Raw genomic sequence first — 72,089 nt, 5'->3', positions numbered from 1 at the left:
ACTAGGGTTAGCGTCGGGACAACTAGGGTTAGCGTCAGGACAACTAGGGTTAGCGTCAGGACAACTAGGGATAGCGTCAGGACAACTAGGGTTAGCGTCGGGACAACTAGGGTTAGCGTCGGGACAACTAGGGTTAGCGTCAGGACAACTAGGGTTAGCGTCAGGACAACTAGGGTTAGCGTCACGACAACTAGGGTTAGCGTCAGGACAACTAGGTTTACCGTCAGGACAACCAGGGTTAGCATCAGGACAACTAGGGTTAGCGTCAGGACAACTAGGGTTAGCGTCACGACAACTAGGGTTAGCGTCACGACAACTAGGGTTAGCGTCAGGACAACTAGGGTTAGCGTCAGGACAACTAGGTTTAGCATCAGGACAACTAGGGTTAGCGTCAGGACAACTAGGGTTAGCGTCAGGACAACTAGGGATAGCGTCAGGACAACTAGGGTTAGCGTCAGGACAACTAGGGTTAGCGTCAGGACAACTAGGGTTAGCGTCAGGACAACTAGGGTTAGCGTCGGGACAACTAGGGTTAGCGTCGGAACAACTAGGTTTAGAGTCAGCACAACTGGGGTTAGCGTCAGGACAACTAGGGTTAGCGTCAGGACAACTAGGGTTAGCGTCAGGACAACTAGGGTTAGCGTCGGGACAACTAGGGTTAGCGTCAGGACAACTAGGGTTAGCGTCGGGACAACTAGGGTTACCGTCAGGACAACTAGGGTTAGCATTAGGACAACTAGGGTTAGCGTCAGGACAACTAGGGTTAGCGTCAGGACAACTAGGGTTAGCTTCAGTACAACTAGGGTTAGCGTCACGACAACTAGGGTTAGCGTCAGGACAACTAGGGTTAGCGTCAGGACAACTAGGGTTAGCGTCAGGACAACTAGGGTTAGCGTCAGGACAACTAGGGTTAGCGTCGGGACAACTAGGGTTAGCGTCAGGACAACTAGGGTTAGCGTCAGGACAACTAGGGTTATCCTCAATACAACTAGGGTTAGCGTCAGGACAACTAGGGTTAGCGTCAGGACAACTAAGGTTAGCGTCAGGACAACTAGGGTTAGCGTCAGGACAACTATGGTTAGCGTCAGGACAACTAGGGTTAGCGTCAGGACAACTAGGGTTAGCGTCAGGACAACTAGGGTTAGCGTCAGGACAACTAGGGTTAGCGTCACGACAACTAGGGTTAGCGTCAGGACAACTAGGGTTAGCGTCAGGACAACTAGGGTAAGCGTCAGGACAACTAGGGTTAGCGTCAGGACAACTAGGGTTAGCGTCAGGACAACTAGGGTTAGCTTCAGGACAACTAGGGTTAGCGTCAGGACAACTAGGGTTAGCGTCAGGACAACTAGGGTTAGCGTCAGGACAACTAGGGTTAGCGTCAGGACAACTAGGGTTAGCGTCAGGACAACTAGGGTTAGCGTCAGGACAACTAGGGTTAGCGTCGGGACAACTAGGGTTACCTTCAGGACAACTAGGGTTAGCGTCAGGACAACTAGGGTTAGCGTCAGGACAACTAGGGTTAGCGCCACGACAACTACGGTTAGCGTCAGGACAACTAGGGTTAGCATCAGGACAACTAGGGTTAGCGTCAGGACAACTAGGGTTAGCGTCACGACAACTAGGGTTAGCGTCAGGACAACTAGGGTTAGCGTCAGGACAACTAGGGTAAGCGTCACGACAACTAGGGTTAGCGTCAGGACAACTAGGGTTAGCGTCAGGACAACTAGGGTTAGCTTCAGGACAACTAGGGTTAGCGTCAGGACAACTAGGGTTAGCGTCAGGACAACTAGGGTTAGCGTCAGGACAACTAGGGTTAGCGTCGGGACAACTAGGGTTAGCGTCGGGACAACTAGGGTTAGCGTCAGGACAACTAGGGTTAGCGTCGGGACAACTAGGGTTACCTTCAGGACAACTAGGGTTAGCGTCAGGACAACTAGGGTTAGCGTCAGGACAACTAGGGTTAGCGTCAGGACAACTAGGGTTAGCGTCAGGACAACTAGGGTTAGCTTCAGTACAACTAGGGTTAGCTTCAGTACAACTAGGGTTAGCGTCAGGACAACTAGCGTTAGCGTCAGGACAACTAGGGTTAGCGTCAGGACAACTAGGGTTAGCGTCAGGACAACTAGGGTTAGCGTCAGGACAACTAGGGTTAGCGTCGGGACAACTAGGGTTAGCGTCGGGACAACTAGGGTTAGAGTCAGGACAACTAGGGTTAGCTTCAGGACAACTAGGGTTAGCGTCACGACAACTAGGGTTAGCGTGAGGACAACTAGGGTTAGCGTCACGACAACTAGGGTTAGCGTCAGGACAACTAGGGTTAGCGTCAGGACAACTAGGGTTAGCGTCAGGACAACTAGGGTTAGCGTCAGGACAACTAGGGTTAGCGTCAGGACAACTAGGGTTAGCGTCACGACAACTAGGGTTAGCGTCAGGACAACTAGGGTTAGCGTCACGACAACTAGGGTTAGCGTCAGGACAACTAGGGTTAGCGTCACGACAACTAGGGTTAGCGTCACGACAACTAGGGTTAGCGTCAGGACAACTAGGGTTAGCGTCAGGACAACTAGGGTTAGCGTCAGGACAACTAGGGTTAGCGTCAGGACAACTAGGGTTTGCGTCAGGACAAATAGGGTTAGCGTCACGACAACTAGGGTTAGCGTCAGGACAACTAGGGTTAGCGTAAGGACAACTAGGGTTAGCGTCAGGACAACTAGGGTTAGCGTCAGGACAACTAGGGTTTGCGTCAGGACAAATAGGGTTAGCGTCACGACAACTAGGGTTAGCGTCAGGACAACTAGGGTTAGCGTCAGGACAACTAGGGTTAGCGTCAGGACAACTAGGGTTACCGTCAGGACAACAAGGGTTAGCATCAGGACAACTAGGGTTAGCGTCAGGACAACTAGGGTTAGCGTCAGGACAACTAGAGTTAGCGTCAGGACAACTAGGGTTAGCTTCAGTACAACTAGGTTTAGCTTCAGTACAACTAGGGTTAGCATCAGGACAACTAGGGTTAGCGTCAGGACAACTAGGGTTAGCATCAGGACAACTAGGGTTAGCGTCAGGACAACTAGGGTTAGCGTCAGGACAACTAGGGTTAGCGTCGGGACAACTAGGGTTAGCGTCGGGACAACTAGGGTTAGCGTCGGGACAACTAGGGTTAGCGTCAGGACAACTAGGGTTAGCGTCACGACAACTAGGGTTAGCGTCAGGACAACTAGGGTTAGCGTCACGACAACTAGGGTTAGCGTCAGGACAACTAGGGTTAGCGTCAGGACAACTAGGGTTAGCGTCAGGACAACTAGGGTTAGCGTCACGACAACTAGGGTTAGCGTAAGGACAACTAGGGTTAGCGTCAGGACAACTAGGGTTAGCGTCAGGACAACTAGGGTTAGCTTCAGGACAACTAGGGTTAGCGTCAGGACAACTAGGGTTAGCGTCAGGACAACTAGGGTTAGCGTCAGGACAACTAGGTTTAGCGTCAGGACAACTAGGGTTAGCGTCAGGACAACTAGGGTTAGCGTCACGACAACTAGGGTTAGCGTCAGGACAACTAGGGTTAGCGTCAGGACAACTAGGGTTAGCGTCAGGACAACTAGGGTTAGCGTCGGGACAACTAGGGTTAGCGTCGGGACAACTAGGGTTAGCGTCAGGACAACTAGGGTTATCGTCAGGACAACTAGGGTTAGCGTCACGACAACTAGGGTTAGCGTCAGGACAACTAGGTTTACAGTCAGGACAACTAGGGTTAGCATCAGGACAACTAGGGTTAGCGTCAGGACAACTAGGGTTAGCGTCAGGACAACTAGGGTTAGGGTCAGGACAACTAGGGTTAGCTTCAGTACAACTAGGGTTAGCTTAAGGACAACTAGGGTTAGCGTCAGGACAACTAAGGTTAGCGTCAGGACAACTAGGGTTAGCGTCAGGACAACTAGGGTTAGCGTCAGGACAACTAGGGTTAGCGTCAGGACAACTAGGGTTAGCTTCAGTACAACTAGGGTTAGCGTCAGGACAACTAGCGTTAGCGTCAGGACAACTAGGGTTAGCGTCAGGACAACTAGGGTTAGCGTCAGGACAACTAGGTTTAGCGTCGGGACAACTAGGGTTAGCGTCAGGACAACTAGGGTTAGCGTCAGGACAACTAGGGTTAGCGTCAGAACAACTAGGGTTAGCGTCAGGACAACTAGGGTTAGCGTCACGACAACTAGGGTTAGCGTCAGGACAACTAGGGTTAGCGTCAGGACAACTAGGTTTAGCGTCAGGACAACTAGGGTTAGCGTCAGGACAACTAGGGTTAGCGTCAGGACAACTAGAGTTAGCGTCAGGACAACTAGGGTTAGCGTCACGACAACTAGGGTTAGCATCAGGACAACTAGGTTTACCGTCAGGACAACTAGGGTTAGCATCAGGACAACTAGGGTTAGCGTCAGGACAACTAGGGTTAGCGTCAGGACAACTAGGGTTAGTGTCAGGACAACTAGGGTTAGCTTCAGTACAACTAGGGTTAGCGTCAGGACAACTAGGGTTAGCGTCAGGACAACTAAGGTTAGCGTCAGGACAACTAGGGTTAGCGTCAGGACAACTAGGGTTAGCGTCAGGACAACTAGGGTTAGAGTCAGGACAACTAGGGTTAGCTTCAGGACAACTAGGGTTAGCGTCAGGACAACTAGGGTTAACGTCAGGACAACTAGGGTTAGCGTCAGGACAACTAGGTTTAGCGTCAGGACAACTAGGGTTAGCGTCAGGACAACTAGGGTTAGCGTCACGACAACTAGGGTTAGCGTCAGGACAACTAGGGTTAGCGTCACGACAACTAGGGTTAGCGTCAGGACAACTAGGGTTAGCGTCAGGACAACTAGTGTTAGCGTCAGGACAACTAGGGTTAGCGTCGGGACAACTAGGGTTAGCGTCGGGACAAATAGGGTTAGCGTCAGGACAACTAGGGTTAGCGTCACGACAACTAGGGTTAGCGTCAGGACAACTAGGGTTAGCGTCGGGACAACTAGGGTTAGCGTCAGGACAACTAGGTTTAGCGTCAGGACAACTAGGGTTACCGTCAGGACAACTAGGGTTAGCGTCAGGACAACTAGGGTTAGCGTCAGGACAACTAGGGTTAGCGTCAGGACAACTAGGGTTAGCTTCAGGACAACTAGGGTTAGCGTCAGGACAACTAGGGTTAGCGTCAGGACAACTAGGGTTAGCGTCAGGACAACTAGGGTTAGCGTCAGGACAACTAGGGTTAGCTTCAGTACAACTAGGGTTAGCGTCAGGACAACTAGGGTTAGCGTCAGGACAACTAGGGTTAGCGTCAGGACAACTAGGGTTAGCGTCAGGACAACTAGGGTTAGCGTCGGGACAACTAGGGTTAGCGTCAGGACAACTAGGGTTAGCGTCAGGACAACTAGGGTTAGCGTCAGGACAACTAGGGTTAGCGTCACGACAACTAGGGTTAGCGTCACGACAACTAGGGTTAGCGTCAGGACAACTAGGGTTAGCGTCATCACAACTAGGGTTAGCGTCAGGACAACTAGGGTTACCATCCGGACAACTAGGGTTAGCATCAGGACAACTAGGGTTAGCGTCAGGACAACTAGGGTTAGCGTCAGGACAACTAGGGTTAGCGTCAGGACAACTAGGGTTAGCGTCGGGACAACTAGGGTTAGCGTCGGGACAACTAGGGTTAGCGTCAGGACAACTAGGGTTATCGTCAGGACAACTAGGGTTAGCGTCACGACAACTAGGGTTAGCGTCAGGACAACTAGGTTTACAGTCAGGACAACTAGGGTTAGCATCAGGACAACTAGGGTTAGCGTCAGGACAACTAGGGTTAGCGTCAGGACAACTAGGGTTAGGGTCAGGACAACTAGGGTTAGCTTCAGTACAACTAGGGTTAGCTTAAGGACAACTAGGGTTAGCGTCAGGACAACTAAGGTTAGCGTCAGGACAACTAGGGTTAGCGTCAGGACAACTAGGGTTAGCGTCAGGACAACTAGGGTTAGCGTCAGGACAACTAGGGTTAGCTTCAGTACAACTAGGGTTAGCGTCAGGACAACTAGCGTTAGCGTCAGGACAACTAGGGTTAGCGTCAGGACAACTAGGGTTAGCGTCAGGACAACTAGGTTTAGCGTCGGGACAACTAGGGTTAGCGTCAGGACACCTAGGGTTAGCGTCAGGACAACTAGGGTTAGCGTCAGGACAACTAGGGTTAGCGTCAGGACAACTAGGGTTAGCGTCACGACAACTAGGGTTAGCGTCAGGACAACTAGGGTTAGCGTCAGGACAACTAGGTTTAGCGTCAGGACAACTAGGGTTAGCGTCAGGACAACTAGGGTTAGCGTCAGGACAACTAGAGTTAGCGTCAGGACAACTAGGGTTAGCGTCACGACAACTAGGGTTAGCATCAGGACAACTAGGTTTACCGTCAGGACAACTAGGGTTAGCATCAGGACAACTAGGGTTAGCGTCAGGACAACTAGGGTTAGCGTCAGGACAACTAGGGTTAGTGTCAGGACAACTAGGGTTAGCTTCAGTACAACTAGGGTTAGCATCAGGACAACTAGGGTTAGCGTCAGGACAACTAAGGTTAGCGTCAGGACAACTAGGGTTAGCGTCAGGACAACTAGGGTTAGCGTCAGGACAACTAGGGTTAGCGTCAGGACAACTAGGGTTAGCTTCAGGACAACTAGGGTTAGCGTCAGGACAACTAGGGTTAACGTCAGGACAACTAGGGTTAGCGTCAGGACAACTAGGTTTAGCGTCAGGACAACTAGGGTTAGCGTCAGGACAACTAGGGTTAGCGTCACGACAACTAGGGTTAGCGTCAGGACAACTAGGGTTAGCGTCACGACAACTAGGGTTAGCGTCAGGACAACTAGGGTTAGCGTCAGGACAACTAGTGTTAGCGTCAGGACAACTAGGGTTAGCGTCGGGACAACTAGGGTTAGCGTCGGGACAAATAGGGTTAGCGTCAGGACAACTAGGGTTAGCGTCACGACAACTAGGGTTAGCGTCAGGACAACTAGGGTTAGCGTCGGGACAACTAGGGTTAGCGTCAGGACAACTAGGTTTAGCGTCAGGACAACTAGGGTTACCGTCAGGACAACTAGGGTTAGCGTCAGGACAACTAGGGTTAGCGTCAGGACAACTAGGGTTAGCGTCAGGACAACTAGGGTTAGCTTCAGGACAACTAGGGTTAGCGTCAGGACAACTAGGGTTAGCGTCAGGACAACTAGGGTTAGCGTCAGGACAACTAGGGTTAGCGTCAGGACAACTAGGGTTAGCTTCAGTACAACTAGGGTTAGCGTCAGGACAACTAGGGTTAGCGTCAGGACAACTAGGGTTAGCGTCAGGACAACTAGGGTTAGCGTCAGGACAACTAGGGTTAGCGTCGGGACAACTAGGGTTAGCGTCAGGACAACTAGGGTTAGCGTCAGGACAACTAGGGTTAGCGTCAGGACAACTAGGGTTAGCGTCACGACAACTAGGGTTAGCGTCACGACAACTAGGGTTAGCGTCAGGACAACTAGGGTTAGCGTCATCACAACTAGGGTTAGCGTCAGGACAACTAGGGTTACCATCCGGACAACTAGGGTTAGCGTCAGGACAACTAGGGTTAGCGTCACGACAACTAGGGTTAGCGTCACGACAACTAGGGTTAGCGTCAGGACAACTAGGGTTAGCGTCATCACAACTAGGGTTAGCGTCAGGACAACTAGGGTTACCATCCGGACAACTAGGGTTAGCATCAGGACAACTAGGGTTAGCGTCAGGACAACTAGGGTTAGCGTCAGGACAACTAGGGTTAGCGTCACGACAACTAGGGTTAGCGTCAGGACAACTAGGGTTAGCGTCACGACAACTAGGGTTAGCATCAGGACAACTAGGGTTAGCGTCAGGACAACTAGGGTTAGTGTCACGACAACTAGGGTTAGCGTCAGGACAACTAGGGTTAGCGTCAGGACAACTAGGGTTAGCGTCACGACAACTAGGGTTAGCGTCAGGACAACTAGGGTTAGCGTCAGGACAACTAGGGTTAGCGTCACGACAACTAGGGTTAGCATCAGGACAACTAGGGTTAGCGTCAGGACAACTAGGGTTAGCGCCAGGACAACTAGGGTTAGCGCCAGGACAACTAGGGTTAGCGCCAGGACAACTAGGGTTAGCGCCAGGACAACTAGGGTTAGCGCCAGGACAACTAGGGTTAGCGCCATTACAACTAGGGTTAGCGCCAGGACAACTAGGGTTAGCGCCAGGACAACTAGGGTTAGCGCCAGGACAACTAGGGTTAGCGCCAGGACAACTAGGGTTAGTGCCAGGACAACTAGGGTTAGCGCCAGGACAACTAGGGTTAGCGTCAGGACAACTAGGGTTAGCATCAGAACAACTAGGGTTAGCGTCAGGACAACTAGGGTTAGCATCAGGACAACTAGGGTTAGCGTCAGGACAACTAGGGTTAGAGTCAGGACAACCAGGGTTAGCGTCAGGACAACTAGGGTTAGCGCCAGGACAACTAGGGTTAGCGTCAGGACAACTAGGGTTAGCGTCAGGACAACTAGGGTTAGCGTCAGGACAACTAGGGTTAGCGTCGGGACAACTAGGGTTAGCGTCGGGACAACTAGGGTTAGCGTCGGGACAACTAGGGTTAGCGTCAGGACAACTAGGGTTAGCGTCAGGACAACTAGGTTTAGCGTCAGGACAACTAGGGTTAGCGTCAGGACAACTAGGGTTAGCGTCAGGACAACTAGGGTTAGCGCCAGGACAACTAGGGTTAGCGCCAGGACAACTAGGGTTAGCGCCAGGACAACTAGGGTTAGCGCCATTACAACTAGGGTTAGCGCCAGGACAAATAGGGTTAGCGCCAGGACAACTAGGGTTAGCGCCATTACAACTAGGGTTAGTGCCATTACAACTAGGGTTAGCACCAGGACAACTAGGGTTAGCGCCAGGACAACTAGGGTTAGCGCCAGGACAACTAGGGTTAGCGCCAGGACAACTAGGGTTAGCACCAGGACAACTAGGGTTAGCGCCAGGACGACTAGGGTTAGCGCCAGGACAACTAGGGTTAGCGTCAGGACAACTAGGGTTAGCGCCAGGACAACTAGGGTTAGCAACAGGACAACTAGAGTTAGCGTCAGGACAACTAGGGTTAGCATCAGAACAACTAGGGTTAGCGTCAGGACAACTAGGGTTAGCATCAGGACAACTAGGGTTAGCATCAGGACAACTAGGGTTAGCGTCAGGACAACTAGGGTTAGCGTCAGGAGAACTAGGGTTAGCGTCAGGACAACTAGGGTTAGCGTCGGGACAACTAGGGTTAGCGTCAGGACAACTAGGGTTAGCGTCAGGACAACTAGGGTTAGCGCCACGACAACTAGGGTTAGCGTCAGGACAACTAGGGTTAGCGTCACGACAACTAGGGTTAGCGTCAGGACAACTAGGGTTAGCGTCAGGACAACTAGGGTTAGCGTCAGGACAACTAGGGTTAGCGTCAGGACAACTAGGGTTAGCGTCAGGACAACTAGGGTTAGCTTCAGGACAACTAGGGTTAGCTTCAGGACAACTAGGGTTAGCGTCAGGACAACTAGGGTTAGCGTCAGGACAACTAGGGTTAGCGTCAGGACAACTAGGGTTAGCTTCAGTAAAACTAGGGTTAGCGTCAGGACAACTAGGGTTAGCGTCGAGACAACTAGGGTTAGCGTCGGGACAACTAGGGTTAGCGTCAGGACAACTAGGGTTAGCGTCAGGACAACTAGGGTTAGCGTCAGGACAACTAGGGTTAGCGTCACGACAACTAGGGTTAGCGTCAGGACAACTAGGGTTAGCTTCAGGACAACTAGGGTTAGCGTCAGGACAACTAGGGTTAGCGTCAGGACAACTAGGGTTAGCGTCAGGACAACTAGGGTTAGCTTCAGTACAACTAGGGTTAGCGTCAGGACAACTAGGGTTAGCGTCAGGACAACTAGGGTTAGCGTCAGGACAACTAGGGTTAGCGTCAGGACAACTAGGGTTAGCGTCGGGACAACTAGGGTTAGCGTCAGGACAACTAGGGTTAGCGTCAGGACAACTAGGGTTAGCGTCAGGACAACTAGGGTTAGCGTCACGACAACTAGGGTTAGCGTCACGACAACTAGGGTTAGCGTCAGGACAACTAGGGTTAGCGTCATCACAACTAGGGTTAGCGTCAGGACAACTAGGGTTACCATCCGGACAACTAGGGTTAGCATCAGGACAACTAGGGTTAGCGTCAGGACAACTAGGGTTAGCGTCAGGACAACTAGGGTTAGCGTCAGGACAACTAGGGTTAGCGTCACGACAACTAGGGTTAGCGTCAGGACAACTAGGGTTAGCGTCACGACAACTAGGGTTAGCATCAGGACAACTAGGGTTAGCGTCAGGACAACTAGGGTTAGCGTCACGACAACTAGGGTTAGCGTCAGGACAACTAGGGTTAGCGTCAGGACAACTAGGGTTAGCGTCACGACAACTAGGGTTAGCGTCAGGACAACTAGGGTTAGCGTCAGGACAACTAGGGTTAGCGTCACGACAACTAGGGTTAGCATCAGGACAACTAGGGTTAGCGTCAGGACAACTAGGGTTAGCGCCAGGACAACTAGGGTTAGCGCCAGGACAACTAGGGTTAGCGCCAGGACAACTAGGGTTAGCGCCAGGACAACTAGGGTTAGCGCCAGGACAACTAGGGTTAGCGCCATTACAACTAGGGTTAGCGCCAGGACAACTAGGGTTAGCGCCAGGACAACTAGGGTTAGCGCCAGGACAACTAGGGTTAGCGCCAGGACAACTAGGGTTAGTGCCAGGACAACTAGGGTTAGCGCCAGGACAACTAGGGTTAGCGTCAGGACAACTAGGGTTAGCATCAGAACAACTAGGGTTAGCGTCAGGACAACTAGGGTTAGCATCAGGACAACTAGGGTTAGCGTCAGGACAACTAGGGTTAGAGTCAGGACAACCAGGGTTAGCGTCAGGACAACTAGGGTTAGCGCCAGGACAACTAGGGTTAGCGTCAGGACAACTAGGGTTAGCGTCAGGACAACTAGGGTTAGCGTCAGGACAACTAGGGTTAGCGTCGGGACAACTAGGGTTAGCGTCGGGACAACTAGGGTTAGCGTCGGGACAACTAGGGTTAGCGTCAGGACAACTAGGGTTAGCGTCAGGACAACTAGGTTTAGCGTCAGGACAACTAGGGTTAGCGTCAGGACAACTAGGGTTAGCGTCAGGACAACTAGGGTTAGCGCCAGGACAACTAGGGTTAGCGCCAGGACAACTAGGGTTAGCGCCAGGACAACTAGGGTTAGCGCCATTACAACTAGGGTTAGCGCCAGGACAAATAGGGTTAGCGCCAGGACAACTAGGGTTAGCGCCATTACAACTAGGGTTAGTGCCATTACAACTAGGGTTAGCACCAGGACAACTAGGGTTAGCGCCAGGACAACTAGGGTTAGCGCCAGGACAACTAGGGTTAGCGCCAGGACAACTAGGGTTAGCACCAGGACAACTAGGGTTAGCGCCAGGACGACTAGGGTTAGCGCCAGGACAACTAGGGTTAGCGTCAGGACAACTAGGGTTAGCGCCAGGACAACTAGGGTTAGCACCAGGACAACTAGAGTTAGCGTCAGGACAACTAGGGTTAGCATCAGAACAACTAGGGTTAGCGTCAGGACAACTAGGGTTAGCATCAGGACAACTAGGGTTAGCGTCAGGACAACTAGGGTTAGCGTCAGGACAACTAGGGTTAGCGTCAGGACAACTAGGGTTAGCGTCAGGACAACTAGGGTTAGCGTCGGGACAACTAGGGTTAGCGTCAGGACAACTAGGGTTAGCGTCAGGACAACTAGGGTTAGCGCCACGACAACTAGGGTTAGCGTCAGGACAACTAGGGTTAGCGTCACGACAACTAGGGTTAGCGTCAGGACAACTAGGGTTACCGTCAGGACAACTAGGGTTAGCGTCAGGACAACTAGGGTTAGCGTCAGGACAACTAGGGTTAGCGTCAGGACAACTAGGGTTAGCTTCAGGACAACTAGGGTTAGCTTCAGGACAACTAGGGTTAGCGTCAGGACAACTAGGGTTAGCGTCAGGACAACTAGGGTTAGCGTCAGGACAACTAGGGTTAGCTTCAGTAAAACTAGGGTTAGCGTCAGGACAACTAGGGTTAGCGTCGGGACAACTAGGGTTAGCGTCGGGACAACTAGGGTTAGCGTCAGGACAACTAGGGTTAGCGTCAGGACAACTAGGGTTAGCGTCAGGACAACTAGGGTTAGCGTCACGACAACTAGGGTTAGCATCAGGACAACTAGGGTTAGCGTCAGGACAACTAGGGTTAGCGTCACGACAACTAGGGTTAGCGTCAGGACAACTAGGGTTAGCGTCAGGACAACTAGGGTTAGCGTCAGGACAACTAGGGTTAGCGTCACGACAACTAGGGTTAGCGTCACGACAACTAGGGTTAGCGTCAGGACAACTAGGGTTAGCGTCAGGACAACTAGGGTTAGCGTCACGACAACTAGGGTTAGCATCAGGACAACTAGGGTTAGCGTCAGGACAACTAGGGTTAGCGTCAGGACAACTAGGGTTAGCGCCAGGACAACTAGGGTTAGCGCCAGGACAACTAGGGTTAGCGCCAGGACAACTAGGGTTAGCGCCAGGACAACTAGGGTTAGCGCCAGGACAACTAGGGTTAGCGCCATTACAACTAGGGTTAGCGCCAGGACAACTAGGGTTAGCGCCAGGACAACTAGGGTTAGCGCCAGGACAACTAGGGTTAGCGCCAGGACAACTAGGGTTAGCGCCAGGACAACTAGGGTTAGCGCCAGGACAACTAGGGTTAGCGCCAGGACAACTAGGGTTAGCGCCAGGACAACTAGGGTTAGCGCCAGGACAACTAGGGTTAGCGCCAGGACAACTAGGGTTAGCGTCAGGACAACTAGGGTTAGCGTCAGGACAACTAGGGTTAGCACCAGGACAACTAGGGTTAGCGTCAGGACAACTAGGGTTAGCGTCAGGACAACTAGGGTTAGCGTCAGGACAACTAGGGTTAGCGTCAGGACAACTAGGGTTAGCGTCACGACAACTAGGGTTAGCGTCAGGACAACTAGGGTTAGCGTCAGGACAACTAGGGTTAGCGTCACGACAACTAGGGTTAGCATCAGGACAACTAGGGTTAGCGTCAGGACAACTAGGGTTAGCGCCAGGACAACTAGGGTTAGCGCCAGGACAACTAGGGTTAGCGCCAGGACAACTAGGGTTAGCGCCAGGACAACTAGGGTTAGCGCCAGGACAACTAGGGTTAGCGCCATTACAACTAGGGTTAGCGCCAGGACAACTAGGGTTAGCGCCAGGACAACTAGGGTTAGCGCCAGGACAACTAGGGTTAGTGCCAGGACAACTAGGGTTAGCGCCAGGACAACTAGGGTTAGCGTCAGGACAACTAGGGTTAGCATCAGAACAACTAGGGTTAGCGTCAGGACAACTAGGGTTAGCATCAGGACAACTAGGGTTAGCGTCAGGACAACTAGGGTTAGAGTCAGGACAACCAGGGTTAGCGTCAGGACAACTAGGGTTAGCGCCAGGACAACTAGGGTTAGCGTCAGGACAACTAGGGTTAGCGTCAGGACAACTAGGGTTAGCGTCAGGACAACTAGGGTTAGCGTCGGGACAACTAGGGTTAGCGTCGGGACAACTAGGGTTAGCGTCGGGACAACTAGGGTTAGCGTCAGGACAACTAGGGTTAGCGTCAGGACAACTAGGTTTAGCGTCAGGACAACTAGGGTTAGCGTCAGGACAACTAGGGTTAGCGTCAGGACAACTAGGGTTAGCGCCAGGACAACTAGGGTTAGCGCCAGGACAACTAGGGTTAGCGCCAGGACAACTAGGGTTAGCGCCATTACAACTAGGGTTAGCGCCAGGACAAATAGGGTTAGCGCCAGGACAACTAGGGTTAGCGCCATTACAACTAGGGTTAGTGCCATTACAACTAGGGTTAGCACCAGGACAACTAGGGTTAGCGCCAGGACAACTAGGGTTAGCGCCAGGACAACTAGGGTTAGCGCCAGGACAACTAGGGTTAGCACCAGGACAACTAGGGTTAGCGCCAGGACGACTAGGGTTAGCGCCAGGACAACTAGGGTTAGCGTCAGGACAACTAGGGTTAGCGCCAGGACAACTAGGGTTAGCAACAGGACAACTAGAGTTAGCGTCAGGACAACTAGGGTTAGCATCAGAACAACTAGGGTTAGCGTCAGGACAACTAGGGTTAGCATCAGGACAACTAGGGTTAGCATCAGGACAACTAGGGTTAGCGTCAGGACAACTAGGGTTAGCGTCAGGAGAACTAGGGTTAGCGTCAGGACAACTAGGGTTAGCGTCGGGACAACTAGGGTTAGCGTCAGGACAACTAGGGTTAGCGTCAGGACAACTAGGGTTAGCGCCACGACAACTAGGGTTAGCGTCAGGACAACTAGGGTTAGCGTCACGACAACTAGGGTTAGCGTCAGGACAACTAGGGTTAGCGTCAGGACAACTAGGGTTAGCGTCAGGACAACTAGGGTTAGCGTCAGGACAACTAGGGTTAGCGTCAGGACAACTAGGGTTAGCTTCAGGACAACTAGGGTTAGCTTCAGGACAACTAGGGTTAGCGTCAGGACAACTAGGGTTAGCGTCAGGACAACTAGGGTTAGCGTCAGGACAACTAGGGTTAGCTTCAGTAAAACTAGGGTTAGCGTCAGGACAACTAGGGTTAGCGTCGAGACAACTAGGGTTAGCGTCGGGACAACTAGGGTTAGCGTCAGGACAACTAGGGTTAGCGTCAGGACAACTAGGGTTAGCGTCAGGACAACTAGGGTTAGCGTCACGACAACTAGGGTTAGCGTCAGGACAACTAGGGTTAGCTTCAGGACAACTAGGGTTAGCGTCAGGACAACTAGGGTTAGCGTCAGGACAACTAGGGTTAGCGTCAGGACAACTAGGGTTAGCTTCAGTACAACTAGGGTTAGCGTCAGGACAACTAGGGTTAGCGTCAGGACAACTAGGGTTAGCGTCAGGACAACTAGGGTTAGCGTCAGGACAACTAGGGTTAGCGTCGGGACAACTAGGGTTAGCGTCAGGACAACTAGGGTTAGCGTCAGGACAACTAGGGTTAGCGTCAGGACAACTAGGGTTAGCGTCACGACAACTAGGGTTAGCGTCACGACAACTAGGGTTAGCGTCAGGACAACTAGGGTTAGCGTCATCACAACTAGGGTTAGCGTCAGGACAACTAGGGTTACCATCCGGACAACTAGGGTTAGCATCAGGACAACTAGGGTTAGCGTCAGGACAACTAGGGTTAGCGTCAGGACAACTAGGGTTAGCGTCAGGACAACTAGGGTTAGCGTCACGACAACTAGGGTTAGCGTCAGGACAACTAGGGTTAGCGTCACGACAACTAGGGTTAGCATCAGGACAACTAGGGTTAGCGTCAGGACAACTAGGGTTAGCGTCACGACAACTAGGGTTAGCGTCAGGACAACTAGGGTTAGCGTCAGGACAACTAGGGTTAGCGTCACGACAACTAGGGTTAGCGTCAGGACAACTAGGGTTAGCGTCAGGACAACTAGGGTTAGCGTCACGACAACTAGGGTTAGCATCAGGACAACTAGGGTTAGCGTCAGGACAACTAGGGTTAGCGCCAGGACAACTAGGGTTAGCGCCAGGACAACTAGGGTTAGCGCCAGGACAACTAGGGTTAGCGCCAGGACAACTAGGGTTAGCGCCAGGACAACTAGGGTTAGCGCCATTACAACTAGGGTTAGCGCCAGGACAACTAGGGTTAGCGCCAGGACAACTAGGGTTAGCGCCAGGACAACTAGGGTTAGCGCCAGGACAACTAGGGTTAGTGCCAGGACAACTAGGGTTAGCGCCAGGACAACTAGGGTTAGCGTCAGGACAACTAGGGTTAGCATCAGAACAACTAGGGTTAGCGTCAGGACAACTAGGGTTAGCATCAGGACAACTAGGGTTAGCGTCAGGACAACTAGGGTTAGAGTCAGGACAACCAGGGTTAGCGTCAGGACAACTAGGGTTAGCGCCAGGACAACTAGGGTTAGCGTCAGGACAACTAGGGTTAGCGTCAGGACAACTAGGGTTAGCGTCAGGACAACTAGGGTTAGCGTCGGGACAACTAGGGTTAGCGTCGGGACAACTAGGGTTAGCGTCGGGACAACTAGGGTTAGCGTCAGGACAACTAGGGTTAGCGTCAGGACAACTAGGTTTAGCGTCAGGACAACTAGGGTTAGCGTCAGGACAACTAGGGTTAGCGTCAGGACAACTAGGGTTAGCGCCAGGACAACTAGGGTTAGCGCCAGGACAACTAGGGTTAGCGCCAGGACAACTAGGGTTAGCGCCATTACAACTAGGGTTAGCGCCAGGACAAATAGGGTTAGCGCCAGGACAACTAGGGTTAGCGCCATTACAACTAGGGTTAGTGCCATTACAACTAGGGTTAGCACCAGGACAACTAGGGTTAGCGCCAGGACAACTAGGGTTAGCGCCAGGACAACTAGGGTTAGCGCCAGGACAACTAGGGTTAGCACCAGGACAACTAGGGTTAGCGCCAGGACGACTAGGGTTAGCGCCAGGACAACTAGGGTTAGCGTCAGGACAACTAGGGTTAGCGCCAGGACAACTAGGGTTAGCACCAGGACAACTAGAGTTAGCGTCAGGACAACTAGGGTTAGCATCAGAACAACTAGGGTTAGCGTCAGGACAACTAGGGTTAGCATCAGGACAACTAGGGTTAGCGTCAGGACAACTAGGGTTAGCGTCAGGACAACTAGGGTTAGCGTCAGGACAACTAGGGTTAGCGTCAGGACAACTAGGGTTAGCGTCGGGACAACTAGGGTTAGCGTCAGGACAACTAGGGTTAGCGTCAGGACAACTAGGGTTAGCGCCACGACAACTAGGGTTAGCGTCAGGACAACTAGGGTTAGCGTCACGACAACTAGGGTTAGCGTCAGGACAACTAGGGTTACCGTCAGGACAACTAGGGTTAGCGTCAGGACAACTAGGGTTAGCGTCAGGACAACTAGGGTTAGCGTCAGGACAACTAGGGTTAGCTTCAGGACAACTAGGGTTAGCTTCAGGACAACTAGGGTTAGCGTCAGGACAACTAGGGTTAGCGTCAGGACAACTAGGGTTAGCGTCAGGACAACTAGGGTTAGCTTCAGTAAAACTAGGGTTAGCGTCAGGACAACTAGGGTTAGCGTCGGGACAACTAGGGTTAGCGTCGGGACAACTAGGGTTAGCGTCAGGACAACTAGGGTTAGCGTCAGGACAACTAGGGTTAGCGTCAGGACAACTAGGGTTAGCGTCACGACAACTAGGGTTAGCATCAGGACAACTAGGGTTAGCGTCAGGACAACTAGGGTTAGCGTCACGACAACTAGGGTTAGCGTCAGGACAACTAGGGTTAGCGTCAGGACAACTAGGGTTAGCGTCAGGACAACTAGGGTTAGCGTCACGACAACTAGGGTTAGCGTCACGACAACTAGGGTTAGCGTCAGGACAACTAGGGTTAGCGTCAGGACAACTAGGGTTAGCGTCACGACAACTAGGGTTAGCATCAGGACAACTAGGGTTAGCGTCAGGACAACTAGGGTTAGCGTCAGGACAACTAGGGTTAGCGCCAGGACAACTAGGGTTAGCGCCAGGACAACTAGGGTTAGCGCCAGGACAACTAGGGTTAGCGCCAGGACAACTAGGGTTAGCGCCAGGACAACTAGGGTTAGCGCCATTACAACTAGGGTTAGCGCCAGGACAACTAGGGTTAGCGCCAGGACAACTAGGGTTAGCGCCAGGACAACTAGGGTTAGCGCCAGGACAACTAGGGTTAGCGCCAGGACAACTAGGGTTAGCGCCAGGACAACTAGGGTTAGCGCCAGGACAACTAGGGTTAGCGCCAGGACAACTAGGGTTAGCGCCAGGACAACTAGGGTTAGCGCCAGGACAACTAGGGTTAGCGTCAGGACAACTAGGGTTAGCGTCAGGACAACTAGGGTTAGCACCAGGACAACTAGGGTTAGCGTCAGGACAACTAGGGTTAGCGTCAGGACAACTAGGGTTAGCGTCAGGACAACTAGGGTTAGCGTCAGAACAACTAGGGTTAGCATCAGGACAACTAGGGTTAGCGTCAGGACAACTAGGGTTAGCGTCAGGACAACTAGGGTTAGAGTCAGGACAACTAGGGTTAGCGCCAGGACAACTAGGGTTAGCGTCAGGACAACTAGGGTTAGCGTCAGGACAACTAGGGTTAGCGTCAGGACATCTAGGGTTAGCGTCGGGACAACTAGGGTTAGCGTCGGGACAACTAGGGTTAGCGTCGGGACAACTAGGGTTAGCGTCGGGACAACTAGGGTTAGCGTCGGGACAACTAGGGTTAGCGTCGGGACAACTAGGGTTAGCGTCAGGACAACTAGGGTTAGCGTCAGGACAACTAGGGTTAGCGTCAGGACAACTAGGGTTAGCGCCAGGACAACTAGGGTTAGCGCCAGGACAACTAGGGTTAGCGCCATTACAACTAGGGTTAGCGCCAGGACAAATAGGGTTAGCGCCAGGACAACTAGGGTTAGCGCCATTACAACTAGGGTTAGTGCCATTACAACTAGGGTTAGCGCCAGGACAACTAGGGTTAGCGCCAGGACAACTAGGGTTAGCGCCAGGACAACTAGGGTTAGCGCCAGGACAACTAGGGTTAGCACCAGGACAACTAGGGTTAGCGCCAGGACAACTAGGGTTAGCGCCAGGACAACTAGGGTTAGCGTCAGGACAACTAGGGTTAGCGCCAGGACAACTAGGGTTAGCACCAGGACAACTAGAGTTAGCGTCAGGACAACTAGGGTTAGCATCAGAACAACTAGGGTTAGCGTAAGGACAACTAGGGTTAGCATCAGGACAACTAGGGTTAGCGTCAGGACAACTAGGGTTAGCGTCGGGACAACTAGGGTTAGCGTCGGGACAACTAGGGTTAGCGTCGGGACAACTAGGGTTAGCGTCGGGACAACTAGGGTTAGCGTCGGGACAACTAGGGTTAGCGTCGGGACAACTAGGGTTAGCGTCAGGACAACTAGGGTTAGCGTCAGGACAACTAGGGTTAGCGTCAGGACAACTAGGGTTAGCGCCAGGACAACTAGGGTTAGCGCCAGGACAACTAGGGTTAGCGCCATTACAACTAGGGTTAGCGCCAGGACAAATAGGGTTAGCGCCAGGACAACTAGGGTTAGCGCCATTACAACTAGGGTTAGTGCCATTACAACTAGGGTTAGCGCCAGGACAACTAGGGTTAGCGCCAGGACAACTAGGGTTAGCGCCAGGACAACTAGGGTTAGCGCCAGGACAACTAGGGTTAGCACCAGGACAACTAGGGTTAGCGCCAGGACAACTAGGGTTAGCGCCAGGACAACTAGGGTTAGCGTCAGGACAACTAGGGTTAGCGCCAGGACAACTAGGGTTAGCACCAGGACAACTAGAGTTAGCGTCAGGACAACTAGGGTTAGCATCAGAACAACTAGGGTTAGCGTAAGGACAACTAGGGTTAGCATCAGGACAACTAGGGTTAGCGTCAGGACAACTAGGGTTAGAGTCAGGACAACTAGGGTTAGCGTCAGGACAACTAGGGTTAGCGTCAGGACAACTAGGGTTAGCGTCAGGACAACTAGGGTTAGCGTCGGGACAACTAGGGTTAGCGTCAGGACAACTAGGGTTAGCGTCAGGACAACTAGGGTTAGCGTCACGACAACTAGGGTTAGCGTCAGGACAACTAGGGTTAGCGTCACGACAACTAGGGTTAGCGTCAGGACAACTAGGGTTACCGTCAGGACAACTAGGGTTAGCGTCAGGACAACTAGGGTTAGCGTCAGGACAACTAGGGTTAGCTTCAGGACAACTAGGGTTAGCGTCAGGACAACTAGGGTTAGCGTCAGGACAACTAGGGTTAGCGTCAGGACAACTAGGGTTAGCTTCAGTAAAACTAGGGTTAGCGTCAGGACAACTAGGGTTAGCGTCAGGACAACTAGGGTTAGCGTCAGGACAACTAGGGTTAGCGTCAGGACAACTAGGGTTAGCGTCAGGACAACTAGGGTTAGCGTCGGGACAACTAGGGTTAGCGTCGGGACAACTAGGGTTAGCGTCGGGACAACTAGGGTTAGCGTCGGGACAACTAGGGTTAGCGTCGGGACAACTAGGGTTAGCGTCAGGACAACTAGGGTTAGCGTCAGGACAACTAGGGTTAGCGTCAGGACAACTAGGGTTAGCGCCAGGACAACTAGGGTTAGCGCCAGGACAACTAGGGTTAGCGCCAGTACAACTAGGGTTAGCGCCATTACAACTAGGGTTAGCGCCAGGACAAATAGGGTTAGCGCCAGGACAACTAGGGTTAGCGCCATTACAACTAGGGTTAGTGCCATTACAACTAGGGTTAGCGCCAGGACAACTAGGGTTAGCGCCAGGACAACTAGGGTTAGCGCCAGGACAACTAGGGTTAGCGCCAGGACAACTAGGGTTAGCACCAGGACAACTAGGGTTAGCGCCAGGACAACTAGGGTTAGCGCCAGGACAATTAGGGTTAGCGTCAGGACAACTAGGGTTAGCGCCAGGACAACTAGGGTTAGCACCAGGACAACTAGAGTTAGCGTCAGGACAACTAGGGTTAGCATCAGTACAACTAGGGTTAGCGTCAGGACAACTAGGGTTAGCGTCAGGACAACTAGGGTTAGCGTCAGGACAACTAGGGTTAGAGTCAGGACAACTAGGGTTAGCGTCAGGACAACTAGGGTTAGCGTCAGGACAACTAGGGTTAGCGTCAGGACAACTAGGGTTAGCGTCGGGACAACTAGGGTTAGCGTCAGGACAACTAGGGTTAGCGTCAGGACAACTAGGGTTAGCGTCACGACAACTAGGGTTAGCGTCAGGACAACTAGGGTTAGCGTCACGACAACTAGGGTTAGCGTCAGGACAACTAGGGTTACCGTCAGGACAACTAGGGTTAGCGTCAGGACAACTAGGGTTAGCGTCAGGACAACTAGGGTTAGCGTCAGGACAACTAGGGTTAGCTTCAGGACAACTAGGGTTAGCGTCAGGACAACTAGGGTTAGCGTCAGGACAACTAGGGTTAGCGTCAGGACAACTAGGGTTAGCTTCAGTAAAACTAGGGTTAGCGTCAGGACAACTAGGGTTAGCGTCAGGACAACTAGGGTTAGCGTCAGGACAACTAGGGTTAGCGTCGGGACAACTAGGGTTAGCGTCGGGACAACTAGGGTTAGCGTCAGGACAACTAGGGTTAGCGTCAGGACAACTAGGGTTAGCGTCAGGACAACTAGGGTTAGCGTCACGACAACTAGGGTTAGCGTCACGACAACTAGGGTTAGCGTCAGGACAACTAGGGTTAGCGTCATCACAACTAGGGTTAGCGCCAGGACAAATAGGGTTAGCGCCAGGACAACTAGGGTTAGCGCCATTACAACTAGGGTTAGTGCCATTACAACTAGGGTTAGCGCCAGGACAACTAGGGTTAGCGCCAGGACAACTAGGGTTAGCGCCAGGACAACTAGGGTTAGCGCCAGGACAACTAGTGTTAGCACCAGGACAACTAGGGTTAGCGCCAGGACAACTAGGGTTAGCGCCAGGACAACTAGGGTTAGCGTCAGGACAACTAGGGTTAGCGCCAGGACAACTAGGGTTAGCACCAGGACAACTAGAGTTAGCGTCAGGACAACTAGGGTTAGCATCAGAACAACTAGGGTTAGCGTCAGGACAACTAGGGTTAGCATCAGGACAACTAGGGTTAGCGTCAGGACAACTAGGGTTAGAGTCAGGACAACTAGGGTTAGCGTCAGGACAACTAGGGTTAGCGTCAGGACAACTAGGGTTAGCGTCAGGACAACTAGGGTTAGCGTCAGGACAACTAGGGTTAGCTTCGGGACAACTAGGGTTAGCGTCAGGACAACTAGGGTTAGCGTCAGGACAACTAGGGTTAGCGTCACGACAACTAGGGTTAGCGTCAGGACAACTAGGGTTAGCGTCACGACAACTAGGGTTAGCGTCAGGACAACTAGGGTTACCGTCAGGACAACTAGGGTTAGCGTCAGGACAACTAGGGTTAGCGTCAGGACAACTAGGGTTAGCGTCAGGACAACTAGGGTTAGCTTCAGGACAACTAGGGTTAGCGTCAGGACAACTAGGGTTAGCGTCAGGACAACTAGGGTTAGCGTCAGGACAACTAGGGTTAGCTTCAGTAAAACTAGGGTTAGCGTCAGGACAACTAGGGTTAGCGTCAGGACAACTAGGGTTAGCGTCAGGACAACTAGGGTTAGCGTCAGGACAACTAGGGTTAGCGTCGGGACAACTAGGGTTAGCGTCAGGACAACTAGGGTTAGCGTCAGGACAATTGGGTTAGCGTCAGGACAACTAGGGTTAGCGTCACGACAACTAGGGTTAGCGTCACGACAACTAGGGTTAGCGTCAGGACAACTAGGGTTAGCGTCATCACAACTAGGGTTAGCGTCAGGACAACTAGGGTTACCATCCGGACAACTAGGGTTAGCATCAGGACAACTAGGGTTAGCGTCAGGACAACTAGGGTTAGCGTCAGGACAACTAGGGTTAGCGTCAGGACAACTAGGGATAGCGTCAGGACAACTAGGGTTAGCGTCACGACAACTAGGGTTAGCGCCAGGACAACTAGGGTTAGCGCCAGGACAACTAGGGTTAGCGCCAGGACAACTAGGGTTAGCGCCAGGACAACTAGGGTTAGCGTCGGGACAACTAGGGTTAGCGTCGGGACAACTAGGGTTAGAGTCAGGACAACTAGGGTTAGCTTCAGGACAACTAGGGTTAGCGTCACGACAACTAGGGTTAGCGTCAGGACAACTAGGGTTAGCGTCACGACAACTAGGGCTAGCGTCACGACAACTAGGGTTAGCGTCAGGACAACTAGGGTTAGCGTCAGGACAACTAGGGTTAGCGTCAGGACAACTAGGGTTAGCGTCAGGACAACTAGGGTTAGCGTCAGGACAACTAGGGTTAGCGTCACGACAACTAGGGTTAGCGTCAGGACAACTAGGGTTAGCGTCACGACAACTAGGGTTAGCGTCAGGACAACTAGGGTTAGCGTCACGACAACTAGGGTTAGCGTCACGACAACTAGGGTTAGCGTCAGGACAACTAGGGTTAGCGTCAGGACAACTAGGGTTAGCGTCAGGACAACTAGGGTTAGCGCCAGGACAACTAGGGTTAGCGTAAGGACAACTAGGGTTAGCGTCAGGACAACTAGGGTTAGCGTCAGGACAACTAGGGTTTGCGTCAGGACAAATAGGGTTAGCGTCACGACAACTAGGGTTAGCGTCAGGACAACTAGGGTTAGCGTCAGGACAACTAGGGTTAGCGTCAGGACAACTAGGGTTACCGTCAGGACAACAAGGGTTAGCATCAGGACAACTAGGGTTAGCGTCAGGACAACTAGGGTTAGCGTCAGGACAACTAGAGTTAGCGTCAGGACAACTAGGGTTAGCTTCAGTACAACTAGGTTTAGCTTCAGTACAACTAGGGTTAGCATCAGGACAACTAGGGTTAGCGTCAGGACAACTAGGGTTAGCGTCAGGACAACTAGGGTTAGCGTCAGGACAACTAGGGTTAGCGTCAGGACAACTAGGGTTAGCGTCGGGACAACTAGGGTTAGCGTCGGGACAACTAGGGTTAGCGTCGGGACAACTAGGGTTAGCGTCAGGACAACTAGGGTTAGCGTCACGACAACTAGGGTTAGCGTCAGGACAACTAGGGTTAGCGTCACGACAACTAGGGTTAGCGTCAGGACAACTAGGGTTAGCGTCAGGACAACTAGGGTTAGCGTCAGGACAACTAGGGTTAGCGTCACGACAACTAGGGTTAGCGTAAGGACAACTAGGGTTAGCGTCAGGACAACTAGGGTTAGCGTCAGGACAACTAGGGTTAGCTTCAGGACAACTAGGGTTAGCGTCAGGACAACTAGGGTTAGCGTCAGGACAACTAGGGTTAGCGTCAGGACAACTAGGTTTAGCGTCAGGACAACTAGGGTTAGCGTCAGGACAACTAGGGTTAGCGTCACGACAACTAGGGTTAGCGTCAGGACAACTAGGGTTAGCGTCAGGACAACTAGGGTTAGCGTCAGGACAACTAGGGTTAGCGTCGGGACAACTAGGGTTAGCGTCGGGACAACTAGGGTTAGCGTCAGGACAACTAGGGTTATCGTCAGGACAACTAGGGTTAGCGTCACGACAACTAGGGTTAGCGTCAGGACAACTAGGTTTACAGTCAGGACAACTAGGGTTAGCATCAGGACAACTAGGGTTAGCGTCAGGACAACTAGGGTTAGCGTCAGGACAACTAGGGTTAGGGTCAGGACAACTAGGGTTAGCTTCAGTACAACTAGGGTTAGCTTAAGGACAACTAGGGTTAGCGTCAGGACAACTAAGGTTAGCGTCAGGACAACTAGGGTTAGCGTCAGGACAACTAGGGTTAGCGTCAGGACAACTAGGGTTAGCTTCAGTACAACTAGGGTTAGCGTCAGGACAACTAGCGTTAGCGTCAGGACAACTAGGGTTAGCGTCAGGACAACTAGGGTTAGCGTCAGGACAACTAGGTTTAGCGTCGGGACAACTAGGGTTAGCGTCAGGACAACTAGGGTTAGCGTCAGGACAACTAGGGTTAGCGTCAGGACAACTAGGGTTAGCGTCAGGACAACTAGGGTTAGCGTCACGACAACTAGGGTTAGCGTCAGGACAACTAGGGTTAGCGTCAGGACAACTAGGTTTAGCGTCAGGACAACTAGGGTTAGCGTCAGGACAACTAGGGTTAGCGTCAGGACAACTAGAGTTAGCGTCAGGACAACTAGGGTTAGCGTCACGACAACTAGGGTTAGCATCAGGACAACTAGGTTTACCGTCAGGACAACTAGGGTTAGCATCAGGACAACTAGGGTTAGCGTCAGGACAACTAGGGTTAGCGTCAGGACAACTAGGGTTAGTGTCAGGACAACTAGGGTTAGCTTCAGTACAACTAGGGTTAGCGTCAGGACAACTAGGGTTAGCGTCAGGACAACTAAGGTTAGCGTCAGGACAACTAGGGTTAGCGTCAGGACAACTAGGGTTAGCGTCAGGACAACTAGGGTTAGCGTCAGGACAACTAGGGTTAGCGTCAGGACAACTAGGGTTAGCTTCAGTACAACTAGGGTTAGCGTCAGGACAACTAGCGTTAGCGTCAGGACAACTAGGGTTAGCGTCAGGACAACTAGGGTTAGCGTCAGGACAACTAGGTTTAGCGTCGGGACAACTAGGGTTAGCGTCAGGACAACTAGGGTTAGCGTCAGGACAACTAGGGTTAGCGTCAGGACAACTAGGGTTAGCGTCAGGACAACTAGGGTTAGCGTCACGACAACTAGGGTTAGCGTCAGGACAACTAGGGTTAGCGTCAGGACAACTAGGTTTAGCGTCAGGACAACTAGGGTTAGCGTCAGGACAACTAGGGTTAGCGTCAGGACAACTAGAGTTAGCGTCAGGACAACTAGGGTTAGCGTCACGACAACTAGGGTTAGCATCAGGACAACTAGGTTTACCGTCAGGACAACTAGGGTTAGCATCAGGACAACTAGGGTTAGCGTCAGGACAACTAGGGTTAGCGTCAGGACAACTAGGGTTAGTGTCAGGACAACTAGGGTTAGCTTCAGTACAACTAGGGTTAGCGTCAGGACAACTAGGGTTAGCGTCAGGACAACTAAGGTTAGCGTCAGGACAACTAGGGTTAGCGTCAGGACAACTAGGGTTAGCGTCAGGACAACTAGGGTTAGCGTCAGGACAACTAGGGTTAGCTTCAGGACAACTAGGGTTAGCGTCAGGACAACTAGGGTTAACGTCAGGACAACTAGGGTTAGCGTCAGGACAACTAGGTTTAGCGTCAGGACAACTAGGGTTAGCGTCAGGACAACTAGGGTTAGCGTCACGACAACTAGGGTTAGCGTCAGGACAACTAGGGTTAGCGTCACGACAACTAGGGTTAGCGTCAGGACAACTAGGGTTAGCGTCAGGACAACTAGTGTTAGCGTCAGGACAACTAGGGTTAGCGTCGGGACAACTAGGGTTAGCGTCGGGACAAATAGGGTTAGCGTCAGGACAACTAGGGTTAGCGTCACGACAACTAGGGTTAGCGTCAGGACAACTAGGGTTAGCGTCAGGACAACTAGGGTTAGCTTCAGTACAACTAGGGTTAGCGTCAGGACAACTAGGGTTAGCGTCAGGACAACTAGGTTTAGCGTCAGGACAACTAGGGTTACCGTCAGGACAACTAGGGTTAGCGTCAGGACAACTAGGGTTAGCGTCAGGACAACTAGGGTTAGCGTCAGGACAACTAGGGTTAGCTTCAGGACAACTAGGGTTAGCGTCAGGACAACTAGGGTTAGCGTCAGGACAACTAGGGTTAGCGTCAGGACAACTAGGGTTAGCGTCAGGACAACTAGGGTTAGCTTCAGTACAACTAGGGTTAGCGTCAGGACAACTAGGGTTAGCGTCAGGACAACTAGGGTTAGCGTCAGGACAACTAGGGTTAGCGTCAGGACAACTAGGGTTAGCGTCGGGACAACTAGGGTTAGCGTCAGGACAACTAGGGTTAGCGTCAGGACAACTAGGGTTAGCGTCAGGACAACTAGGGTTAGCGTCACGACAACTAGGGTTAGCGTCACGACAACTAGGGTTAGCGTCAGGACAACTAGGGTTAGCGTCATCACAACTAGGGTTAGCGTCAGGACAACTAGGGTTACCATCCGGACAACTAGGGTTAGCATCAGGACAACTAGGGTTAGCGTCAGGACAACTAGGGTTAGCGTCAGGACAACTAGGGTTAGCGTCAGGACAACTAGGGTTAGCGTCACGACAACTAGGGTTAGCGTCAGGACAACTAGGGTTAGCGTCACGACAACTAGGGTTAGCATCAGGACAACTAGGGTTAGCGTCAGGACAACTAGGGTTAGCGTCACGACAACTAGGGTTAGCGTCAGGACAACTAGGGTTAGCGTCAGGACAACTAGGGTTAGCGTCACGACAACTAGGGTTAGCGTCAGGACAACTAGGGTTAGCGTCAGGACAACTAGGGTTAGCGTCACGACAACTAGGGTTAGCATCAGGACAACTAGGGTTAGCGTCAGGACAACTAGGGTTAGCGCCAGGACAACTAGGGTTAGCGCCAGGACAACTAGGGTTAGCGCCAGGACAACTAGGGTTAGCGCCAGGACAACTAGGGTTAGCACCAGGACAACTAGGGTTAGCGCCATTACAACTAGGGTTAGCGCCAGGACAACTAGGGTTAGCGCCAGGACAACTAGGGTTAGCGCCAGGACAACTAGGGTTAGCGCCAGGACAACTAGGGTTAGTGCCAGGACAACTAGGGTTAGCGCCAGGACAACTAGGGTTAGCGTCAGGACAACTAGGGTTAGCATCAGAACAACTAGGGTTAGCGTCAGGACAACTAGGGTTAGCATCAGGACAACTAGGGTTAGCGTCAGGACAACTAGGGTTAGAGTCAGGACAACCAGGGTTAGCGTCAGGACAACTAGGGTTAGCGCCAGGACAACTAGGGTTAGCGTCAGGACAACTAGGGTTAGCGTCAGGACAACTAGGGTTAGCGTCAGGACAACTAGGGTTAGCGTCGGGACAACTAGGGTTAGCGTCGGGACAACTAGGGTTAGCGTCGGGACAACTAGGGTTAGCGTCAGGACAACTAGGGTTAGCGTCAGGACAACTAGGTTTAGCGTCAGGACAACTAGGGTTAGCGTCAGGACAACTAGGGTTAGCGTCAGGACAACTAGGGTTAGCGCCAGGACAACTAGGGTTAGCGCCAGGACAACTAGGGTTAGCGCCAGGACAACTAGGGTTAGCGCCATTACAACTAGGGTTAGCGCCAGGACAAATAGGGTTAGCGCCAGGACAACTAGGGTTAGCGCCATTACAACTAGGGTTAGTGCCATTACAACTAGGGTTAGCACCAGGACAACTAGGGTTAGCGCCAGGACAACTAGGGTTAGCGCCAGGACAACTAGGGTTAGCGCCAGGACAACTAGGGTTAGCGCCAGGACAACTAGGGTTAGCGCCATTACAACTAGGGTTAGCGCCAGGACAAATAGGGTTAGCGCCAGGACAACTAGGGTTAGCGCCATTACAACTAGGGTTAGTGCCATTACAACTAGGGTTAGCACCAGGACAACTAGGGTTAGCGCCAGGACAACTAGGGTTAGCGCCAGGACAACTAGGGTTAGCGCCAGGACAACTAGGGTTAGCACCAGGACAACTAGGGTTAGCGCCAGGACGACTAGGGTTAGCGCCAGGACAACTAGGGTTAGCGTCAGGACAACTAGGGTTAGCGCCAGGACAACTAGGGTTAGCACCAGGACAACTAGAGTTAGCGTCAGGACAACTAGGGTTAGCATCAGAACAACTAGGGTTAGCGTCAGGACAACTAGGGTTAGCATCAGGACAACTAGGGTTAGCGTCAGGACAACTAGGGTTAGCGTCAGGACAACTAGGGTTAGCGTCAGGACAACTAGGGTTAGCGTCAGGACAACTAGGGTTAGCGTCGGGACAACTAGGGTTAGCGTCAGGACAACTAGGGTTAGCGTCAGGACAACTAGGGTTAGCGCCACGACAACTAGGGTTAGCGTCAGGACAACTAGGGTTAGCGTCACGACAACTAGGGTTAGCGTCAGGACAACTAGGGTTAGCGTCAGGACAACTAGGGTTAGCGTCAGGACAACTAGGGTTAGCGTCAGGACAACTAGGGTTAGCGTCAGGACAACTAGGGTTAGCTTCAGGACAACTAGGGTTAGCTTCAGGACAACTAGGGTTAGCGTCAGGACAACTAAGGTTAGCGTCAGGACAACTAGGGTTAGCGTCAGGACAACTAGGGTTAGCGTCAGGACAACTAGGGTTAGCGTCAGGACAACTAGGGTTAGCTTCAGGACAACTAGGGTTAGCGTCAGGACAACTAGGGTTAACGTCAGGACAACTAGGGTTAGCGTCAGGACAACTAGGTTTAGCGTCAGGACAACTAGGGTTAGCGTCAGGACAACTAGGGTTAGCGTCACGACAACTAGGGTTAGCGTCAGGACAACTAGGGTTAGCGTCACGACAACTAGGGTTAGCGTCAGGACAACTAGGGTTAGCGTCAGGACAACTAGTGTTAGCGTCAGGACAACTAGGGTTAGCGTCGGGACAACTAGGGTTAGCGTCGGGACAAATAGGGTTAGCGTCAGGACAACTAGGGTTAGCGTCACGACAACTAGGGTTAGCGTCAGGACAACTAGGGTTAGCGTCAGGACAACTAGGGTTAGCTTCAGTACAACTAGGGTTAGCGTCAGGACAACTAGGGTTAGCGTCAGGACAACTAGGTTTAGCGTCAGGACAACTAGGGTTACCGTCAGGACAACTAGGGTTAGCGTCAGGACAACTAGGGTTAGCGTCAGGACAACTAGGGTTAGCGTCAGGACAACTAGGGTTAGCTTCAGGACAACTAGGGTTAGCGTCAGGACAACTAGGGTTAGCGTCAGGACAACTAGGGTTAGCGTCAGGACAACTAGGGTTAGCGTCAGGACAACTAGGGTTAGCTTCAGTACAACTAGGGTTAGCGTCAGGACAACTAGGGTTAGCGTCAGGACAACTAGGGTTAGCGTCAGGACAACTAGGGTTAGCGTCAGGACAACTAGGGTTAGCGTCAGGACAACTAGGGTTAGCGTCGGGACAACTAGGGTTAGCGTCAGGACAACTAGGGTTAGCGTCAGGACAACTAGGGTTAGCGTCAGGACAACTAGGGTTAGCGTCACGACAACTAGGGTTAGCGTCACGACAACTAGGGTTAGCGTCAGGACAACTAGGGTTAGCGTCATCACAACTAGGGTTAGCGTCAGGACAACTAGGGTTACCATCCGGACAACTAGGGTTAGCATCAGGACAACTAGGGTTAGCGTCAGGACAACTAGGGTTAGCGTCAGGACAACTAGGGTTAGCGTCAGGACAACTAGGGTTAGCGTCACGACAACTAGGGTTAGCGTCAGGACAACTAGGGTTAGCGTCACGACAACTAGGGTTAGCATCAGGACAACTAGGGTTAGCGTCAGGACAACTAGGGTTAGCGTCACGACAACTAGGGTTAGCGTCAGGACAACTAGGGTTAGCGTCAGGACAACTAGGGTTAGCGTCACGACAACTAGGGTTAGCGTCAGGACAACTAGGGTTAGCGTCAGGACAACTAGGGTTAGCGTCACGACAACTAGGGTTAGCATCAGGACAACTAGGGTTAGCGTCAGGACAACTAGGGTTAGCGCCAGGACAACTAGGGTTAGCGCCAGGACAACTAGGGTTAGCGCCAGGACAACTAGGGTTAGCGCCAGGACAACTAGGGTTAGCGCCAGGACAACTAGGGTTAGCGCCAGGACAACTAGGGTTAGCGCCATTACAACTAGGGTTAGCGCCAGGACAACTAGGGTTAGCGCCAGGACAACTAGGGTTAGCGCCAGGACAACTAGGGTTAGCGCCAGGACAACTAGGGTTAGTGCCAGGACAACTAGGGTTAGCGCCAGGACAACTAGGGTTAGCGTCAGGACAACTAGGGTTAGCATCAGAACAACTAGGGTTAGCGTCAGGACAACTAGGGTTAGCATCAGGACAACTAGGGTTAGCGTCAGGACAACTAGGGTTAGAGTCAGGACAACCAGGGTTAGCGTCAGGACAACTAGGGTTAGCGCCAGGACAACTAGGGTTAGCGTCAGGACAACTAGGGTTAGCGTCAGGACAACTAGGGTTAGCGTCAGGACAACTAGGGTTAGCGTCGGGACAACTAGGGTTAGCGTCGGGACAACTAGGGTTAGCGTCGGGACAACTAGGGTTAGCGTCAGGACAACTAGGGTTAGCGTCAGGACAACTAGGTTTAGCGTCAGGACAACTAGGGTTAGCGTCAGGACAACTAGGGTTAGCGTCAGGACAACTAGGGTTAGCGCCAGGACAACTAGGGTTAGCGCCAGGACAACTAGGGTTAGCGCCAGGACAACTAGGGTTAGCGCCATTACAACTAGGGTTAGCGCCAGGACAAATAGGGTTAGCGCCAGGACAACTAGGGTTAGCGCCATTACAACTAGGGTTAGTGCCATTACAACTAGGGTTAGCACCAGGACAACTAGGGTTAGCGCCAGGACAACTAGGGTTAGCGCCAGGACAACTAGGGTTAGCGCCAGGACAACTAGGGTTAGCGCCAGGACAACTAGGGTTAGCGCCATTACAACTAGGGTTAGCGCCAGGACAAATAGGGTTAGCGCCAGGACAACTAGGGTTAGCGCCATTACAACTAGGGTTAGTGCCATTACAACTAGGGTTAGCACCAGGACAACTAGGGTTAGCGCCAGGACAACTAGGGTTAGCGCCAGGACAACTAGGGTTAGCGCCAGGACAACTAGGGTTAGCACCAGGACAACTAGGGTTAGCGCCAGGACGACTAGGGTTAGCGCCAGGACAACTAGGGTTAGCGTCAGGACAACTAGGGTTAGCGCCAGGACAACTAGGGTTAGCACCAGGACAACTAGAGTTAGCGTCAGGACAACTAGGGTTAGCATCAGAACAACTAGGGTTAGCGTCAGGACAACTAGGGTTAGCATCAGGACAACTAGGGTTAGCGTCAGGACAACTAGGGTTAGCGTCAGGACAACTAGGGTTAGCGTCAGGACAACTAGGGTTAGCGTCGGGACAACTAGGGTTAGCGTCAGGACAACTAGGGTTAGCGTCAGGACAACTAGGGTTAGCGCCACGACAACTAGGGTTAGCGTCAGGACAACTAGGGTTAGCGTCACGACAACTAGGGTTAGCGTCAGGACAACTAGGGTTAGCGTCAGGACAACTAGGGTTAGCGTCAGGACAACTAGGGTTAGCGTCAGGACAACTAGGGTTAGCGTCAGGACAACTAGGGTTAGCTTCAGGACAACTAGGGTTAGCTTCAGGACAACTAGGGTTAGCGTCAGGACAACTAGGGTTAGCGTCAGGACAACTAGGGTTAGCGTCAGGACAACTAGGGTTAGCTTCAGTAAAACTAGGGTTAGCGTCAGGACAACTAGGGTTAGCGTCGGGACAACTAGGGTTAGCGTCGGGACAACTAGGGTTAGCGTCAGGACAACTAGGGTTAGCGTCAGGACAACTAGGGTTAGCGTCAGGACAACTAGGGTTAGCGTCACGACAACTAGGGTTAGCATCAGGACAACTAGGGTTAGCGTCAGGACAACTAGGGTTAGCGTCACGACAACTAGGGTTAGCGTCAGGACAACTAGGGTTAGCGTCAGGACAACTAGGGTTAGCGTCAGGACAACTAGGGTTAGCGTCACGACAACTAGGGTTAGCGTCACGACAACTAGGGTTAGCGTCAGGACAACTAGGGTTAGCGTCAGGACAACTAGGGTTAGCATCAGGACAACTAGGGTTAGCGTCAGGACAACTAGGGTTAGCGTCAGGACAACTAGGGTTAGCGCCAGGACAACTAGGGTTAGCGCCAGGACAACTAGGGTTAGTGCCAGGACAACTAGGGTTAGCGCCAGGACAACTAGGGTTAGCGTCAGGACAACTAGGGTTAGCATCAGAACAACTAGGGTTAGCGTCAGGACAACTAGGGTTAGCATCAGGACAACTAGGGTTAGCGTCAGGACAACTAGGGTTAGAGTCAGGACAACCAGGGTTAGCGTCAGGACAACTAGGGTTAGCGCCAGGACAACTAGGGTTAGCGTCAGGACAACTAGGGATAGCGTCAGGACAACTAGGGTTAGCGTCAGGACAACTAGGGTTAGCGTCGGGACAACTAGGGTTAGCGTCGGGACAACTAGGGTTAGCGTCGGGACAACTAGGGTTAGCGTCAGGACAACTAGGGTTAGCGTCAGGACAACTAGGTTTAGCGTCAGGACAACTAGGGTTAGCGTCAGGACAACTAGGGTTAGCGTCAGGACAACTAGGGTTAGCGCCAGGACAACTAGGGTTAGCGCCAGGACAACTAGGGTTAGCGCCAGGACAACTAGGGTTAGCGCCATTACAACTAGGGTTAGCGCCAGGACAAATAGGGTTAGCGCCAGGACAACTAGGGTTAGCGCCATTACAACTAGGGTTAGTGCCATTACAACTAGGGTTAGCACCAGGACAACTAGGGTTAGCGCCAGGACAACTAGGGTTAGCGCCAGGACAACTAGGGTTAGCGCCAGGACAACTAGGGTTAGCGCCAGGACAACTAGGGTTAGCGCCATTACAACTAGGGTTAGCGCCAGGACAAATAGGGTTAGCGCCAGGACAACTAGGGTTAGCGCCATTACAACTAGGGTTAGTGCCATTACAACTAGGGTTAGCACCAGGACAACTAGGGTTAGCGCCAGGACAACTAGGGTTAGCGCCAGGACAACTAGGGTTAGCGCCAGGACAACTAGGGTTAGCACCAGGACAACTAGGGTTAGCGCCAGGACGACTAGGGTTAGCGCCAGGACAACTAGGGTTAGCGTCAGGACAACTAGGGTTAGCGCCAGGACAACTAGGGTTAGCACCAGGACAACTAGAGTTAGCGTCAGGACAACTAGGGTTAGCATCAGAACAACTAGGGTTAGCGTCAGGACAACTAGGGTTAGCATCAGGACAACTAGGGTTAGCGTCAGGACAACTAGGGTTAGCGTCAGGACAACTAGGGTTAGCGTCAGGACAACTAGGGTTAGCGTCGGGACAACTAGGGTTAGCGTCAGGACAACTAGGGTTAGCGTCAGGACAACTAGGGTTAGCGCCACGACAACTAGGGTTAGCGTCAGGACAACTAGGGTTAGCGTCACGACAACTAGGGTTAGCGTCAGGACAACTAGGGTTAGCGTCAGGACAACTAGGGTTAGCGTCAGGACAACTAGGGTTAGCGTCAGGACAACTAGGGTTAGCGTCAGGACAACTAGGGTTAGCTTCAGGACAACTAGGGTTAGCTTCAGGACAACTAGGGTTAGCGTCAGGACAACTAGGGTTAGCGTCAGGACAACTAGGGTTAGCGTCAGGACAACTAGGGTTAGCTTCAGTAAAACTAGGGTTAGCGTCAGGACAACTAGGGTTAGCGTCGGGACAACTAGGGTTAGCGTCAGGACAACTAGGGTTAGCGTCAGGACAACTAGGGTTAGCGTCAGGACAACTAGGGTTAGCGTCACGACAACTAGGGTTAGCATCAGGACAACTAGGGTTAGCGTCAGGACAACTAGGGTTAGCGTCACGACAACTAGGGTTAGCGTCAGGACAACTAGGGTTAGCGTCAGGACAACTAGGGTTAGCGTCAGGACAACTAGGGTTAGCGTCACGACAACTAGGGTTAGCGTCACGACAACTAGGGTTAGCGTCAGGACAACTAGGGTTAGCGTCAGGACAACTAGGGTTAGCATCAGGACAACTAGGGTTAGCGTCAGGACAACTAGGGTTAGCGTCAGGACAACTAGGGTTAGCGCCAGGACAACTAGGGTTAGCGCCAGGACAACTAGGGTTAGCGCCAGGACAACTAGGGTTAGCGCCAGGACAACTAGGGTTAGCGCCAGGACAACTAGGGTTAGCGCCAGGACAACTAGGGTTAGCGCCATTACAACTAGGGTTAGCGCCAGGACAACTAGGGTTAGCGCCAGGACAACTAGGGTTAGCGCCAGGACAACTAGGGTTAGCGCCAGGACAACTAGGGTTAGCGCCATTACAACTAGGGTTAGCGCCAGGACAACTAGGGTTAGCGCCAGGACAACTAGGGTTAGCGCCAGGACAACTAGGGTTAGCGCCAGGACAACTAGGGTTAGCGCCAGGACAACTAGGGTTAGCGCCAGGACAACTAGGGTTAGCGTCAGGACAACTAGGGTTAGCGTCAGGACAACTAGGGTTAGCACCAGGACAACTAGGGTTAGCGTCAGGACAACTAGGGTTAGCGTCAGGACAACTAGGGTTAGCGTCAGGACAACTAGGGTTAGCGTCAGGACAACTAGGGTTAGCATCAGGACAACTAGGTTTAGCGTCAGGACAACTAGGGTTAGAGTCAGGACAACTAGGGTTAGCGCCAGGACAACTAGGGTTAGCGTCAGGACAACTAGGGTTAGCGTCAGGAAAACTAGGGTTAGCGTCAGGACAACTAGGGTTAGCGTCGGGACAACTAGGGTTAGCGTCGGGACAACTAGGGTTAGCGTCGGGACAACTAGGGTTAGCGTCGGGACAACTAGGGTTAGCGTCGGGACAACTAGGGTTAGCGTCAGGACAACTAGGGTTAGCGTCAGGACAACTAGGGTTAGCGTCAGGACAACTAGGGTTAGCGCCAGGACAACTAGGGTTAGCGCCAGGACAACTAGGGTTAGCGCCAGGACAACTAGGGTTAGCGCCATTACAACTAGGGTTAGCGCCAGGACAAATAGGGTTAGCGCCAGGACAACTAGGGTTAGCGCCATTACAACTAGGGTTAGTGCCATTACAACTAGGGTTAGCACCAGGACAACTAGGGTTAGCGCCAGGACAACTAGGGTTAGCGCCAGGACAACTAGGGTTAGCGCCAGGACAACTAGGGTTAGCGCCAGGACAACTAGGGTTAGCGCCATTACAACTAGGGTTAGCGCCAGGACAAATAGGGTTAGCGCCAGGACAACTAGGGTTAGCGCCATTACAACTAGGGTTAGTGCCATTACAACTAGGGTTAGCACCAGGACAACTAGGGTTAGCGCCAGGACAACTAGGGTTAGCGCCAGGACAACTAGGGTTAGCGCCAGGACAACTAGGGTTAGCACCAGGACAACTAGGGTTAGCGCCAGGACGACTAGGGTTAGCGCCAGGACAACTAGGGTTAGCGTCAGGACAACTAGGGTTAGCGCCAGGACAACTAGGGTTAGCACCAGGACAACTAGAGTTAGCGTCAGGACAACTAGGGTTAGCATCAGAACAACTAGGGTTAGCGTCAGGACAACTAGGGTTAGCATCAGGACAACTAGGGTTAGCGTCAGGACAACTAGGGTTAGCGTCAGGACAACTAGGGTTAGCGTCAGGACAACTAGGGTTAGCGTCAGGACAACTAGGGTTAGCGTCGGGACAACTAGGGTTAGCGTCAGGACAACTAGGGTTAGCGTCAGGACAACTAGGGTTAGCGCCACGACAACTAGGGTTAGCGTCAGGACAACTAGGGTTAGCGTCACGACAACTAGGGTTAGCGTCAGGACAACTAGGGTTAGCGTCAGGACAACTAGGGTTAGCGTCAGGACAACTAGGGTTAGCGTCAGGACAACTAGGGTTAGCGTCAGGACAACTAGGGTTAGCTTCAGGACAACTAGGGTTAGCTTCAGGACAACTAGGGTTAGCGTCAGGACAACTAGGGTTAGCGTCAGGACAACTAGGGTTAGCGTCAGGACAACTAGGGTTAGCTTCAGTAAAACTAGGGTTAGCGTCAGGACAACTAGGGTTAGCGTCGGGACAACTAGGGTTAGCGTCGGTACAACTAGGGTTAGCGTCAGGACAACTAGGGTTAGCGTCAGGACAACTAGGGTTAGCGTCAGGACAACTAGGGTTAGCGTCACGACAACTAGGGTTAGCATCAGGACAACTAGGGTTAGCGTCAGGACAACTAGGGTTAGCGTCACGACAACTAGGGTTAGCGTCAGGACAACTAGGGTTAGCGTCAGGACAACTAGGGTTAGCGTCAGGACAACTAGGGTTAGCGTCACGACAACTAGGGTTAGCGTCACGACAACTAGGGTTAGCGTCAGGACAACTAGGGTTAGCGTCAGGACAACTAGGGTTAGCATCAGGACAACTAGGGTTAGCGTCAGGACAACTAGGGTTAGCGTCAGGACAACTAGGGTTAGCGCCAGGACAACTAGGGTTAGCGCCAGGACAACTAGGGTTAGCGCCAGGACAACTAGGGTTAGCGCCAGGACAACTAGGGTTAGCGCCAGGACAACTAGGGTTAGCGCCAGGACAACTAGGGTTAGCGCCATTACAACTAGGGTTAGCGCCAGGACAACTAGGGTTAGCGCCAGGACAACTAGGGTTAGCGCCAGGACAACTAGGGTTAGCGCCAGGACAACTAGGGTTAGCGCCATTACAACTAGGGTTAGCGCCAGGACAACTAGGGTTAGCGCCAGGACAACTAGGGTTAGCGCCAGGACAACTAGGGTTAGCGCCAGGACAACTAGGGTTAGCGCCAGGACAACTAGGGTTAGCGCCAGGACAACTAGGGTTAGCGTCAGGACAACTAGGGTTAGCGTCAGGACAACTAGGGTTAGCACCAGGACAACTAGGGTTAGCGTCAGGACAACTAGGGTTAGCGTCAGGACAACTAGGGTTAGCGTCAGGACAACTAGGGTTAGCGTCAGAACAACTAGGGTTAGCGTCAGGACAACTAGGGTTAGCATCAGGACAACTAGGTTTAGCGTCAGGACAACTAGGGTTAGAGTCAGGACAACTAGGGTTAGCGCCAGGACAACTAGGGTTAGCGTCAGGACAACTAGGGTTAGCGTCAGGACAACTAGGGTTAGCGTCAGGACAACTAGGGTTAGCGTCGGGACAACTAGGGTTAGCGTCGGGACAACTAGGGTTAGCGTCGGGACAACTAGGGTTAGCGTCGGGACAACTAGGGTTAGCGTCGGGACAACTAGGGTTAGCGTCAGGACAACTAGGGTTAGCGTCAGGACAACTAGGGTTAGCGTCAGGACAACTAGGGTTAGCGCCAGGACAACTAGGGTTAGCGCCAGGACAACTAGGGTTAGCGCCATTACAACTAGGGTTAGCGCCAGGACAAATAGGGTTAGCGCCAGGACAACTAGGGTTAGCGCCATTACAACTAGGGTTAGTGCCATTACAACTAGGGTTAGCGCCAGGACAACTAGGGTTAGCGCCAGGACAACTAGGGTTAGCGCCAGGACAACTAGGGTTAGCGCCAGGACAACTAGGGTTAGCACCAGGACAACTAGGGTTAGCGCCAGGACAACTAGGGTTAGCGCCAGGACAACTAGGGTTAGCGTCAGGACAACTAGGGTTAGCGCCAGGACAACTAGGGTTAGCACCAGGACAACTAGAGTTAGCGTCAGGACAACTAGGGTTAGCATCAGAACAACTAGGGTTTGCGTAAGGACAACTAGGGTTAGCATCAGGACAACTAGGGTTAGCGTCAGGACAACTAGAGTTAGAGTCAGGACAACTAGGGTTAGCGTCAGGACAACTAGGGTTAGCGTCAGGACAACTAGGGTTAGCGTCAGGACAACTAGGGTTAGCGTCGGGACAACTAGGGTTAGCGTCAGGACAACTAGGGTTAGCGTCAGGACAACTAGGGTTAGCGTCACGACAACTAGGGTTAGCGTCAGGACAACTAGGGTTAGCGTCACGACAACTAGGGTTAGCGTCAGGACAACTAGGGTTACCGTCAGGACAACTAGGGTTAGCGTCAGGACAACTAGGGTTAGCGTCAGGACAACTAGGGTTAGCGTCAGGACAACTAGGGTTAGCTTCAGGACAACTAGGGTTAGCGTCAGGACAACTAGGGTTAGCGTCAGGACAACTAGGGTTAGCGTCAGGACAACTAGGGTTAGCTTCAGTAAAACTAGGGTTAGCGTCAGGACAACTAGGGTTAGCGTCAGGACAACTAGGGTTAGCGTCAGGACAACTAGGGTTAGCGTCAGGACAACTAGGGTTAGCGTCAGGACAACTAGGGTTAGCGTCGGGACAACTAGGGTTAGCGTCGGGACAACTAGGGTTAGCGTCGGGACAACTAGGGTTAGCGTCGGGACAACTAGGGTTAGCGTCGGGACAACTAGGGTTAGCGTCAGGACAACTAGGGTTAGCGTCAGGACAACTAGGGTTAGCGTCAGGACAACTAGGGTTAGCGCCAGGACAACTAGGGTTAGCGCCAGGACAACTAGGGTTAGCGTCAGGACAACTAGGGTTAGCGTCAGGACAACTAGGGTTAGCGTCAGGACATCTAGGGTTAGCGTCGGGACAACTAGGGTTAGCGTCGGGACAACTAGGGTTAGCGTCGGGACAACTAGGGTTAGCGTCGGGACAACTAGGGTTAGCGTCAGGACAACTAGGGTTAGCGTCAGGACAACTAGGGTTAGCGTCAGGACAACTAGGGTTAGCGTCAGGACAACTAGGGTTAGCGCCAGGACAACTAGGGTTAGCGCCAGGACAACTAGGGTTAGCGCCATTACAACTAGGGTTAGCGCCAGGACAAATAGGGTTAGCGCCAGGACAACTAGGGTTAGCGCCATTACAACTAGGGTTAGTGCCATTACAACTAGGGTTAGCGCCAGGACAACTAGGGTTAGCGCCAGGACAACTAGGGTTAGCGCCAGGACAACTAGGGTTAGCGCCAGGACAACTAGGGTTAGCGCCAGGACAACTAGGGTTAGCACCAGGACAACTAGGGTTAGCGCCAGGACAACTAGGGTTAGCGCCAGGACAACTAGGGTTAGCGTCAGGACAACTAGGGTTAGCGCCAGGACAACTAGGGTTAGCACCAGGACAACTAGGGTTAGCGTAAGGACAACTAGGGTTAGCATCAGGACAACTAGGGTTAGCGTCAGGACAACTAGGGTTAGAGTCAGGACAACTAGGGTTAGCGTCAGGACAACTAGGGTTAGCGTCAGGACAACTAGGGTTAGCGTCAGGACAACTAGGGTTAGCGTCGGGACAACTAGGGTTAGCGTCAGGACAACTAGGGTTAGCGTCAGGACAACTAGGGTTAGCGTCACGACAACTAGGGTTAGCGTCAGGACAACTAGGGTTAGCGTCACGACAACTAGGGTTAGCGTCAGGACAACTAGGGTTACCGTCAGGACAACTAGGGTTAGCGTCAGGACAACTAGGGTTAGCGTCAGGACAACTAGGGTTAGCGTCAGGACAACTAGGGTTAGCTTCAGGACAACTAGGGTTAGCGTCAGGACAACTAGGGTTAGCGTCAGGACAACTAGGGTTAGCGTCAGGACAACTAGGGTTAGCTTCAGTAAAACTAGGGTTAGCGTCAGGACAACTAGGGTTAGCGTCAGGACAACTAGGGTTAGCGTCAGGACAACTAGGGTTAGCGTCAGGACAACTAGGGTTAGCGTCGGGACAACTAGGGTTAGCGTCGGGACAACTAGGGTTAGCGTCGGGACAACTAGGGTTAGCGTCGGGACAACTAGGGTTAGCGTCGGGACAACTAGGGTTAGCGTCAGGACAACTAGGGTTAGCGTCAGGACAACTAGGGTTAGCGTCAGGACAACTAGGGTTAGCGCCAGGACAACTAGGGTTAGCGCCAGGACAACTAGGGTTAGCGCCAGTACAACTAGGGTTAGCGCCATTACAACTAGGGTTAGCGCCAGGACAAATAGGGTTAGCGCCAGGACAACTAGGGTTAGCGCCATTACAACTAGGGTTAGTGCCATTACAACTAGGGTTAGCGCCAGGACAACTAGGGTTAGCGCCAGGACAACTAGGGTTAGCGCCAGGACAACTAGGGTTAGCGCCAGGACAACTAGGGTTAGCACCAGGACAACTAGGGTTAGCGCCAGGACAACTAGGGTTAGCGCCAGGACAATTAGGGTTAGCGTCAGGACAACTAGGGTTAGCGCCAGGACAACTAGGGTTAGCACCAGGACAACTAGAGTTAGCGTCAGGACAACTAGGGTTAGCATCAGTACAACTAGGGTTAGCGTCAGGACAACTAGGGTTAGCGTCAGGACAACTAGGGTTAGCGTCAGGACAACTAGGGTTAGAGTCAGGACAACTAGGGTTAGCGTCAGGACAACTAGGGTTAGCGTCAGGACAACTAGGGTTAGCGTCAGGACAACTAGGGTTAGCGTCGGGACAACTAGGGTTAGCGTCAGGACAACTAGGGTTAGCGTCAGGACAACTAGGGTTAGCGTCACGACAACTAGGGTTAGCGTCAGGACAACTAGGGTTAGCGTCACGACAACTAGGGTTAGCGTCAGGACAACTAGGGTTAGCGTCAGGACAACTAGGGTTAGCGTCAGGACAACTAGGGTTAGCGTCAGGACAACTAGGGTTAGCTTCAGGACAACTAGGGTTAGCGTCAGGACAACTAGGGTTAGCGTCAGGACAACTAGGGTTAGCGTCAGGACAACTAGGGTTAGCTTCAGTAAAACTAGGGTTAGCGTCAGGACAACTAGGGTTAGCGTCAGGACAACTAGGGTTAGCGTCAGGACAACTAGGGTTAGCGTCGGGACAACTAGGGTTAGCGTCGGGACAACTAGGGTTAGCGTCAGGACAACTAGGGTTAGCGTCAGGACAACTAGGGTTAGCGTCAGGACAACTAGGGTTAGCGTCACGACAACTAGGGTTAGCGTCACGACAACTAGGGTTAGCGTCAGGACAACTAGGGTTAGCGTCATCACAACTAGGGTTAGCGCCAGGACAAATAGGGTTAGCGCCAGGACAACTAGGGTTAGCACCATTACAACTAGGGTTAGTGCCATTACAACTAGGGTTAGCGCCAGGACAACTAGGGTTAGCGCCAGGACAACTAGGGTTAGCGCCAGGACAACTAGTGTTAGCACCAGGACAACTAGGGTTAGCGCCAGGACAACTAGGGTTAGCGCCAGGACAACTAGGGTTAGCGTCAGGACAACTAGGGTTAGCGCCAGGACAACTAGGGTTAGCACCAGGACAACTAGAGTTAGCGTCAGGACAACTAGGGTTAGCATCAGAACAACTAGGGTTAGCGTCAGGACAACTAGGGTTAGCATCAGGACAACTAGGGTTAGCGTCAGGACAACTAGGGTTAGAGTCAGGACAACTAGGGTTAGCGTCAGGACAACTAGGGTTAGCGTCAGGACAACTAGGGTTAGCGTCAGGACAACTAGGGTTAGCGTCAGGACAACTAGGGTTAGCTTCGGGACAACTAGGGTTAGCGTCAGGACAACTAGGGTTAGCGTCAGGACAACTAGGGTTAGCGTCACGACAACTAGGGTTAGCGTCAGGACAACTAGGGTTAGCGTCACGACAACTAGGGTTAGCGTCAGGACAACTAGGGTTACCGTCAGGACAACTAGGGTTAGCGTCAGGACAACTAGGGTTAGCGTCAGGACAACTAGGGTTAGCGTCAGGACAACTAGGGTTAGCTTCAGGACAACTAGGGTTAGCGTCAGGACAACTAGGGTTAGCGTCAGGACAACTAGGGTTAGCGTCAGGACAACTAGGGTTAGCTTCAGTAAAACTAGGGTTAGCGTCAGGACAACTAGGGTTAGCGTCAGGACAACTAGGGTTAGCGTCAGGACAACTAGGGTTAGCGTCAGGACAACTAGGGTTAGCGTCGGGACAACTAGGGTTAGCGTCAGGACAACTAGGGTTAGCGTCAGGACAATTGGGTTAGCGTCAGGACAACTAGGGTTAGCGTCACGACAACTAGGGTTAGCGTCACGACAACTAGGGTTAGCGTCAGGACAACTAGGGTTAGCGTCATCACAACTAGGGTTAGCGTCAGGACAACTAGGGTTACCATCCGGACAACTAGGGTTAGCATCAGGACAACTAGGGTTAGCGTCAGGACAACTAGGGTTAGCGTCAGGACAACTAGGGTTAGCGTCAGGACAACTAGGGTTAGCGTCAGGACAACTAGGGTTAGCGTCACGACAACTAGGGTTAGCGCCAGGACAACTAGGGTTAGCGCCAGGACAACTAGGGTTAGCGCCAGGACAACTAGGGTTAGCGCCAGGACAACTAGGGTTAGCGTCGGGACAACTAGGGTTAGCGTCGGGACAACTAGGGTTAGAGTCAGGACAACTAGGGTTAGCTTCAGGACAACTAGGGTTAGCGTCACGACAACTAGGGTTAGCGTCAGGACAACTAGGGTTAGCGTCACGACAACTAGGGCTAGCGTCACGACAACTAGGGTTAGCGTCAGGACAACTTGGGTTAGCGTCAGGACAACTAGGGTTAGCGTCAGGACAACTAGGGTTAGCGCCAGGACAACTAGGGTTAGCGCCAGGACAACTAGGGTTAGCGTCAGGACAACTAGGGTTAGCGTCAGGACAACTAGGGTTAGCGTCAGGACATCTAGGGTTAGCGTCGGGACAACTAGGGTTAGCGTCGGGACAACTAGGGTTAGCGTCGGGACAACTAGGGTTAGCGTCGGGACAACTAGGGTTAGCGTCGGGACAACTAGGGTTAGCGTCAGGACAACTAGGGTTAGCGTCAGGACAACTAGGGTTAGCGTCAGGACAACTAGGGTTAGCGTCAGGACAACTAGGGTTAGCGCCAGGACAACTAGGGTTAGCGCCAGGACAACTAGGGTTAGCGCCATTACAACTAGGGTTAGCGCCAGGACAAATAGGGTTAGCGCCAGGACAACTAGGGTTAGCGCCATTACAACTAGGGTTAGTGCCATTACAACTAGGGTTAGCGCCAGGACAACTAGGGTTAGCGCCAGGACAACTAGGGTTAGCGCCAGGACAACTAGGGTTAGCGCCAGGACAACTAGGGTTAGCGCCAGGACAACTAGGGTTAGCACCAGGACAACTAGGGTTAGCGCCAGGACAACTAGGGTTAGCGCCAGGACAACTAGGGTTAGCGTCAGGACAACTAGGGTTAGCGCCAGGACAACTAGGGTTAGCACCAGGACAACTAGAGTTAGCGTCAGGACAACTAGGGTTAGCATCAGAACAACTAGGGTTAGCGTAAGGACAACTAGGGTTAGCATCAGGACAACTAGGGTTAGCGTCAGGACAACTAGGGTTAGAGTCAGGACAACTAGGGTTAGCGTCAGGACAACTAGGGTTAGCGTCAGGACAACTAGGGTTAGCGTCAGGACAACTAGGGTTAGCGTCGGGACAACTAGGGTTAGCGTCAGGACAACTAGGGTTAGCATCAGGACAACTAGGGTTAGCGTCACGACAACTAGGGTTAGCGTCAGGACAACTAGGGTTAGCGTCACGACAACTAGGGTTAGCGTCAGGACAACTAGGGTTACCGTCAGGACAACTAGGGTTAGCGTCAGGACAACTAGGGTTAGCGTCAGGACAACTAGGGTTAGCGTCAGGACAACTAGGGTTAGCTTCAGGACAACTAGGGTTAGCGTCAGGACAACTAGGGTTAGCGTCAGGACAACTAGGGTTAGCGTCAGGACAACTAGGGTTAGCTTCAGTAAAACTAGGGTTAGCGTCAGGACAACTAGGGTTAGCGTCAGGACAACTAGGGTTAGCGTCAGGACAACTAGGGTTAGCGTCAGGACAACTAGGGTTAGCGTCGGGACAACTAGGGTTAGCGTCGGGACAACTAGGGTTAGCGTCGGGACAACTAGGGTTAGCGTCGGGACAACTAGGGTTAGCGTCGGGACAACTAGGGTTAGCGTCAGGACAACTAGGGTTAGCGTCAGGACAACTAGGGTTAGCGTCAGGACAACTAGGGTTAGCGCCAGGACAACTAGGGTTAGCGCCAGGACAACTAGGGTTAGCGCCAGTACAACTAGGGTTAGCGCCATTACAACTAGGGTTAGCGCCAGGACAAATAGGGTTAGCGCCAGGACAACTAGGGTTAGCGCCATTACAACTAGGGTTAGTGCCATTACAACTAGGGTTAGCGCCAGGACAACTAGGGTTAGCGCCAGGACAACTAGGGTTAGCGCCAGGACAACTAGGGTTAGCGCCAGGACAACTAGGGTTAGCACCAGGACAACTAGGGTTAGCGCCAGGACAACTAGGGTTAGCGCCAGGACAATTAGGGTTAGCGTCAGGACAACTAGGGTTAGCGCCAGGACAACTAGGGTTAGCACCAGGACAACTAGAGTTAGCGTCAGGACAACTAGGGTTAGCATCAGTACAACTAGGGTTAGCGTCAGGACAACTAGGGTTAGCGTCAGGACAACTAGGGTTAGCGTCAGGACAACTAGGGTTAGAGTCAGGACAACTAGGGTTAGCGTCAGGACAACTAGGGTTAGCGTCAGGACAACTAGGGTTAGCGTCAGGACAACTAGGGTTAGCGTCGGGACAACTAGGGTTAGCGTCAGGACAACTAGGGTTAGCGTCAGGACAACTAGGGTTAGCGTCACGACAACTAGGGTTAGCGTCAGGACAACTAGGGTTAGCGTCACGACAACTAGGGTTAGCGTCAGGACAACTAGGGTTACCGTCAGGACAACTAGGGTTAGCGTCAGGACAACTAGGGTTAGCGTCAGGACAACTAGGGTTAGCGTCAGGACAACTAGGGTTAGCTTCAGGACAACTAGGGTTAGCGTCAGGACAACTAGGGTTAGCGTCAGGACAACTAGGGTTAGCGTCAGGACAACTAGGGTTAGCTTCAGTAAAACTAGGGTTAGCGTCAGGACAACTAGGGTTAGCGTCAGGACAACTAGGGTTAGCGTCAGGACAACTAGGGTTAGCGTCGGGACAACTAGGGTTAGCGTCGGGACAACTAGGGTTAGCGTCAGGACAACTAGGGTTAGCGTCAGGACAACTAGGGTTAGCGTCAGGACAACTAGGGTTAGCGTCACGACAACTAGGGTTAGCGTCACGACAACTAGGGTTAGCGTCAGGACAACTAGGGTTAGCGTCATCACAACTAGGGTTAGCGCCAGGACAAATAGGGTTAGCGCCAGGACAACTAGGGTTAGCGCCATTACAACTAGGGTTAGTGCCATTACAACTAGGGTTAGCGCCAGGACAACTAGGGTTAGCGCCAGGACAACTAGGGTTAGCGCCAGGACAACTAGTGTTAGCACCAGGACAACTAGGGTTAGCGCCAGGACAACTAGGGTTAGCGCCAGGACAACTAGGGTTAGCGTCAGGACAACTAGGGTTAGCGCCAGGACAACTAGGGTTAGCACCAGGACAACTAGAGTTAGCGTCAGGACAACTAGGGTTAGCATCAGAACAACTAGGGTTAGCGTCAGGACAACTAGGGTTAGCATCAGGACAACTAGGGTTAGCGTCAGGACAACTAGGGTTAGAGTCAGGACAACTAGGGTTAGCGTCAGGACAACTAGGGTTAGCGTCAGGACAACTAGGGTTAGCGTCAGGACAACTAGGGTTAGCGTCAGGACAACTAGGGTTAGCTTCGGGACAACTAGGGTTAGCGTCAGGACAACTAGGGTTAGCGTCAGGACAACTAGGGTTAGCGTCACGACAACTAGGGTTAGCGTCAGGACAACTAGGGTTAGCGTCACGACAACTAGGGTTAGCGTCAGGACAACTAGGGTTACCGTCAGGACAACTAGGGTTAGCGTCAGGACAACTAGGGTTAGCGTCAGGACAACTAGGGTTAGCGTCAGGACAACTAGGGTTAGCTTCAGGACAACTAGGGTTAGCGTCAGGACAACTAGGGTTAGCGTCAGGACAACTAGGGTTAGCGTCAGGACAACTAGGGTTAGCTTCAGTAAAACTAGGGTTAGCGTCAGGACAACTAGGGTTAGCGTCAGGACAACTAGGGTTAGCGTCAGGACAACTAGGGTTAGCGTCAGGACAACTAGGGTTAGCGTCGGGACAACTAGGGTTAGCGTCAGGACAACTAGGGTTAGCGTCAGGACAATTGGGTTAGCGTCAGGACAACTAGGGTTAGCGTCACGACAACTAGGGTTAGCGTCACGACAACTAGGGTTAGCGTCAGGACAACTAGGGTTAGCGTCATCACAACTAGGGTTAGCGTCAGGACAACTAGGGTTACCATCCGGACAACTAGGGTTAGCATCAGGACAACTAGGGTTAGCGTCAGGACAACTAGAGTTAGCGTCAGGACAACTAGGGTTAGCTTCAGTACAACTAGGTTTAGCTTCAGTACAACTAGGGTTAGCATCAGGACAACTAGGGTTAGCGTCAGGACAACTAGGGTTAGCGTCAGGACAACTAGGGTTAGCGTCAGGACAACTAGGGTTAGCGTCGGGACAACTAGGGTTAGCGTCGGGACAACTAGGGTTAGCGTCGGGACAACTAGGGTTAGCGTCAGGACAACTAGGGTTAGCGTCAGGACAATTGGGTTAGCGTCAGGACAACTAGGGTTAGCGTCACGACAACTAGGGTTAGCGTCACGACAACTAGGGTTAGCGTCAGGACAACTAGGGTTAGCGTCATCACAACTAGGGTTAGCGTCAGGACAACTAGGGTTACCATCCGGACAACTAGGGTTAGCATCAGGACAACTAGGGTTAGCGTCAGGACAACTAGGGTTAGCGTCAGGACAACTAGGGTTAGCGTCAGGACAACTAGGGTTAGCGTCAGGACAACTAGGGTTAGCGTCACGACAACTAGGGTTAGCGCCAGGACAACTAGGGTTAGCGCCAGGACAACTAGGGTTAGCGCCAGGACAACTAGGGTTAGCGCCAGGACAACTAGGGTTAGCGTCGGGACAACTAGGGTTAGCGTCGGGACAACTAGGGTTAGAGTCAGGACAACTAGGGTTAGCTTCAGGACAACTAGGGTTAGCGTCACGACAACTAGGGTTAGCGTCAGGACAACTAGGGTTAGCGTCACGACAACTAGGGCTAGCGTCACGACAACTAGGGTTAGCGTCAGGACAACTAGGGTTAGCGTCAGGACAACTAGGGTTAGCGTCAGGACAACTAGGGTTAGCGTCAGGACAACTAGGGTTAGCGTCAGGACAACTAGGGTTAGCGTCACGACAACTAGGGTTAGCCTCAGGACAACTAGGGTTAGCGTCACGACAACTAGGGTTAGCGTCAGGACAACTAGGGTTAGCGTCACGACAACTAGGGTTAGCGTCACGACAACTAGGGTTAGCGTCAGGACAACTAGGGTTAGCGTCAGGACAACTAGGGTTAGCGTCAGGACAACTAGGGTTAGCACCAGGACAACTAGGGTTAGCGTAAGGACAACTAGGGTTAGCGTCAGGACAACTAGGGTTAGCGTCAGGACAACTAGGGTTTGCGTCAGGACAAATAGGGTTAGCGTCACGACAACTAGGGTTAGCGTCAGGACAACTAGGGTTAGCGTCAGGACAACTAGGGTTAGCGTCAGGACAACTAGGGTTACCGTCAGGACAACAAGGGTTAGCATCAGGACAACTAGGGTTAGCGTCAGGACAACTAGGGTTAGCGTCAGGACAACTAGAGTTAGCGTCAGGACAACTAGGGTTAGCTTCAGTACAACTAGGTTTAGCTTCAGTACAACTAGGGTTAGCATCAGGACAACTAGGGTTAGCGTCAGGACAACTAGGGTTAGCGTCAGGACAACTAGGGTTAGCGTCAGGACAACTAGGGTTAGCGTCGGGACAACTAGGGTTAGCGTCGGGACAACTAGGGTTAGCGTCGGGACAACTAGGGTTAGCGTCAGGACAACTAGGGTTAGCGTCACGACAACTAGGGTTAGCGTCAGGACAACTAGGGTTAGCGTCACGACAACTAGGGTTAGCGTCAGGACAACTAGGGTTAGCGTCAGGACAACTAGGGTTAGCGTCAGGACAACTAGGGTTAGCGTCACGACAACTAGGGTTAGCGTAAGGACAACTAGGGTTAGCGTCAGGACAACTAGGGTTAGCGTCAGGACAACTAGGGTTAGCTTCAGGACAACTAGGGTTAGCGTCAGGACAACTAGGGTTAGCGTCAGGACAACTAGGGTTAGCGTCAGGACAACTAGGTTTAGCGTCAGGACAACTAGGGTTAGCGTCAGGACAACTAGGGTTAGCGTCACGACAACTAGGGTTAGCGTCAGGACAACTAGGGTTAGCGTCAGGACAACTAGGGTTAGCGTCAGGACAACTAGGGTTAGCGTCGGGACAACTAGGGTTAGCGTCGGGACAACTAGGGTTAGCGTCAGGACAACTAGGGTTATCGTCAGGACAACTAGGGTTAGCGTCACGACAACTAGGGTTAGCGTCAGGACAACTAGGTTTACAGTCAGGACAACTAGGGTTAGCATCAGGACAACTAGGGTTAGCGTCAGGACAACTAGGGTTAGCGTCAGGACAACTAGGGTTAGGGTCAGGACAACTAGGGTTAGCTTCAGTACAACTAGGGTTAGCTTAAGGACAACTAGGGTTAGCGTCAGGACAACTAAGGTTAGCGTCAGGACAACTAGGGTTAGCGTCAGGACAACTAGGGTTAGCGTCAGGACAACTAGGGTTAGCGTCAGGACAACTAGGGTTAGCTTCAGTACAACTAGGGTTAGCGTCAGGACAACTAGCGTTAGCGTCAGGACAACTAGGGTTAGCGTCAGGACAACTAGGGTTAGCGTCGGGACAACTAGGTTTAGCGTCGGGACAACTAGGGTTAGCGTCAGGACAACTAGGGTTAGCGTCAGGACAACTAGGGTTAGCGTCAGGACAACTAGGGTTAGCGTCAGGACAACTAGGGTTAGCGTCACGACAACTAGGGTTAGCGTCAGGACAACTAGGGTTAGCGTCAGGACAACTAGGTTTAGCGTCAGGACAACTAGGGTTAGCGTCAGGACAACTAGGGTTAGCGTCAGGACAACTAGAGTTAGCGTCAGGACAACTAGGGTTAGCGTCACGACAACTAGGGTTAGCATCAGGACAACTAGGTTTACCGTCAGGACAACTAGGGTTAGCATCAGGACAACTAGGGTTAGCGTCAGGACAACTAGGGTTAGCGTCAGGACAACTAGGGTTAGTGTCAGGACAACTAGGGTTAGCTTCAGTACAACTAGGGTTAGCGTCAGGACAACTAGGGTTAGCGTCAGGACAACTAAGGTTAGCGTCAGGACAACTAGGGTTAGCGTCAGGACAACTAGGGTTAGCGTCAGGACAACTAGGGTTAGCGTCAGGACAACTAGGGTTAGCTTCAGGACAACTAGGGTTAGCGTCAGGACAACTAGGGTTAACGTCAGGACAACTAGGGTTAGCGTCAGGACAACTAGGTTTAGCGTCAGGACAACTAGGGTTAGCGTCAGGACAACTAGGGTTAGCGTCACGACAACTAGGGTTAGCGTCAGGACAACTAGGGTTAGCGTCACGACAACTAGGGTTAGCGTCAGGACAACTAGGGTTAGCGTCAGGACAACTAGTGTTAGCGTCAGGACAACTAGGGTTAGCGTCGGGACAACTAGGGTTAGCGTCGGGACAAATAGGGTTAGCGTCAGGACAACTAGGGTTAGCGTCACGACAACTAGGGTTAGCGTCAGGACAACTAGGGTTAGCGTCGGGACAACTAGGGTTAGCGTCAGGACAACTAGGTTTAGCGTCAGGACAACTAGGGTTACCGTCAGGACAACTAGGGTTAGCGTCAGGACAACTAGGGTTAGCGTCAGGACAACTAGGGTTAGCGTCAGGACAACTAGGGTTAGCTTCAGGACAACTAGGGTTAGCGTCAGGACAACTAGGGTTAGCGTCAGGACAACTAGGGTTAGCGTCAGGACAACTAGGGTTAGCGTCAGGACAACTAGGGTTAGCTTCAGTACAACTAGGGTTAGCGTCAGGACAACTAGGGTTAGCGTCAGGACAACTAGGGTTAGCGTCAGGACAACTAGGGTTAGCGTCAGGACAACTAGGGTTAGCGTCGGGACAACTAGGGTTAGCGTCAGGACAACTAGGGTTAGCGTCAGGACAACTAGGGTTAGCGTCAGGACAACTAGGGTTAGCGTCACGACAACTAGGGTTAGCGTCACGACAACTAGGGTTAGCGTCAGGACAACTAGGGTTAGCGTCATCACAACTAGGGTTAGCGTCAGGACAACTAGGGTTACCATCCGGACAACTAGGGTTAGCATCAGGACAACTAGGGTTAGCGTCAGGACAACTAGGGTTAGCGTCAGGACAACTAGGGTTAGCGTCAGGACAACTAGGGTTAGCGTCACGACAACTAGGGTTAGCGTCAGGACAACTAGGGTTAGCGTCACGACAACTAGGGTTAGCATCAGGACAACTAGGGTTAGCGTCAGGACAACTAGGGTTAGCGTCACGACAACTAGGGTTAGCGTCAGGACAACTAGGGTTAGCGTCAGGACAACTAGGGTTAGCGTCACGACAACTAGGGTTAGCGTCAGGACAACTAGGGTTAGCGTCAGGACAACTAGGGTTAGCGTCACGACAACTAGGGTTAGCATCAGGACAACTAGGGTTAGCGTCAGGACAACTAGGGTTAGCGCCAGGACAACTAGGGTTAGCGCCAGGACAACTAGGGTTAGCGCCAGGACAACTAGGGTTAGCGCCAGGACAACTAGGGTTAGCGCCAGGACAACTAGGGTTAGCGCCATTACAACTAGGGTTAGCGCCAGGACAACTAGGGTTAGCGCCAGGACAACTAGGGTTAGCGCCAGGACAACTAGGGTTAGCGCCAGGACAACTAGGGTTAGTGCCAGGACAACTAGGGTTAGCGCCAGGACAACTAGGGTTAGCGTCAGGACAACTAGGGTTAGCATCAGAACAACTAGGGTTAGCGTCAGGACAACTAGGGTTAGCATCAGGACAACTAGGGTTAGCGTCAGGACAACTAGGGTTAGAGTCAGGACAACCAGGGTTAGCGTCAGGACAACTAGGGTTAGCGCCAGGACAACTAGGGTTAGCGTCAGGACAACTAGGGTTAGCGTCAGGACAACTAGGGTTAGCGTCAGGACAACTAGGGTTAGCGTCGGGACAACTAGGGTTAGCGTCGGGACAACTAGGGTTAGCGTCGGGACAACTAGGGTTAGCGTCAGGACAACTAGGGTTAGCGTCAGGACAACTAGGTTTAGCGTCAGGACAACTAGGGTTAGCGTCAGGACAACTAGGGTTAGCGTCAGGACAACTAGGGTTAGCGCCAGGACAACTAGGGTTAGCGCCAGGACAACTAGGGTTAGCGCCAGGACAACTAGGGTTAGCGCCATTACAACTAGGGTTAGCGCCAGGACAAATAGGGTTAGCGCCAGGACAACTAGGGTTAGCGCCATTACAACTAGGGTTAGTGCCATTACAACTAGGGTTAGCACCAGGACAACTAGGGTTAGCGCCAGGACAACTAGGGTTAGCGCCAGGACAACTAGGGTTAGCGCCAGGACAACTAGGGTTAGCACCAGGACAACTAGGGTTAGCGCCAGGACGACTAGGGTTAGCGCCAGGACAACTAGGGTTAGCGTCAGGACAACTAGGGTTAGCGCCAGGACAACTAGGGTTAGCACCAGGACAACTAGAGTTAGCGTCAGGACAACTAGGGTTAGCATCAGAACAACTAGGGTTAGCGTCAGGACAACTAGGGTTAGCATCAGGACAACTAGGGTTAGCGTCAGGACAACTAGGGTTAGCGTCAGGACAACTAGGGTTAGCGTCAGGACAACTAGGGTTAGCGTCAGGACAACTAGGGTTAGCGTCGGGACAACTAGGGTTAGCGTCAGGACAACTAGGGTTAGCGTCAGGACAACTAGGGTTAGCGCCGCGACAACTAGGGTTAGCGTCAGGACAACTAGGGTTAGCGTCACGACAACTAGGGTTAGCGTCAGGACAACTAGGGTTAGCGTCAGGACAACTAGGGTTAGCGTCAGGACAACTAGGGTTAGCGTCAGGACAACTAGGGTTAGCTTCAGGACAACTAGGGTTAGCTTCAGGACAACTAGGGTTAGCGTCAGGACAACTAGGGTTAGCGTCAGGACAACTAGGGTTAGCGTCAGGACAACTAGGGTTAGCTTCAGTAAAACTAGGGTTAGCGTCAGGACAACTAGGGTTAGCGTCGGGACAACTAGGGTTAGCGTCGGGACAACTAGGGTTAGCGTCAGGACAACTAGGGTTAGCGTCAGGACAACTAGGGTTAGCGTCAGGACAACTAGGGTTAGCGTCACGACAACTAGGGTTAGCATCAGGACAACTAGGGTTAGCGTCAGGACAACTAGGGTTAGCGTCACGACAACTAGGGTTAGCGTCAGGACAACTAGGGTTAGCGTCAGGACAACTAGGGTTAGCGTCAGGACAACTAGGGTTAGCGTCACGACAACTAGGGTTAGCGTCACGACAACTAGGGTTAGCGTCAGGACAACTAGGGTTAGCGTCAGGACAACTAGGGTTAGCGTCACGACAACTAGGGTTAGCATCAGGACAACTAGGGTTAGCGTCAGGACAACTAGGGTTAGCGTCAGGACAACTAGGGTTAGCGCCAGGACAACTAGGGTTAGCGCCAGGACAACTAGGGTTAGCGCCAGGACAACTAGGGTTAGCGCCAGGACAACTAGGGTTAGCGCCAGGACAACTAGGGTTAGCGCCAGGACAACTAGGGTTAGCGCCAGGACAACTAGGGTTAGCGCCAGGACAACTAGGGTTAGCGCCAGGACAACTAGGGTTAGCGCCAGGACAACTAGGGTTAGCGCCATTACAACTAGGGTTAGCGCCAGGACAACTAGGGTTAGCGCCAGGACAACTAGGGTTAGCGCCAGGACAACTAGGGTTAGCGCCAGGACAACTAGGGTTAGCGCCAGGACAACTAGGGTTAGCGCCAGGACAACTAGGGTTAGCGTCAGGACAACTAGGGTTAGCGTCAGGACAACTAGGGTTAGCACCAGGACAACTAGGGTTAGCGTCAGGACAACTAGGGTTAGCGTCAGGACAACTAGGGTTAGCGTCAGGACAACTAGGGTTAGCGTCAGAACAACTAGGGTTAGCGTCAGGACAACTAGGGTTAGCATCAGGACAACTAGGTTTAGCGTCAGGACAACTAGGGTTAGAGTCAGGACAACTAGGGTTAGCGCCAGGACAACTAGGGTTAGCGTCAGGACAACTAGGGTTAGCGTCAGGACAACTAGGGTTAGCGTCGGGACAACTAGGGTTAGCGTCGGGACAACTAGGGTTAGCGTCGGGACAACTAGGGTTAGCGTCGGGACAACTAGGGTTAGCGTCGGGACAACTAGGGTTAGCGTCAGGACAACTAGGGTTAGCGTCAGGACAACTAGGGTTAGCGTCAGGACAACTAGGGTTAGCGTCAGGACAACTAGGGTTAGCGCCAGGACAACTAGGGTTAGCGCCAGGACAACTAGGGATAGCGCCATTACAACTAGGGTTAGCGCCAGGACAAATAGGGTTAGCGCCAGGACAACTAGGGTTAGCGCCATTACAACTAGGGTTAGTGCCATTACAACTAGGGTTAGCGCCAGGACAACTAGGGTTAGCGCCAGGACAACTAGGGTTAGCGCCAGGACAACTAGGGTTAGCGCCAGGACAACTAGGGTTAGCGCCAGGACAACTAGGGTTAGCACCAGGACAACTAGAGTTAGCGTCAGGACAACTAGGGTTAGCATCAGAACAACTAGGGTTAGCGTAAGGACAACTAGGGTTAGCATCAGGACAACTAGGGTTAGCGTCAGGACAACTAGGGTTAGAGTCAGGACAACTAGGGTTAGCGTCAGGACAACTAGGGTTAGCGTCAGGACAACTAGGGTTAGCGTCAGGACAACTAGGGTTAGCGTCGGGACAACTAGGGTTAGCGTCAGGACAACTAGGGTTAGCGTCAGGACAACTAGGGTTAGCGTCACGACAACTAGGGTTAGCGTCAGGACAACTAGGGTTAGCGTCACGACAACTAGGGTTAGCGTCAGGACAACTAGGGTTACCGTCAGGACAACTAGGGTTAGCGTCAGGACAACTAGGGTTAGCGTCAGGACAACTAGGGTTAGCGTCAGGACAACTAGGGTTAGCTTCAGGACAACTAGGGTTAGCGTCAGGACAACTAGGGTTAGCGTCAGGACAACTAGGGTTAGCGTCAGGACAACTAGGGTTAGCTTCAGTAAAACTAGGGTTAGCGTCAGGACAACTAGGGTTAGCGTCAGGACAACTAGGGTTAGCGTCAGGACAACTAGGGTTAGCGTCAGGACAACTAGGGTTAGCGTCAGGACAACTAGGGTTAGCGTCGGGACAACTAGGGTTAGCGTCGGGACAACTAGGGTTAGCGTCGGGACAACTAGGGTTAGCGTCGGGACAACTAGGGTTAGCGTCAGGACAACTAGGGTTAGCGTCAGGACAACTAGGGTTAGCGTCAGGACAACTAGGGTTAGCGTCAGGACAACTAGGGTTAGCGCCAGGACAACTAGGGTTAGCGCCAGGACAACTAGGGTTAGCGCCAGGACAACTAGGGTTAGCGCCATTACAACTAGGGTTAGCGCCAGGACAAATAGGGTTAGCGCCAGGACAACTAGGGTTAGCGCCATTACAACTAGGGTTAGTGCCATTACAACTAGGGTTAGCGCCAGGACAACTAGGGTTAGCGCCAGGACAACTAGGGTTAGCGCCAGGACAACTAGGGTTAGCGCCAGGACAACTAGGGTTAGCACCAGGACAACTAGGGTTAGCGCCAGGACAACTAGGATTAGCGCCAGGACAATTAGGGTTAGCGTCAGGACAACTAGGGTTAGCGCCAGGACAACTAGGGTTAGCACCAGGACAACTAGAGTTAGCGTCAGGACAACTAGGGTTAGCATCAGTACAACTAGGGTTAGCGTCAGGACAACTAGGGTTAGCGTCAGGACAACTAGGGTTAGCGTCAGGACAACTAGGGTTAGAGTCAGGACAACTAGGGTTAGCGTCAGGACAACTAGGGTTAGCGTCAGGACAACTAGGGTTAGCGTCAGGACAACTAGGGTTAGCGTCGGGACAACTAGGGTTAGCGTCAGGACAACTAGGGTTAGCGTCAGGACAACTAGGGTTAGCGTCACGACAACTAGGGTTAGCGTCAGGACAACTAGGGTTAGCGTCACGACAACTAGGGTTAGCGTCAGGACAACTAGGGTTACCGTCAGGACAACTAGGGTTAGCGTCAGGACAACTAGGGTTAGTGTCAGGACAACTAGGGTTAGCGTCAGGACAACTAGGGTTAGCTTCAGGACAACTAGGGTTAGCGTCAGGACAACTAGGGTTAGCGTCAGGACAACTAGGGTTAGCGTCAGGACAACTAGGGTTAGCTTCAGTAAAACTAGGGTTAGCGTCAGGACAACTAGGGTTAGCGTCAGGACAACTAGGGTTAGCGTCAGGACAACTAGGGTTAGCGTCGGGACAACTAGGGTTAGCGTCGGGACAACTAGGGTTAGCGTCAGGACAACTAGGGTTAGCGTCAGGACAACTAGGGTTAGCGTCAGGACAACTAGGGTTAGCGTCACGACAACTAGGGTTAGCGTCACGACAACTAGGGTTAGCGTCAGGACAACTAGGGTTAGCGTCATCACAACTAGGGTTAGCGCCAGGACAAATAGGGTTAGCGCCAGGACAACTAGGGTTAGCGCCATTACAACTAGGGTTAGTGCCATTACAACTAGGGTTAGCGCCAGGACAACTAGGGTTAGCGCCAGGACAACTAGGGTTAGCGCCAGGACAACTAGGGTTAGCGCCAGGACAACTAGTGTTAGCACCAGGACAACTAGGGTTAGCGCCAGGACAACTAGGGTTAGCGCCAGGACAACTAGGGTTAGCGTCAGGACAACTAGGGTTAGCGCCAGGACAACTAGGGTTAGCACCAGGACAACTAGAGTTAGCGTCAGGACAACTAGGGTTAGCATCAGAACAACTAGGGTTAGCGTCAGGACAACTAGGGTTAGCATCAGGACAACTAGGGTTAGCGTCAGGACAACTAGGGTTAGAGTCAGGACAACTAGGGTTAGCGTCAGGACAACTAGGGTTAGCGTCAGGACAACTAGGGTTAGCGTCAGGACAACTAGGGTTAGCGTCGGGACAACTAGGGTTAGCGTCAGGACAACTAGGGTTAGCGTCAGGACAACTAGGGTTAGCGTCACGACAACTAGGGTTAGCGTCAGGACAACTAGGGTTAGCGTCACGACAACTAGGGTTAGCGTCAGGACAACTAGGGTTACCGTCAGGACAACTAGGGTTAGCGTCAGGACAACTAGGGTTAGCGTCAGGACAACTAGGGTTAGCGTCAGGACAACTAGGGTTAGCTTCAGGACAACTAGGGTTAGCGTCAGGACAACTAGGGTTAGCGTCAGGACAACTAGGGTTAGCGTCAGGACAACTAGGGTTAGCTTCAGTAAAACTAGGGTTAGCGTCAGGACAACTAGGGTTAGCGTCAGGACAACTAGGGTTAGCGTCAGGACAACTAGGGTTAGCGTCAGGACAACTAGGGTTAGCGTCGGGACAACTAGGGTTAGCGTCAGGACAACTAGGGTTAGCGTCAGGACAATTGGGTTAGCGTCAGGACAACTAGGGTTAGCGTCACGACAACTAGGGTTAGCGTCACGACAACTAGGGTTAGCGTCAGGACAACTAGGGTTAGCGTCATCACAACTAGGGTTAGCGTCAGGACAACTAGGGTTACCATCCGGACAACTAGGGTTAGCATCAGGACAACTAGGGTTAGCGTCAGGACAACTAGGGTTAGCGTCAGGACAACTAGGGTTAGCGTCAGGACAACTAGGGTTAGCGTCACGACAACTAGGGTTAGCGCCAGGACAACTAGGGTTAGCGCCAGGACAACTAGGGTTAGCGCCAGGACAACTAGGGTTAGCGCCAGGACAACTAGGGTTAGCGCCAGGACAACTAGGGTTAGCGCCAGGACAACTAGGGTTAGTGCCAGGACAACTAGGGTTAGCGCCAGGACAACTAGGGTTAGCGTCAGGACAACTAGGGTTAGCGCCAAGACAACTAGGGTTAGCACCAGGACAACTAGGGTTAGCGTCAGGACAACTAGGGTTAGCGTCAGGACAACTAGGGTTAGCATCAGAACAACTAGGGTTAGCGTCAGGACAACTAGGGTTAGCATCAGGACAACTAGGGTTAACGTCAGGACAACTAGGGTTAGAGTCAGGACAACCAGGGTTAGCGTCAGGACAACTAGGGTTAGCGCCAGGACAACTAGGGTTAGCGTCAGGACAACTAGGGTTAGCGTCAGGACAACTAGGGTTAGCTTCAGGACAACTAGGGTTAGCGTCACGACAACTAGGGTTAGCGTCAGGACAACTAGGGTTAGCGTCACGACAACTAGGGTTAGCGTCAGGACAACTAGGGTTAGCGTCAGGACAACTAGGTTTAGCATCAGGACAACTAGGGTTAGCGTCAGGACAACTACGGTTAGCGTCAGGACAACTAGGGTTAGCGTCAGGACAACTAGGGTTAGCGTCAGGACAACTAGGGTTAGCGCCAGGACAACTAGGGTTAGCGCCAGGACAACTAGGGTTAGCACCAGTACAACTAGGGTTAGCGTAAGGACAACTAGGGTTAGCGTCAGGACAACTAGGGTTAGCGTCAGGACAACTAGGGTTAGCGTCAGGACAACTAGGGTTAGCATCACGACAACTAGGGTTAGCGTCAGGACAACTAGGGTTAGCGTCAGGACAACTAGGGTTAGCGTCAGGAGAACTAGGGTTACCGTCAGGACAACTAGGGTTAGCATCAGGACAACTAGGGTTAGCGTCAGGACAACTAGGGTTAGCGTCAGGACAACTAGGGTTAGCGTCAGGACAACTAGGGTTAGCTTCAGTACAACTAGGGTTAGCTTCAGTACAACTAGGGTTAGCGTCAGGACAACTAGGGTTAGCATCAGGACAACTAGGTTTAGCATCAGGACAACTAGGGTTAGCGTCAGGACAACTGCGGTTAGCGTCAGGACAACTAGGGTTAGCGTCAGGACAACTAGGGTTAGCGTCAGGACAACTAGGGTTAGCGCCAGGACAACTAGGGTTAGCGCCAGGACAACTAGGGTTAGCACCAGTACAACTAGGGTTAGCGTAAGGACAACTAGGGTTAGCGTCAGGACAACTAGGGTTAGCGTCAGGACAACTAGGGTTAGCGTCACGACAACTAGGGTTAGCGTCAGGACAACTAGGGTTAGCGTCAGGACAACTAGGTTTAGCGTCAGGACAACTAGGGTTACCGTCAGGACAACTAGGGTTAGCGTCAGGACAACTAGGGTTAGCGTCACGACAACTAGGGTTAGCGTCAGGACAACTAGGGTTAGCGTCACGACAACTAGGGTTAGCGTCACGACAACTAGGGTTAGCGTCAGGACAACTAGGGTTAGCGTCAGGACAACTAGGGTTAGCGTCACGACAACTAGGGTTAGCGTCACGACAACTAGGGTTAGCGTCAGGACAACTAGGGTTAGCGTCAGGACAACTAGGGTTAGCGTCAGGACAACTAGGGTTAGCGTCAGGACAACTAGGTTTAGCGTCAGGACAACTAGGGTTAGCGCCAGGACAACTAGGGTTAGCCCCAGTACAACTAGGGTTAGCGTAAGGACAACTAGGGTTAGCGTCAGGACAACTAGGGTTAGCGCCAGGACAACTAGGGTTAGCGCCAGGACAACTAGGGTTAGCGCCAGGACAACTAGGGTTAGCGCCAGGACAACTAGGGTTAGCGCCATTTCAACTAGGGTTAGCGCCAGGACAACTAGGGTTAGCATCAGAACAACTAGGGTTAGCGTCAGGACAACTAGGGTTAGCATCAGGACAACTAGGGTTAGCGTCAGGACAACTAGGGTTAGAGTCAGGACAACCAGGGTTAGCGTCAGGACAACTAGGGTTAGCGCCAGGACAACTAGGGTTAGCGTCAGGACAACTAGGGTTAGCGTCAGGACAACTAGGGTTAGCTTCAGGACAACTAGGGTTAGCGTCACGACAACTAGGGTTAGCGTCAGGACAACTAGGGTTAGCGCCAGGACAACTAGGGTTAGCGTCAGGACAACTAGGGTTAGCGTCAGGACAACTAGGGTTAGCTTCAGGACAACTAGGGTTAGCGTCACGACAACTAGGGTTAGCGTCAGGACAACTAGGGTTAGAGTCAGGACAACCAGGGTTAGCGTCAGGACAACTAGGGTTAGCGCCAGGACAACTAGGGTTAGCGTCAGGACAACTAGGGTTAGCGTCAGGACAACTAGGGTTAGCTTCAGGACAACTAGGGTTAGCGTCACGACAACTAGGGTTAGCGTCAGGACAACTAGGGTTAGCGTCACGACAACTAGGGTTAGCATCAGGACAACTAGGGTTAGCGTCAGGACAACTAGGTTTAGCATCAGGACAACTAGGGTTAGCGTCAGGACAACTACGGTTAGCGTCAGGACAACTAGGGTTAGCGTCAGGACAACTAGGGTTAGCGTCAGGACAACTAGGGTTAGCGCCAGGACAACTAGGGTTAGCGCCAGGACAACTAGGGTTAGCACCAGTACAACTAGGGTTAGCGTAAGGACAACTAGGGTTAGCGTCAGGACAACTAGGGTTAGCGTCAGGACAACTAGGGTTAGCGTCAGGACAACTAGGGTTAGCATCACGACAACTAGGGTTAGCGTCAGGACAACTAGGGTTAGCGTCAGGAGAACTAGGGTTACCGTCAGGACAACTAGGGTTAGCATCAGGACAACTAGGGTTAGCGTCAGGACAACTAGGGTTAGCGTCAGGACAACTAGGGTTAGCGTCAGGACAACTAGGGTTAGCTTCAGTACAACTAGGGTTAGCTTCAGTACAACTAGGGTTAGCGTCAGGACAACTAGGGTTAGCATCAGGACAACTAGGTTTAGCATCAGGACAACTAGGGTTAGCGTCAGGACAACTACGGTTAGCGTCAGGACAACTAGGGTTAGCGTCAGGACAACTAGGGTTAGCGTCAGGACAACTAGGGTTAGCGCCAGGACAACTAGGGTTAGCGCCAGGACAACTAGGGTTAGCACCAGTACAACTAGGGTTAGCGTAAGGACAACTAGGGTTAGCGTCAGGACAACTAGGGTTAGCGTCAGGACAACTAGGGTTAGCGTCACGACAACTAGGGTTAGCGTCAGGACAACTAGGGTTAGCGTCAGGACAACTAGGTTTAGCGTCAGGACAACTAGGGTTACCGTCAGGACAACTAGGGTTAGCATCAGGACAACTAGGGTTAGCGTCACGACAACTAGGGTTAGCGTCAGGACAACTAGGGTTAGCGTCACGACAACTAGGGTTAGCGTCAGGACAACTAGGGTTAGCGTCAGGACAACTAGGGTTAGCGTCACGACAACTAGGGTTAGCGTCACGACAACTAGGGTTAGCGTCAGGACAACTAGGGTTAGCGTCACGACAACTAGGGTTAGCGTCACGACAACTAGGGTTAGCGTCACGACAACTAGGGTTAGCGTCAGGACAACTAGGGTTAGCGTCAGGACAACTAGGGTTAGCGTCACGACAACAAGGGTTAGCGTCACGACAACTAGGGTTAGCGTCAGGACAACTAGGGTTAGCGTCAGGACAACTAGGGTTAGCGTCAGGACAACTAGGGTTAGCGTCAGGACAACTAGGTTTAGCGTCAGGACAACTAGGGTTAGCGCCAGGACAACTAGGGTTAGCCCCAGTACAACTAGGGTTAGCGTAAGGACAACTAGGGTTAGCGTCAGGACAACTAGGGTTAGCATCAGGACAACTAGGGTTAGCGTCAGGACAACTAGGGTTAGCGTCACGACAACTAGGGTTAGCGTCAGGACAACTAGGGTTAGCGTCAGGACAACTAGGGTTACCGTCAGGACAACTAGGGTTAGCATCAGGACAACTAGGGTTAGCGTCAGGACAACTAGGGTTAGCGTCAGGACAACTAGGGTTAGCGTCAGGACAACTAGGGTTAGCTTCAGTACAACTAGGGTTAGCTTCAGTACAACTAGGGTTAGCGTCAGGACAACTAGCGTTAGCGTCAGGACAACTAGGGTTAGCGTCAGGACAACTAGGGTTAGCGTCAGGACAACTAGTGTTAGCGTCGGGACAACTAGGGTTAGCGTCAGGACAACTAGGGTTAGCGTCAGGACAACTAGGGTTAGCGTCAGGACAACTAGGTTTAGCGTCGGGACAACTAGGGTTCGCATCAGGACAACTAGGGTTAGCGTCAGAACAACTAGGGTTAGCGTCACGACAACTAGGGTTAGCGTCAGGACAATTAGGGTTAGCGTCACGACAACTAGGGTTAGCGTCACGACAACTAGGGTTAGCGTCAGTACAACTAGGGTTAGCGTCAGGACAACTAGGGTTAGCGTCACGACAACTAGGGTTAGCGTCAGGACAACTAGGGTTAGCGTCAGGACAACTAGGGTTAGCGTCAGGACAACTAGGGTTAGCGTCAGGACAACTAGGGTTAGCTTCAGGACAACTAGGGTTAGCGTCAGGACAACTAGGGTTAGCGTCAGGACAACTAGGGTTAGCGTCAGGACAACTAGGGTTAGCTTCAGGACAACTAGGGTTAGCGTCAGGACAACTAGGGTTAGCGTCAGGACAACTAGGGTTAGCGTCAGGACAACTAGGGTTAGCGTCGGGACAACTAGGGTTAGCGTCGGGACAACTAGGGTTAGCGTCAGGACAACTAGGGTTAGCGTCACGACAACTAGGGTTAGCGTCAGGACAACTAGGGTTAGCGTCACGACAACTAGGGTTAGCGTCAGGACAACTAGGGTTAGCGTCAGGACAACTAGGGTTAGCGTCAGGACAACTAGGGTTAGCGTCAGGACAACTAGGGTTAGCGTCACGACAACTAGGGTTAGCGTCAGGACAACTAGGTTTAGCATCAGGACAACTAGGGTTAGCGTCAGGACAACTACGGTTAGCGTCAGGACAACTAGGGTTAGCGTCAGGACAACTAGGGTTAGCGTCACGACAACTAGGGTTAGCGTCAGGACAACTAGGGTTAGCGTCAGGACAACTAGGGTTAGCGTCAGGACAACTAGGGTTAGCGTCAGGACAACTAGGGTTAGCTTCAGGACAACTAGGGTTAGCGTCAGGACAACTAGGGTTAGCGTCAGGACAACTAGGGTTAGCGTCACGACAACTAGGGTTAGCGTCAGGACAACTAGGGTTAGCGTCAGGACAACTAGGGTTAGCGTCAGGACAACTAGGGTTAGCTTCAGGACAACTAGGGTTAGCGTCAGGACAACTAGGGTTAGCGTCAGGACAACTAGGGTTAGCGTCAGGACAACTAGGGTTAGCGTCGGGACAACTAGGGTTAGCGTCAGGACAACTAGGGTTAGCGTCAGGACAACTAGGGCTAGCGTCACGACAACTAGGGTTAGCGTCAGGACAACTAGGTTTACCGTCAGGACAACTAGGGTTAGCATCAGGACAACTAGAGTTAGCGTCAGGACAACTAGGGTTAGCATCAGGACAACTAGGGTTAGGGTCAGGACAACTAGGGTTAGCTTCAGTACAACTAGGGTTAGCTTAAGGACAACTAGGGTTAGCGTCAGGACAACTAAGGTTAGCGTCAGGACAACTAGGGTTAGCGTCAGGACAACTAGGGTTAGCTTCAGGACAACTAGGGTTAGCTTCAGGACAACTAGGGTTAGCGTCAGGACAACTAGGGTTAACGTCAGGACAACTAGGGTTAGCGTCAGGACAACTAGGTTTAGCGTCAGGACAACTAGGGTTAGCGTCAGGACAACTAGGGTTAGCGTCACGACAACTAGGGTTAGCGTCAGGACAACTAGGGTTAGCATCACGACAACTAGGGTTAGCGTCAGGACAACTAGGGTTAGCGTCAGGACAACTAGGGTTAGCGTCAGGACAACTAGGGTTAGCGTCAGGACAACTAGGGTTAGCGTCAGGACAACTAGGGTTAGCGTCGGGACAACTAGGGTTAGCGTCGGGACAACTAGGGTTAGCGTCAGGACAACTAGGGTTAGCGTCAGGACAACTAGGGTTAGCGTCACGACAACTAGGGTTAGCGTCACGACAACTAGGGTTAGTGTCAGGACAACTAGGGTTACCGTCAGGACAACTAGGGTTAGCATCAGGACAACTAGGGTTAGCGTCAGGACAACTAGGGTTAGCGTCAGGACAACTAGGGTTAGCTTCAGGACAACTAGGGTTAGCGTCAGGACAACTAGGGTTAGGGTCAGGACAACTAGGGTTAGCGTCAGGACAACTAGGGTTAGCTTCAGTACAACTAGGGTTAGCGTCAGGACAACTAGGGTTAGCGTCAGGACAACTAGGGTTAGCGTCAGGACAACTAGGCTTAGCGTCGGGACAACTAGGGTTAGCGTCAGGACAACTAGGGTTAGCGTCAGGACAACTAGGGTTAGCGTCACGACAACTAGGGTTAGCGTCAGGACAACTAGGGTTAGCCTCACGACAACTAGGGTTAGCGTCAGGACAACTAGGGTTAGCGTCAGGACAACTAGGGTTAGCGTCAGGACAACTAGGGTTAGCGCCAGGACAACTAGGGTTAGCGCCAGGACAACTAGGGTTAGCGCCATTACAACTAGGGTTAGCGCCAGGACAACTAGGGTTAGCGCCAGGACAACTAGGGTTAGCACCAGGACAACTAGGGTTAGCGCCATTACAACTAGGGTTAGTGCCATTACAACTAGGGTTAGCGCCAGGACAACTAGGGTTAGCGCCAGGACAACTAGGGTTAGCGCCAGGACAACTAGGGTTAGCACCAGGACAACTAGGGTTAGCGCCAGGACAACTAGGGTTAGCGCCAGGACAACTAGGGTTAGCGTCAGGACAACTAGGGTTAGCTTCAGGACAACTAGGGTTAGCGTCAGGACAACTAGGGTTAGCGTCAGGACAACTAGGGTTAGCGTCAGTACAACTAGGTTTAGCGTCAGGACAACTAGGGTTAGCGTCAGGACAACTAGGGTTAGCGTCACGACAACTAGGGTTAGCGTCAGGACAACTAGGGTTAGCGTCAGGACAACTAGGGTTAGCGTCAGGACAACTAGGGTTAGCGTCGGGACAACTAGGGTTAGCGTCGGGACAACTAGGGTTAGCGTCGGGACAACTAGGGTTACCGTCAGGACAACTAGGGTTAGCGTCAGGACAACTAGGGTTAGCGTCAGGACAACTAGGGTTAGCGTCAGGACAACTAGGGTTAGCTTCAGTACAACTAGGGTTAGCTTCAGTACAACTAGGGTTAGCGTCAGGACAACTAGGTTTAGCATCAGGACAACTAGGGTTAGCGTCAGGACAACTACGGTTAGCGTCAGGACAACTAGGGTTAGCGTCAGGACAACTAGGGTTAGCGTCGGGACAACTAGGGTTAGCGTCGGGACAACTAGGGTTAGCGTCAGGACAACTAGGGTTAGCGTCAGGACAACTAGGGTTAGCGTCAGGACAACTAGGGTTAGCGTCGGGACAACTAGGGTTAGCGTCGGGACAACTAGGGTTAGCGTCAGGACAACTAGGGTTAGCGTCAGGACAACTAGGGTTAGCGTCACGACAACTAGGGTTAGCGTCAGGACAACTAGGGTTAGCGTCACGACAACTAGGGTTAGCGTCAGGACAACTAGGGTTAGCGTCAGGACAACTAGGGTTAGCGTCAGGACAACTAGGGTTAGCGTCACGACAACTAGGGTTAGCGTCAGGACAACTAGGTTTAGCGTCAGGACAACTAGGGTTAGCGTCACGACAACTAGGGTTAGCGTCAGGACAACTAGGTTTAGCATCAGGACAACTAGGGTTAGCGTCAGGACAACTACGGTTAGCGTCAGGACAACTAGGGTTAGCGTCAGGACAACTAGGGTTAGCGTCAGGACAACTAGGGTTAGCGTCAGGACAACTATAGTTAGCTTCAGTACAACTAGGATTAGCTTCAGTACAACTAGGGTTAGCGTCAGGACAACTAGCGTTAGCGTCAGGACAACTAGGGTTAGCGTCAGGACAACTAGGGTTAGCGTCAGGACAACTAGGGTTAGCGTCGGGACAACTAGGGTTAGCGTCAGGACAACTAGGGTTAGCGTCAGGACAACTAGGGTTAGCGTCAGGACAACTAGGGTTAGCGTCGGGACAACTAGGGTTCGCGTCAGGACAACTAGGGTTAGCGTCAGGACAACTAGGGTTAGCGTCACGACAACTAGGGTTAGCGTCAGGACAACTAGGGTTAGCATCACGACAACTAGGGTTAGCGTCACGACAACTAGGGTTAGCGTCAGGACAACTAGGGTTAGCGTCAGGACAACTAGGGTTAGCGTCAGGACAACTAGGGTTAGCGTCACGACAACTAGGGTTAGCGTCAGGACAACTAGGGTTAGCGTCAGGACAACTAGGGTTAGCGTCAGGACAACTAGGGTTAGCTTCAGGACAACTAGGGTTAGCGTCAGGACAACTAGGGTTAGCGTCAGGACAACTAGGGTTAGCGTCAGGACAACTAGGTTTAGCGTCAGGACAACTAGGGTTAGCGCCAGGACAACTAGGGTTAGCACCAGTACAACTAGGGTTAGCGTAAGGACAACTAGGGTTAGCGTCAGGACAACTAGGGTTAGCGTCAGGACAACTAGGGTTAGCGTCAGGACAACTAGGGTTAGCGTCAGGACAACTAGGGTTAGCGTCAGGACAACTAGGGTTACCGTCAGGACAACTAGGGTTAGCATCAGGACAACTAGGGTTAGCGTCAGGACAACTAGGTTTAGCGTCAGGACAACTAGGGTTAGCGCCAGGACAACTAGGGTTAGCACCAGTACAACTAGGGTTAGCGTAAGGACAACTAGGGTTAGCGTCAGGACAACTAGGGTTAGCGTCAGGACAACTAGGGTTAGCGTCAGGACAACTAGGGTTAGCGTCAGGACAACTAGGGTTAGCGTCAGGACAACTAGGGTTACCGTCAGGACAACTAGGGTTAGCATCAGGACAACTAGGGTTAGCGTCAGGACAACTAGGGTTAGCGTCAGGACAACTAGGGTTAGCGTCAGGACAACTAGGGTTAGCTTCAGGACAACTAGGGTTAGCTTCAGTACAACTAGGGTTAGCTTCAGTACAACTAGGGTTAGCATCAGGACAACTAGCGTTAGCGTCAGGACAACTAGGGTTAGCGTCGGGACAACTAGGGTTAGCGTCGGGACAACTAGGGTTAGCGTCGGGACAACTAGGGTTAGCGTCAGGACAACTAGGGTTAGCGTCAGGACAACTAGGGTTAGCGTCAGGACAACTAGGGTTAGCGTCGGGACAACTAGGGTTCGTGTCAGGACAACTAGGGTTAGCGTCAGGACAACTAGGGTTAGCGTCACGACAACTAGGGTTAGCGTCAGTACAACTAGGGTTAGCGTCACGACAACTAGGGTTAGCGTCACGACAACTAGGGTTAGCGTCACGACAACTAGGGTTAGCGTCAGGACAACTAGGGTTAGCGTCACGACAACTAGGGTTAGCGTCAGGACAACTAGGGTTAGCGTCAGGACAACTAGGGTTAGCTTCAGGACAACTAGGGTTAGCTTCAGGACAACTAGGGTTAGCGTCAGGACAACTAGGGTTAGCGTCAGGACAACTAGGGTTAGCGTCAGGACAACTAGGGTTAGCGTCAGGACAACTAGGGTTACCGTCAGGACAACTAGGGTTAGCATCAGGACAACTAGGGTTAGCGTCAGGACAACTAGGGTTAGCGTCAGGACAACTAGGGTTAGCGTCAGGACAACTAGGGTTAGCGTCAGGACAGCTAGGGTTAGCTTCAGTACAACTAGGGTTAGCTTCAGTACAACTAGGGTTAGCGTCAGGACAACTAGGGTTAGCGCCAGGACAACTAGGGTTAGCGCCAGGACAACTAGGGTTAGCACCAGTACAACTAGGGTTAGCGTAAGGACAACTAGGGTTAGCGTCAGGACAACTAGGGTTAGCGTCAGGACAACTAGGGTTAGCGTCAGGACAACTAGGGATAGCGTCACGACAACTAGGGTTAGCGTCAGGACAACTAGGGTTAGCGTCAGGACAACTAGGGTTAGCGTCAGGACAACTAGGGTTACCGTCAGGACAACTAGGGTTAGCATCAGGACAACTAGGGTTAGCGTCAGGACAACTAGGGTTAGCGTCAGGACAACTAGGGTTAGCGTCAGGACAACTAGTGTTAGCTTCAGTACAACTAGGGTTAGCTTCAGTACAACTAGGGTTAGCGTTAGGACAACTAGGGTTAGCGTCAGGACAACTAGGGTTAGCGTCAGGACAACTAGGGTTAGCGTCAGGACAACTAGGGTTAGCGTCGGGACAACTAGGGTTAGCGTCAGGACAACTAGGGTTAGCGTCAGGACAACTAGGGTTAGCGTCAGGACAACTAGGGTTAGCGTCAGGACAACTAGGGTTAGCGTCGGGACAACTAGGGTTAGCGTCAGGACAACTAGGGTTAGCGTCAGGACAACTAGGGTTAGCGTCAGGACAACTAGGGTTAGCGTCGGGACAACTAGGGTTAGCGTCGGGACAACTAGGGTTAGCGTCGGGACAACTAGGGTTACCGTCAGGACAACTAGGGTTAGCGTCAGGACAACTAGGGTTAGCGTCAGGACAACTAGGGTTAGCGTCAGGACAACTAGGGTTAGCTTCAGTACAACTAGGGTTAGCTTCAGTACAACTAGGGTTAGCGTCAGGACAACAGGCGTTAGCGTCAGGACAACTAGGGTTAGCGTCAGGACAACTAGGGTTAGCGTCAGGACAACTAGGGTTAGCGTCGGGACAACTAGGGTTCGTGTCAGGACAACTAGGGTTAGCGTCAGGACAACTAGGGTTAGCGTCACGACAACTAGGGTTAGCGTCAGTACAACTAGGGTTAGCGTCACGACAACTAGGGTTAGCGTCACGACAACTAGGGTTAGCGTCACGACAACTAGGGTTAGCGTCAGGACAACTAGGGTTAGCGTCACGACAACTAGGGTTAGCGTCAGGACAACTAGGGTTAGCGTCAGGACAACTAGGGTTAGCTTCAGGACAACTAGGGTTAGCTTCAGGACAACTAGGGTTAGCGTCAGGACAACTAGGGTTAGCGTCAGGACAACTAGGGTTAGCGTCAGGACAACTAGGGTTAGCGTCAGGACAACTAGGGTTACCGTCAGGACAACTAGGGTTAGCATCAGGACAACTAGGGTTAGCGTCAGGACAACTAGGGTTAGCGTCAGGACAACTAGGGTTAGCGTCAGGACAACTAGGGTTAGCGTCAGGACAGCTAGGGTTAGCTTCAGTACAACTAGGGTTAGCTTCAGTACAACTAGGGTTAGCGTCAGGACAACTAGGGTTAGCGCCAGGACAACTAGGGTTAGCGCCAGGACAACTAGGGTTAGCACCAGTACAACTAGGGTTAGCGTAAGGACAACTAGGGTTAGCGTCAGGACAACTAGGGTTAGCGTCAGGACAACTAGGGTTAGCGTCAGGACAACTAGGGATAGCGTCACGACAACTAGGGTTAGCGTCAGGACAACTAGGGTTAGCGTCAGGACAACTAGGGTTAGCGTCAGGACAACTAGGGTTACCGTCAGGACAACTAGGGTTAGCATCAGGACAACTAGGGTTAGCGTCAGGACAACTAGGGTTAGCGTCAGGACAACTAGGGTTAGCGTCAGGACAACTAGTGTTAGCTTCAGTACAACTAGGGTTAGCTTCAGTACAACTAGGGTTAGCGTTAGGACAACTAGGGTTAGCGTCAGGACAACTAGGGTTAGCGTCAGGACAACTAGGGTTAGCGTCAGGACAACTAGGGTTAGCGTCGGGACAACTAGGGTTAGCGTCAGGACAACTAGGGTTAGCGTCAGGACAACTAGGGTTAGCGTCAGGACAACTAGGGTTAGCGTCAGGACAACTAGGGTTAGCGTCGGGACAACTAGGGTTAGCGTCAGGACAACTAGGGTTAGCGTCAGGACAACTAGGGTTAGCGTCAGGACAACTAGGGTTAGCGTCGGGACAACTAGGGTTAGCGTCGGGACAACTAGGGTTAGCGTCGGGACAACTAGGGTTACCGTCAGGACAACTAGGGTTAGCGTCAGGACAACTAGGGTTAGCGTCAGGACAACTAGGGTTAGCGTCAGGACAACTAGGGTTAGCTTCAGTACAACTAGGGTTAGCTTCAGTACAACTAGGGTTAGCGTCAGGACAACAGGCGTTAGCGTCAGGACAACTAGGGTTAGCGTCAGGACAACTAGGGTTAGCGTCAGGACAACTAGGGTTAGCGTCGGGACAACTAGGGTTAGCGTCGGGACAACTAGGGTTAGCGTCAGGACAACTAGGGTTAGCGTCAGGACAACTAGGGTTAGCGTCACGACAACTAGGGTTAGCGTCAGGACAACTAGGGTTAGCGTCACGACAACTAGGGTTAGCGTCAGGACAACTAGGGTTAGCGTCAGGACAACTAGGGTTAGCGTCAGGACAACTAGGGTTAGCGTCACGACAACTAGGGTTAGCGTCAGGACAAGTAGGTTTAGCATCAGGACAACTAGGGTTAGCGTCAGGACAACTACGGTTAGCGTCAGGACAACTAGGGTTAGCGTCAGGACAACTAGGGTTAGCGTCAGGACAACTAGGGTTAGCGTCAGGACAACTATAGTTAGCTTCAGTACAACTAGGATTAGCTTCAGTACAACTAGGGTTAGCGTCAGGACAACTAGCGTTAGCGTCAGGACAACTAGGGTTAGCGTCAGGACAACTAGGGTTAGCGTCAGGATAACTAGGGTTAGCGTCGGGACAACTAGGGTTAGCGTCAGGACAACTAGGGTTAGCGTCAGGACAACTAGGGTTAGCGTCAGGACAACTAGGGTTAGCGTCGGGACAACTAGGGTTCGCGTCAGGACAACTAGGGTTAGCGTCAGGACAACTAGGGTTAGCGTCACGACAACTAGGGTTAGCGTCAGGACAACTAGGGTTAGCATCACGACAACTAGGGTTAGCGTCACGACAACTAGGGTTAGCGTCAGGACAACTAGGGTTAGCGTCAGGACAACTAGGGTTAGCGTCAGGACAACTAGGGTTAGCGTCAGGACAACTAGGGTTAGCGTCAGGACAACTAGGGTTAGCGTCAGGACAACTAGGGTTAGCTTCAGGACAACTAGGGTTAGCGTCAGGACAACTAGGGTTAGCGTCAGGACAACTAGGTTTAGCGTCAGGACAACTAGGGTTAGCGCCAGGACAACTAGGGTTAGCACCAGTACAACTAGGGTTAGCGTAAGGACAACTAGGGTTAGCGTCAGGACAACTAGGGTTAGCGTCAGGACAACTAGGGTTAGCGTCAGGACAACTAGGGTTAGCGTCAGGACAACTAGGGTTAGCGTCAGGACAACTAGGGTTACCGTCAGGACAACTAGGGTTAGCATCAGGACAACTAGGGTTAGCGTCAGGACAACTAGGGTTAGCGTCAGGACAACTAGGGTTAGCGTCAGGACAACTAGGGTTAGCGTCAGGACAACTAGGGTTAGCTTCAGTACAACTAGGGTTAGCTTCAGTACAACTAGGGTTAGCGTCAGGACAACTAGGGTTAGCGCCAGGACAACTAGGGTTAGCACCAGTACAACTAGGGTTAGCGTCAGGACAACTAGGGTTAGCGTCAGGACAACTAGGGTTAGCGTCAGGACAACTAGGGATAGCGTCACGACAACTAGGGTTAGCGTCAGGACAACTAGGGTTAGCGTCAGGACAACTAGGGTTAGCGTCAGGACAACTAGGGTTACCGTCAGGACAACTAGGGTTAGCATCAGGACAACTAGGGTTAGCGTCAGGACAACTAGGGTTAGCGTCAGGACAACTAGGGTTAGCGTCAGGACAACTAGGGTTAGCTTCAGTACAACTAGGGTTAGCTTCAGTACAACTAGGGTTAGCGTTAGGACAACTAGGGTTAGCGTCAGGACAACTAGGGTTAGCGTCAGGACAACTAGGGTTAGCGTCAGGACAATTAGGGTTAGCGTCGGGACAACTAGGGTTAGCGTCAGGACAACTAGGGTTAGCGTCAGGACAACTAGGGTTAGCGTCAGGACAACTAGGGTTAGCGTCAGGACAACTAGGGTTAGCGTCGGGACAACTAGGGTTAGCGTCAGGACAACTAGGGTTAGCGTCAGGACAACTAGGGTTAGCGTGAGGACAACTAGGGTTAGCGTCGGGACAACTAGGGTTCGCGTCAGGACAACTAGGGTTAGCGTCAGGACAACTAGGGTTAGCGTCACGACAACTAGGGTTAGCGTCAGGACAACTAGGGTTAGCATCACGACAACTAGGGTTAGCGTCAGGACAACTAGGGTTAGCGTCAGGACAACTAGGGTTAGCGTCAGGACAACTAGGGTTAGCGTCACGACAACTAGGGTTAGCGTCAGGACAACTAGGGTTAGCGTCAGGACAACTACGGTTAGCATCAGGACAACTAGGGTTAGCTTCAGGACAACTAGGGTTAGCATCAGGACAACTAGGGTTAGCGTCAGGACAACTAGGGTTAGCGTCAGGACAACTAGGGTTAGCGTCAGGACAACTAGGGTTAGCGTCAGGACAACTAGGGTTACCGTCAGGACAACTAGGGTTAGCATCAGGACAA

The sequence above is a fragment of the Phyllobates terribilis genome, unplaced genomic scaffold (genome assembly GCF_046119375.1).
Source record: "Phyllobates terribilis strain yellow unplaced genomic scaffold, ASM4611937v1 Scaffold_3__8_contigs__length_932513732, whole genome shotgun sequence".
In the NCBI taxonomy this organism is placed as follows: domain Eukaryota; kingdom Metazoa; phylum Chordata; class Amphibia; order Anura; family Dendrobatidae; genus Phyllobates; species Phyllobates terribilis.
This window is presented reverse-complemented; position numbering follows the sequence as displayed.